General features: G+C 39.5%; 1 protein-coding gene across 10 annotated transcripts; it reads right to left on the bottom strand.

Annotated features, from left to right (window-relative positions):
- Positions 1–1,187: 1,187 nt before the first annotated feature.
- Positions 1,188–55,306, bottom strand: KDM3A (lysine demethylase 3A). 10 transcript variants are annotated; one of them, XM_082743465.1, is made up of 27 exons: positions 54,815–55,047; positions 53,989–54,204; positions 46,725–46,880; positions 45,515–45,625; positions 41,994–42,096; positions 41,134–41,258; positions 40,815–40,887; positions 40,610–40,698; positions 37,906–37,958; positions 34,479–34,642; positions 32,082–32,602; positions 26,288–26,492; positions 22,404–22,618; positions 18,873–19,025; positions 18,645–18,740; positions 17,906–18,033; positions 16,072–16,267; positions 14,128–14,300; positions 13,511–13,747; positions 12,064–12,235; positions 9,634–9,721; positions 8,609–8,739; positions 4,908–5,027; positions 4,687–4,826; positions 3,090–3,266; positions 2,842–2,976; positions 1,188–1,898 (listed from the first exon to the last, which is right to left on the bottom strand). In XM_082743465.1, the coding sequence occupies exons 10-27, from the start codon at positions 34,628–34,630 to the stop codon at positions 1,818–1,820; spliced, it is 3,120 nt and encodes a 1,039-aa protein (XP_082599591.1). In that variant the 5' UTR covers positions 34,631–34,642; positions 37,906–37,958; positions 40,610–40,698; positions 40,815–40,887; positions 41,134–41,258; positions 41,994–42,096; positions 45,515–45,625; positions 46,725–46,880; positions 53,989–54,204; positions 54,815–55,047; the 3' UTR covers positions 1,188–1,817. The 10 variants fall into 10 exon arrangements, with proteins under 10 accessions (XP_082599591.1, XP_082599583.1, XP_082599582.1 ...); XM_082743457.1 differs by lacking the exon at positions 54,815–55,047 and adding an exon at positions 54,479–54,637; XM_082743456.1 differs by lacking the exon at positions 37,906–37,958 and having other exon boundaries at positions 54,815–55,306.
- Positions 55,307–72,089: the final 16,783 nt, after the last annotated feature.

Here is a 72,089-nt window from a genome sequence, read left to right on the forward strand (position 1 = left end):
TGCTGTATTCTGTATTTTTACCAATCTCCCAGTTCATAAAAGAACTTTTTTTTGTTGTTTAAATCAGCTGCTAAGTTTCTTACTTTAACTGTCATGTCTCATTTCTATAAATTCCATTCAGCTTCTTCCCATATCTGGTCATTTCTGGAAATCACATTTTTCCATCATATTCCTCTACTCTCATTTAAGAAGAGCAAACATTTCAGAATATAAAATAACACTGGATCATTTCAGTCTGTAAACCTCTGCAGGTTTAATATGGCAATCTGAAGGCCCTTGCTGACTCGCGCAGGGTAGCTTTCAGTTTTCCTATTTGTTGTTATAATGTATTTGATTGTGAATAACAATCTTAGAACTGTCATTCCCTTGAGGCCTGGCTTAAAGCTGGTTTCCTTTACAAATGACCCAAGTTTTCCTATTCCAGCTGAGGGAAATTTCTAAGTAGCAGTCCCAATTTGAGAGCCAAACCTGCAAAAGAACTTCTGATAAATTCCCAGGGAAGATATTTCCCACTGATATGGGCAGATACGTCTACCTACTTTTTCCAGGAAATTTATGTTTCTCAAAGTTCATCCATTACAGGTTTTAGTTTGAAGACGGGCTGGCATTAGGCAGGGATCTTTGACCTCCTACTCTGAGCACATACGAAAAAAACCCACACTCTAGGCCTTGTCTCTACTACTCGATTTCAATTTCATTCCTTTTCTTTAGTATAACTATAGCTGTCTAAGAATGAGGGAGATACAGAAAGGTGGCTTCTTGATGAATTTCTTCCATCAGAAAGGACTATTTTAGGTACTGCCGTTCTAAAACTTCTAATAGTCTCCTTTTCATTTGTGAACTCTTACTTTATGAAAGGCCAAAAGAAAGACAATGTAATTCAATCGCTTTGAAATCCCTTTTTAGAACCATTTAACCAATCACTGTTATTTTGTTGTTAACTTCCACTACAAATTTAGCTAACTGGTGATGTTTCTTTGCAGAAGGGTTTTGAAAAGGTTTCTATTTCGTTGGGAAGAAACTTATGTCCATGTTAGCATTATTATAATAATCCCAAATCACTATAGCATCTAATTTCGTTGCTTTTAAGATGTGCTCCTGAAGCAACCTCTTAGACTTGTAACATTTGAGAAAAGTGTGTTAAACCTACAACCAGAGGATAATAATGCCAATAAGTAGAGTCAAAATATTATAGGAATACTTTAATGCAAAATGCTTAACACTTAAAATTAGCAAAGCTTCATTTAAATTAAAACTCCATTGAACTAAAGAAAGATGGTTAAACCCAAAATCGTACAGTAGTTGATTTCTGCTATCTAATGCCAGTCCTAATGCAACACAGCAGGGACTGCACCGTGAACTGTCGCTTCCTCCGTTGCTCATCTGAGCCCTACGGGGTGAGGGAGAGGGTACTCAGACACAGAACAAAATACAACCAAATAAACTGCGCAGTGATTCCTAATAGTAATAACCCATTCTGACTAAGCTGTCCACCCAACAGCTGGGGAGTAACTGCAGGTACTGTTCCCGAGCGGATACGAGGTTTTGTTTTTACAGCATGGTAGAAGTTCTGCACTAGGTGGAAAGTCACAGTTTAAGGATGCATGTTCTGTAAATAGTTCCTAAATATACACATTTAGTGTGTGTAAACACTAGAAATATACATTAGACAGAGTACCCTTACCAGTTGGGTACAGTTTAAAAAAGAAGATGAGGTAACATGAATCTCAAAGTCCACAGGAATCCTGCCTGAAGAGTTTGAACAGCTGCCAGTAATTCACTTCCAATGTACAGGGGTTAAGGCGTCTCTGGGACCCCTAGGGTTTGCCAAAACTGGATTCACTGGCTTTCAGCATAGCAACTGCATCTTTCACTGCATGGTAGATCACATTCTTCACCTATAAGAATGGCAGAAATTATGGTAGGTTATCACTAAATCCACAATCTGTCACTAAGACTACATATTTCCTCTGCCAGTTTTACTACCATTCTCTCTAAGTTCAAACTTGGTATTCAAAATGTCAGTACTTAAAAGGGACCTACACTCCTTTAGGCCAGTGTCTCATACACATTTTAAACCCATGCCTCCTTTTCCCCCCTTCCATAGGTTTTGATGTCCCATGACCCTGAGCCTGGTGAGTACAGGGAGAGACAAGCCCCAAGGTACAATTTTTCAAAACTTGTATATTCCCCTAGTTTTCCAAACATAAAACTACATTACATAACTCACTATTAAAATCATCTTTAAACCTACTCTCTGAAATCTTCTTTGGATCCCAGAGATTCTGTTCTGCTCTACTCAAGGATGAGAACACCACAGCACTAAAAGTCTTTGTTCAAGACCAATGTCTGGCAGTTAAGCCAGCATCAGAAGTCAAATATGTATTTTTTTCTTTCTTTAAGATTTGAGAGACAGAAAGAGCATGTGCACTCAAGCACAAGTGGGACAGAGGGAGAGGGAGAGAATCCCAAGCAGACTCTGCCCTCAGTGTAGAGCCCAGACATGGTCCTCAATCTCACGACCCTAAGATCACAACCCAAACTGAAACCTCAGACACTTGACCGACTGTCCCAACCAGGTCCCTCAAAGATCGATTTGTTTTAATTACCCAAGTGTTTCTCTTGGGGCATAGTCCCTTAGAGTATAAACCAATCACAAACCAAGATGAGACTTCCTCTATGTTCATTCCTCCTTGGCCTAAGTAGACAGTGAAACTACACATGAAGCCAATTCAACTCATTATACCCAGTGTGACACAGTCAAGTTCACTGACTCTCTTAGGTCAGTAATGGGCCATGAAGCAAGAGACAGAGAATGCCAAGAATCAGTGATATTGTTACCTGTAATTTATCTTCATGATTGGTGTGAGTCTGTGACAGATAACGGAATTCCTGAGTAAGCCAGAAACAGTGTTTAACATGCTCTGGAGAAACAAAATCTTCAGCCACTTTAATACAGCTATATAAGTTATGAACCTGGAAAACACAAGTTACATGTAACACAAGTAACACACATGCAAAAAAACCCCACAAGTAACACACATGCAAAAGATCTTACAGTGTAAAGAGAATAAAGTAATGTTTCTTGCCTGATGTGGAGCTCCCGCTGGGATAAATACCACATCCCCAAGAAACTGTACAATAGCCCAGCCTTGAACTCCGTACTCTTGATGAAGACGCTTTCTTAGTGATCGGTCTAAATACCAGCTCTGATCATGAATGGGATCATGATCTGCTGGGTTTTCTTGACCTTGCTCCTCTGATACCTAGAATACATTTGAAATATTATGAAACTGAGTAACACATTGAGGCACAATAAGGGCATTCCCCCACTCCCTGCCCCAGGCCCCCAGATAGTGTGGGCAGACAATAGATGTCATCAGGCCTTCCTTAACAGGTACCCCACTGGCAGAAAGAGACAAGTAACACTCAAAGACATTAACTGAAAGAACCAGGAGAAGATTGAAAGAAAATGTGACTTTCCCTTCTGTCATTTCCAACACTCTCTGACTGGCAGTCTACGTTATTTTTCTAAATACTATGTTTGAACAATAGTTTGGTCTAGACTTTTGAACATAAGTAGGCTCGAGTTCCTTAGATATAGACTTCCTGTATAGCAGCTATTAAAAATCTATAATCATTTCACAATCCGAGTCACTGAACAGTCCTAAAGACAGCTACAGATTAAATATGTTTATTCTAGACACAGTATTTGGCAGCAGAGACCCACAAACTCAGGGAGATGCTATCAGAGGAACAATATGGTGACCAGCAGGTTTTGGAAGAGTCAAATTATACTAAATCAGAAACAGCTTAATTCAAACCAATGCTGGTTAAGGACCTACCTGATACCAGGTAACAGGGTAGGGTGTTCAGATCTGATCCTCATGAACAACTAAAGAGTATCAGCCACAGATATCCTGGCTGATAAAAACCGAATGCACCCATCTTTCCAGGCCTTGCTGAACAAACTGACAACTAATAGAAACTTGGAATCTTAAAAGCCCCGGTATTCTTCTTTCCAATGTCCCTTTGCAAGCTAATGGCCACAAGTAATGCCTGAGGCTTTCCTGACCTACTACTAAATGAGGGTGGATAAAACCCACAGGGACTTTAGTAACTCACTCAGAACACAGGCATCAAGGGCCAAGGAATTACACATGAATTTCTGAGGTACTCAGATTTTTAAAGCAGTAAAAATAAATAGTTGCTAAACAATCGGAGGAACAAACTTGGAGAGCACAAAAATCACCAAATGCACTATAATGTAGAACACAGTCATAGGGACACGTGGGTGGCTCAGTGGGTTAAAGGTCATGGTTCCAGGGTCCGGGATCGAGCCCCACATTGGGCTCTCTGCTCAGCAGGGAGCCTGCTTCCCTTCCTCTCTCTCTGTCTGCCTCTCTGCCTACTTGTGATCTCTGTCAAATTAATAAATAAAATCTTTAAAAAAAAAAAAAAGCACAGTCTTAAGACAAGGTCCTCTTCTCAGAGGTGTGCGCTTGATCATTTAGAAATCGTTGTTCCTCAGCAACCAGCTTCAGCCTAGTCAATCTGACACGAAGAGATTAAACTTTTGAGGTTATGGTTATTGCCCGACAGCCAGTCAGTTCTCCACATGGAGTAGTTTCTAAGAGTGCTATTCTCCATGCCTGTCTTCATAAGCCATAGGACAGAAAAGCATACCTTTTTAAGGAATTCTCGTATTTTCTCCGTGTCCTTTGCAGCATATATGTGCCAGAGGGCTCCTGGCTTCTCTTTTCCTTCAATAAATCGCTTTATTGTGAGTTCATCAGAATCTCCATCTTGGATGGTTTTAAGGACTTCTGGAGCAAGGAAAAAAGCAAGTATCAGACCACAGTCTCCAGATTACAGATTAAGTCTCATTTCTCTGCTTAGCACCCTACCTTCTTCTTGGTCACACTGTCCTTTGGGAATTCCCACATACACCATAACATTAGCTGCATCAGATACATCTAAGTGAAGATTTGTTGTTCCGTATTTCCTGTCTTCTGGAGTAATTAATCCTGTCAACAAAAAAACACCTTAAATTTATGAAGGCTGCCACTGTCTCTCCCACTTCCTGGGAGATATCTGGTCACAAAATTTAAAAGCTGTCTCTTATATAAATCATGTAAAAGAGAACAATATTTAAGTTATGTTACCCTTTCAATTTTGCAAGAAAATAATCTCATCAAATAGTTAATTATAAAAATAAAAAGCCAAGTCCTAACACTAGGACTTGTTTCTGATGATAGGCAAAGTAGGTCCTTGATAGACTCTCCTGCGAAGAACAACTAAAAATCCTGGGTGAAATCATTGAAAAAACATTCTTTTAATGAAACAGTGTGCCGGCAAGAAAAGAAGAAATACTCATAAACCAAAAAACTGGAAAGCAGGACTCGGGAATGGTGAAGTGGCTCCTCAAGCTGGAATCTGCCGAAAGGACATGTGCTCAACCAGTTCTCAAACTTTGGGTGTCACAGCCTAGAGTGCTCTGGGGCAAAACATAAGGCCCAGAGCCCACTCCAGATGGGGAGTCTAACAGAAAGCCCCCTCACATACGCATAAATCTGGAACCTCAAATGGCTATACACTCAGAATAAGAGAGAACACTGCCCAATCAGTTCCCTTGGGTTCCCTCAACTGTCCAAAAAAAAAAAAGGTAGGGAGGAGGGTAGTGAGCCAACACATGAAGTCCTGGTTGGTGCTCATAGTCTGAAATTTTCATCTCTTAGCCCAGGAAAAGACTTGCCTTGCTCAGCAGTCACCCTGAGGCTAAGCAACGGCTGTGGTCACCGTGGACAGCCCACCCTGACATGTATGGGCAGCAGAGAGAAGTATGGCTCATAGGGGGCAAGCAGAGGCCATCTGCTAACCCACCAGCCCCTGAAACAGCTATCAGTTATTTGGAGGAGGCCAAGGGACTTCCCTACGGCTTGCCAGAGCCTTGCAGTTTGAGGAGCAGCTTGACACAGGAGAGGGCACCCTGTAACTTCAATCTGGGGCGGCAGCCTTAGGAGCCCTGTACTGTAATGATTTCCTTTCTTTCCATTTAGCCAAACTATCTGTCCTAGGAGAGGGCTGAGCATTAAGTATTTAGGCAAAATCGAAGGATATGCTTTTAAGGGGATTTGTTCTAAAATGATGAAGGAAAAACAGAATGGGAGGGAATAATGAGACAATCATGGCAAAAAAACTGATAGCTGCTATAACTGGAGGTTAAATATATGGGGAGTCACTGTATTAGACTCCAAGTTCTGAGTGCATTTAAGAAGGAAAAGCAATTAACGGCATAGAAGGAAAATTATTGAAATGGACAGTTATAAATGACAGCATGGATGATTACCCAAAAGTCTGATTCTATTTATATAAAGCTCAAACAGGTTAAAACCGAAAAGAATATTCTGCGAGAACACAAGCATACACGGCGGTGTTACAAGCGTACAGGCATGCTGAGCACAAACTGTAGGAGCACAAACCCTGTGCCGGGAAGGGCAGGCATGAGATGGGAGGAATGGGAGGAAGAATGAACAGGTCTCAGAGCTCGGTCAGGCTGCCTGCTCCTTGGCCAGTGCCAAAGGGAGGAAAAGCATTGTGACAAACAAAGATGGAAGCAACACCTACCCAGCTACCAGCCCAACACTCATCCACAGGCAGCTACAGGCGACTGCACGCTGCTAAAACGGTCTGTAAATGGAGAGTCTAAACTCCAACAGAACCGAGATTATAAAAACATAAAGGTCCCAGGGAAAGGATTCCTGAACGTAACACCATGGACAATCATGAAGACCACACGAGCAGACACAACGGGGACTGCTGGGTGACAGCACTGGGATTCAGGGCAGAGAGCAGCAGAACTGGCCTGAAAATCAGGAGACCCAGCGTCCTAGTCCCAGACCTGCTACTGACGGACCTAGGTACGTCCTGAGCAGGTCACTGTCCCTGCCACTGTCCTGAAGTCCCTGCCCCCATGGGTAACACTGGTGGTAGTACTGGGGATGGAGAGATGCTGACTCTCTCTCCAAAGAGCTTTTTCACCCAACTCTGCCTGAGGACTCTCAGCTCAATCATTCAACCTCTGAAAATGAACATATTTCATATTTTCAATCCCTACCTGCTGACTCTGGACAGGAACAAGAGTAACACTGCCATCTATCTGTTCTTTTCTATGCTGCTAAGCTGTTTAAACCAGGCTGACAATTTATTCTGGAAACTTCTCAGGTAACCACTTCTACCCCATAAAGCTTTAAGAGCATACAAAGCATGGATAATCATTATGCAACACTATACCATTTACTTTAGTGGAAAAATACTTTCATTCACATAAGTTTACGTAAATATCTGCTAGAAGCAGAGTACGTCTTGAGACCCCAACCAACTAGCTGCTCTGCAGGGCTTGAGAGAAGGAAACTCAGCCAGTAAACATGGTACAGGCCCAGAGCGTACACAGGGCTCTCCAAACTGAAACCTGACATGTAAAGGGAATACATCAGGGGACTTCACCTGCTATGTCCTCTCTCCCAATAACAATAACAATAAACAATTCCTCTCTCCCACAGACCGTTTTCTCATCCTACCCTCGCAGAATGTTCTCAGACATCTAAGCTGTGGGAGCTCAAACATAAACTCCATTCTTAAAATGTTCCCTGACCCCACCCCAGGTGGATCCCTGGACTAACTCTACCATAACAGAAGAACTGTGGGGCTGAGATCCAAGGCCCTGCTCTTCTCGGCCCCCAACAGTCTCTGGAGAACATGGCAAAGATGCCAAAGGACTCTGTCCTTTTTTTAGGGGGGTTGTCATCCTCAGGACCGAGAGACTGGACTTTAGAGTAATTATGGGAGGACAGAATAAAATTGAAGTAGTAATTTCTAGAAGGACTGGGAAAAATGGGGTCCAAATAGTATAAAAGACTAAAGCAAAGTCAATAAATGATCCAAACAACTGAAACTTCATTCAACAATCCATCAATAAACAATTCCTTCAAAACAGCCAACTATAGTTAAGATCTAAATAAAGACCCAACAGAAAGCTGGTCAAGGTCACAGCAATAAAGATGAAACACAACTCTGGTTACCAAGGAAATCAATCTCTAACCTGTGCAATCCCCCTTGCTGGATAGCTTAGGGAGTCATGCCTACACAACAGAAATCCAATTCAGAGGGTGCTTCTGATACTAACTTAAGTAACAAACTACTACCCCCAACATGAGGGTATTTAAGTGTAGCAGATGTTGAAATAGCTAGAATGCTAGCAGACTGACTTTAAAATGAGTAACAAAGTTACATGAATTTAATGATGTACCATACAACCACCAAAATTAAAAACTATTAAGCAACACAAAGATTTTTCAATAGAACGATGTGTAGAAAAGAGAAAAATAAAAAATCGCACACATCCCTACAACTGCAACTATGAAAAGGAAATACACCTACACGTGGAAAAACAATGAAAGGAAATATGCAAAAATGAAGCCCACTGCTGTGTGAAGTGTTAGGACTATAGAGGTCTTCCATTTCCACCTTCCTCAAGAGCAATTTTCCAAACATTTTGACATGCTCTATTTCCGTTATAATTTTTTCAAGTTAGCCATTTCTTTCTTACCATAAGCATTATACATCTTGGGACCGAGATCTGGCCTCACAAAGTAGTTAGGCAGCCTGGAGGCCAAGTTTAGTTTGCCATCTCTCCTTGTGTACTCAGGCAGTGGAATATTGGCCATCAGATCATCAAACCTGGAACAAGAGAACAAGCATTTGCAAAATAAGCTTGCCTTATCTATGGATAAGGATTAGATAAGGATATAATCCATCACTGTTTGATCTGTTTTGTTCCTTCTTACCAAAAGGAACAAATAAAAATATGTGCAGTTGTAAAGATGGAGAAAGCTTTCCCTGAACAATATTTAAGAGTAGAATTACAGTAGTTATGAACAAAGATATCGTCTTTCTCTCACACATCACCCATCGTTATCAAAATGATCTGGAATATTTCAGACAAAAGATGTGAGCAGTAACTTCCTGATAAGAAGCGACCCTCAGGGATTTATTATTTATTAGTTCTAAGGATCCTTTCCAAGGTTCAAGCTCAAATCAGGAAAATGGATCTACCAATTCAGCTATCTTGTTGTTTAATGCACTATCATTACACTGAACCCTGATAGGTTCAATCCGAATACTGCCTCCAAGTCAGAGGCCGCACACCTCATTTGGCCTCTTCTCTGGCACAGCACTAAAATGGAAATGTGTGAAGCTTTCATTGGCCAAATCTCATAGTAACTTCTTTATCTTATTTAAAACACAGATCTCCAAAGACTATAGTCTAAAAATAAAATATCAGCACCAGTAAAAGCATTCCATATTTCCAACCACCCCCCCCCCACTTTTTTTTCTGAGGGAGAACACAAGAGGGGAGAGGGTCAGAGGGAGAAGCAGACTCCCCACTGAGCAGGGAGCCCAATGTGGGACTCCGGGATCATGACCTGAGCCAAAGGTAGTCACTTCACCAACTGAGCCACCCAGGCGCCTTCATCTTCCCCTTTTGAAAAACTCTTTTCTCACCACCTCAAGAAGAATTTATCCTATCAAGTCAAGGACAGAATCATCCCTCCCCCTGGCCAACAATCATACCTAGAAGGCATCATATCTCTAAAATCCTCTCCTGGTGGCCAGTCCTTAAGTTTCAACACCATTGGTTCTTTTTCATTTTTCAAGCGGTCTGAAAGGTAACCAGAATTACTGATTTGTTACTATTCATAACTCAGAAACAGACCAAAATAAAGGCAAATTAGCATTTTATGCATAACAATGTGAATAAAATGCTTGTCTGCAAAATCTTCATAACCCGATACATTTAGTACACAGTTTTTTAACAATTCCCCGCCTGCCAATTACCAACTATTACATTTCTACACTGCCCAGAAACCCATTCATACCTAGGAGGCAGCACAGAAATAGCAAAATAAAAATTACAATCTAATCTTTTCTAGATGTTTATTAAACTGCTGCTCCTCATTCTTTGAGATTTCAGCCACCCCCTTTTGCCCATTACACACAGTTGGGTGTTTTGACAGTTGTCTCTCAGATCCAGCATTTTCCTAATATACAGCATTCTGGAAGAAGAGAGCAGCTCCCTAACTAATAAACAGCAATGCACTTTAACAATAAGAGGTCACAAATGCTTAGGAGACAAGGTTTTCTAAAGCTACTATGAAATAAAAATGACTGGTCTTGCTCAAAGAGACTGAAACTAGCTGATGTTCTGTCCAGGGACAAGTAGGGCCAATAGCACCACACGATTTAGTCAGAACTATTACCTGCGGCAAATAATGCCAAGGAACCAAGATCCAAGTTCTGATCGAAAAAGACATTGATAATTACAATCAACAGCAATGACAACTACTATTTCATTTCTTACTGTGCTCTAGTGTCTGCCAACTGTCTTAACCATTTAATCCTTACAACTAAACCCGATATCCCAATGAGATTAGGCATCATTTAATATTCCTATTTGGGGACAAGGAAACTGACAGACACACCCAAGGTCATCCAGCTACTAAGTGGCAGAATTGGGATGGAACCCAGGTTTGACTTCAGACCCAGTACTCTTGAGGACTAACATCTGTGTAATGTTTTGTAGTCAACCAAGTACTGTCCCATAACCTAGTTTAAATAAATGCACACTCCAGGAAGAAACAGAAAAATACAGGGTAACAGTGTGTGTTCAGAAGAGCAGCAGTATGTCACTGTGGGTGGGGTGCTGGGGATGTGCGCAACAGAATCTTCAGCGTAGAATGGGCAAGCTATAGTTGACTTGGAGCTGTTTTCACCATCGGCCAGCATGAGGAAGCTTGAGTCCCAAGAAAATTAAGCTACCAAGCTCCTATAAACCACAAGGATGTATCAAGAGATGAGACTTGAATTCAGGCCTCAGTGGAAAGCTTCAAAAGACCTGCTGTCCAGACACAGCATTTAGAGGTTGCCTCAGCTGCATAGCACTGCCGCACTAGGTCAGGTCCTTTTCCTAGGACACCAGTATCTACAGACTGAGGGAGACAGGGGGACAAAGGCCCTGCCATGTCCCACTTCAGCCCAGTCTGAGACAATGAAGGTTAATACTTGTTTCAGAACTCCCTGCAAGACTGGCTGAGGATCTGAGGAGCCTGCACTGCAAATGACTCCTTTCCCTGCTCAGTTCTTCTTCCTCCTCCTTTGTTTCACAGATGCTGATCCCTAAGTAACCATCTTCTGCCTGAACTCCATTTCAGCAGCTACTTGTGGAAAACATCTTTACACTTTATATTAAAAAGTCAGCCATAACTTCGTTATAAAGTTTATTGAAGGTATGAACTATAATCTGTAAATGTGTGTAAAAAGGAGTAAGGAAACAGTAGATTAAAGGTGTAAGTGTGTCTAAAAAAATGAGAGTGATGAATGAGGGAACTTAAATTATTGAGCATCTGAAGAATTAACTGGTCAAACCCTCCAGTGGGGATGGGGGCCTGGTGATGGTGATATGAATCCTGGTAACAGTTTACTGATGGGCCAGTACGCAGAAAGGGCCAAGCCTCAGGACCAGACACACAAGCTCCCAGTGGAGGTGCAGCAGGCAGTGACCAGGATACCCTCCGTGTTAAGTGAATTCACATTCCCTGGCATCTTCAGGTCCACTTAACTTGTTCAACAGGAGTTAAAATTTTTAAAGCATAAAAGGATGCATGCAGGTCAAACACACATAAACCCACCAGCCTTGAGTCACAAGCCCTGGCTTTGTGCTCTGCTCCCCACAGGCACAAGAGAAAGCATAGAACACCTGTCACAGGACAGACGTGGTGCCACCTGTAGAACAGATGCCTGAAACCTCACCTAAGGAACCACAAAGTGAATGCTGCCTTGGTTCTAAAGCATAATAAACTTTAAAAAGGGGTGGGGGTGGAGAAGAGGTAAGACACGAATTTTAAACTCCAACTCATGGAGTCGTCACTGAAGGGCTTCAGAATCCTGCTACTCCTGTGCCCTCCTTTTACATCCTAACTCCCTTCGAAGGTCTTTCATACATACTTGGAACATCTTCAAATCCATCCCAGAAGTCTCCTACTGTGGCTCCAGTGATGATTTCATTGGTCCTACAGTTAACCAGGTCGACTTCCTGATTCCCAAACTCTTCCCTGAAGGATTCAGGTTTCCAAAGCTCAGAGTTCAATTTATGATGCACTCCTGACACCATCACTGGCTAAAAGAAGAGAATGAAGACTTTAGTTTGAACTCCCCCAGCTCTGTCCCCAAACCAAAGGCAGCCCCTTTCCAAACAGCTGCTTGTTCGTTTCTCGGTGACTGGTCCTCAGTGGCAGATCCTGAGGTGATAGCTTAGTGCTCTGAGCTCCCACAGCACCGCTTGTCTTCATGTACTCCTTCCTCCTTGCTCTCAAACTACATTAGTAAGCTTCCAGAAGCAAGGAGCCCATCTTCTGATTCGGAGGCCATCACTCACAGAATACCAACACCAAGGATCAGGACCAGGCAGGGAATGTAAAGGAGGGACAAAGGTGGTAGGGACTGTCCTGTCCACAAGGGGTGCTGCCAACGGTCTCCAGCCTATTCCTATCAGGCAGGAATATGGACCTGCAGTTGCCAAAACAAGCCAAAAATCCCAATCTTAACATGAAATAGCCTAACTAAAATATGGAGAAGTTCAATTTTTTTTTTTTTTAAACATTATGGAATCCAAACAAAACATGGCTGGTAGATTGCATTCAGCCTATTGTCATCATCATGAGCTAATCTTACCTAGTATACAGGGCTGAAAAATTATGTGGGAATTTCTTCTTGGTTAAATACATATATTTCTCTATTTGGCAATTCCCCAAGTCCTGGCCTTGTCTAAGAATACAGTGTTCCTTTAGTGAGGTCTCCATTTGGCCCAGAAGAAAAGCCAAACATCCAGAATACTAAAGCCAAAACAAGAAAGCACAGGAGCAGTTCCACAAAGCTATGCATGTCCCAAACCATCAATCAAAAAACAATGCAGACCCCTGGGAGACCACACACCACTCCAAGAGGTCACCACATGGCTCTGGCCCACCTAAAATCGCCTTCAGCATAAGGGTTTTAATTCAGGACAGAGGGACACATGATTTTGACTGTATTCTGTCTAATGCCCCAAGCCCCAACAGCCTTACTCTTGCTCATTCCTCCCATTGAGGTTCATCACCCAAGAATCACAGAGCCCAAAAAGCATACATCAAATATCCAAAGATGACTGGTTTAGGAATAATCAAAACCTCACTGGAAGAGAACTCAGGAATGTCTGCAGTAAAAAAAATAGGACTCACAGCTACAGTGCCTTAATTACATTCACCCTAAACAATAAAGTACAAAAAGAGCAAATAAAGTATATACACTTACAACTTAAAGGAGGTGGGATGCGGGGACAGGACTGTCAGAAGCCTACTGAAAGAACAGAGGAAGGGGCTCTGAACTGAGTTGGGGGGAAAGAGGCCCCTCTTACCTGTCCTTGTTTCCAGCACTCCCTAAACACATTCCAGTTGCTCTTGTTGTTGGGATCTTGGAGGCATAGCAAGCGATTATCACACAGCCAATAGTGAGGAGTGTCAAAGCCCAGAATACTGGGCTTAATAGTCAGTCCTTGAGGCCTCTTAGAAAAATCAGAAGACGTCTTATTTTGCACCAAAGAGGCAAAGATGTCATCAAGGATTTTTGGTGTATTTTTCAGTCCATTTTCTGTCTGAATTTAAGAAAGAACACAAGTCTTTAAATAGGTCATTCCCTTCCATCAAAAAATCCATTCCTACAATGCTAGCGTTAAGTATCAAATACCCAGAAGAGTCCAAGTCAGGATCCTAAGACAAATAGGTAAGTTCCCTTCCCCCACTTGACATTACAACTCACAGAAATAGGTAAAGAAAAAGTTTAACAGGAAAAAAATGGCCCATCTCGGTACACTAACCCTGCAAAGCCCACCTGCCAATGAAACCTTCTGTACCCATGAAAGAAAGCCTAAGATTCCTATCTTCTTTCTACTGTCTGTTTCAATTTTTTTGGTCTCTTCCTATTCTGACTCTATTCATTTTTACAAGACAAAATATAAATAAAACAAATATATACCTTTCCTGCAGAAGAATTCAAGAGATTTCGGAGGAAACCAGAATTGTTGTTGCTTACAGGTGTTAAAATTGTGCTGTTAAAGGTGTGAAGGACTGTGCTGGATTTGCTCAAAGGAGGAAGGGGTGGAAGGCATTTGATTTCATTCTTCAGAATTGGCATCGTTGGTTGTTTTTCTAGAAACAAAACCAAAACCATCCAGATGGAAAAGCATTCCAAAAGGCAAATCCCTTATTTGTCTTCTATTAATAGAATTACTTTGGGACTCGAATTTCGTTTACTTTAGAACAAAAAAACTTAAGAGGATAAATACCAATAAATCATTAATTGAGACAAGGATTTCCAACTGGTATTAAAACAAGAAGTACACAACATTCATGGTAATATTGTATTAATTGGGTTTTTAAAAATTTCTTCCCCCCAGTGTAGCTGACAATATTCCTTTAGTTTCAGGTGTCCAACATCATGATTCAATTTCTCTGTTATGCTGCGCTCACTGCAAGTATAGCTCCCATCTGTCAGCATACGACATTGTTAAAATACCATGGACTGTAATCCCTATTGTTGTGCCTTTTATTCCCATGTCACCTTCATTCCATAACTGGAAGTCTGTATCTCCCACCCCCCTTCACCCATCCCCACCACCCCACCACCCCATATCCCCCTTTGGTAATCATAGGTCTAACTCTACTTTTTGTTTATTCATTTGTTTTTTTAGATTCCACACACGAGTGAAATCATGGTGCAAATGATGTTTCTTAAACTTCCATTTTCTATCTGCTTGCTCCCAGTACACATAACATCATTTTTATAAATTAACATTGTAACTGGCAACCTTAATAGATATGTATTTATTAGATACACTTTTATTTTTTACATATATAATCAGGTTGTCTAGAATATCAACAGCTTTATCATTTTCTTCCAATCCTAAAATCTTTTCCTGTTTGTCTGCCTTATTGCAATAGCCAGGAATTTCAGTACAATGTTTAATAGTGATGGCAGATATCCTCTTATCCCTGAACAGAGGCACACTGTTTAAAAAACTATTCAAACAATTAAAAAAAAAATCAATCATTATGATATCTGCTGTCAGTTTTATTGTAAAAACTCATTAATGATTAAGGATGTTCCCTTTTGTTCCAAATTTATTTTTTTTAAATCATGAATAGGTATTGAATTTTACTACTTTCTCTGTCTTGTCATGTGACTATTATATTTTCAATGTTAAATGACACCTGCATTTCCGAAGCCCTGGTTGGTCTTACTGTAGACTTCCTTTATTTAGAGTTCTGAAACTTGTTCAGGATCTCTGCATAAAAGAAATTAACCTGCAATTTTTCTTTCTTATAACGTAGCTAAAAAGCAGAATCACCTAAATTCTAATTTAATGGTCTCACTCCAAAGCCTATATTCTTTACACTGTCATCAAGCATCCTAAGACCACAGGACAGAGGAGAAAAATAAAACTGAAGCCACAACGTTCTAATTAGACAAAATAGGAACAAACAGGATAAGGACAGAAAGGTCGAAATCATTTATTAAAGCAAGTCTCAGCCCACTCCTTTCTTGCCAAACACAATCTCAGCCTAGAGTTCAACTGTCAGCAGAAATTCTACCTTTTGGGACTGCCCCCCTGCCCCTTAATGTAGGCTCCACATTCAGCATGGAATCCAACATGGGGCTTGAACTCACAACCCTGATATCAAGAACTGAGCTGAAGAAGAGTTGAACGCTTAATCCAGGTGAGTCACCCAGGTGCCCCTTGGGATTGCATTTTAAATATACTTGCATTTATGACAGGTCTCCCTGGTGAATACAGGGAACCACCCCTTTCCACTTCATACACTTCTAATCACACTGCTCTCACAGCAACTGAGGTTGCCAATCCCCTCCGAGAATGGACTGAAGTTCCCAGGAACCCAGAGGAAAGCAGGAAACCCTCACCCTTGTTTTCCTTGTTGACATTCCCGCTGGTCAGGTCTGCCAGCCAGTTTAAGGGAGAAGTGCTGGCAGGGCAAGCAGGCTTCATGCTGCTGGCTGGCTTGGAAGTGGCTTCCCCAGCCACAGGCACTGGCTCCAACACCAAGGGATTCTGCTGGAACACGGCACCAAGAGTAGGTTTTTCTCCAGCAAAAGAAGTCTGTGTTGAGTTTAAAAAGAGAATTTTCCACAAGCTGAAACATTACATTTCCTTTTCCTTACCTTCTCCCCTAACAGCTCACCAGTGAGAAATATCCCACACAAAACCACCTAACAGCCCTGGACATCATCAAAACTGCAGGACTCTTAAAATAATAGAGCACAATTAGATCAAGTAGAAGAGAATTTTTTTTTTTTTTTTTTAGCTTTTAAGTCTTACTGGTGAAAACAAAAGGCATGTTAAGAATTTAAATACAGCAAGATTTCCCTCCCTAACCCTAATCAACCATTTCCTGCTCATACATATCTCTTATCACTCCACCTATCATGTTGCTTTAAATAATGACCAGTTTGTGCTCAGCTCCCCTGTGAACTCACAGTAGCTGGAATAAGCACTCACAAGATGGTTGCTGAATGAATGAATAAGTGAATGAATGAGTGAGTGAGGCAGAGCAGGAACGGTACAGCTCTGATTTCAGAAGAAAATGAGATGCAGAGGGAAAAAAAATGGTCTTTTGTTTCAGCATAGCATAGCAGGCTTTAAAAATGAGATAAACAGCTCTTAAAAGAACTCAAACATTAAAAAAAAACAACTAGACAGAGCACACCACTTATTTTTCTGTTACTTAGAAACTGTCCTGACTTAGCTGATGAATTTATACAAACAGAAGAAGAAAAACCAGTCAAATTCCTGCTATGGTCCCCGCCTTTTTCTTTTCTTTTTTTTTTTCTTTTCTTTACGTGTGATGGATTTTTGTGATACTCAATGATCAGTATTGTTTGTTATTCCTCTGTTGTTTATTTTTTTAAAAGTAGGCTCCATGCCTAGCGCAGAGTCCGACGTGGGTCTGGAACTCACAACCCTGAGATCAAGAGTTGGACGCTTAACTGACTGAGCCATTCAGGTGCCCCCACTCCTCTGTTGTTGATGAGGAAGCAGAAGCATATTGAAATCAGCTCATGTCATACAACTAGAAAGTGCAGAGTAAGAATTCAAATTCAGTTCTGAATCTAAAGAGCACAGCTCTTCTACCTCTACTGCCTTTGACACCACAGCTTTATAAAAAATGTGGAATTCTGCTTATCAAGTACGATGTGGGTGAAGACACTGGGGAGAAGGGGAGGAACAAAGAGAGAATAGGGTAGATGTGATGGTTGCAGATGAAGGGGAAGCTACCAGGAAGAGGCATGTGAGCACCATAGAAATGCACAGTTTTTATGGTGAGTGATGGGTATTTAAAATTCATTCAGTATTATTTCCTTTAACTTTTCAAATATATATTATATAGATGACATATACTTGGTAATTTTAAACAATTATCTTAACTTTGTAAAACATGAAAAGTTTTTTTACAAACCCACATAAAATTCAAGAGCAACTTATTAATTAAGATAGAAGATTTTTTGCTTTTTCAATGAATAAAAATAAAAACCTACTAAAAGAGGCTACAGAAATGAGGTCCACAGAAATGTGAAAAATGAGAATGGGTCCATGAACTATCACACGAAATGTAGGAGCTGTTTCTTACCACTGAACACTGTCCCCATCCATGTTCCTTTCAAATATACTACAGAAATCCTTCGGTTATTTGGAAAGATAGATATATCAAGAACAGTGAATCTAGCAAAAACAATATACCTGTTTTATGTCTTCCTTGGAGGCTGGCTTTGAGAAGAGTTTGAATTGCCTGTTTGAACAGGGACAATTTGCTTTTATTCCCCATTTTGCTCTCACAGAATGAACAATATCTCCAACATCATAGAGGGCTAAAAAAAGGACAGAGACAAATATCTCAACAAGGGTATTAGGCACATTCAATCTCAATATAACAAAGCAGAAACTGGTATTTCCAACAGTTTCCCTTTTTTTTTTTTTTTTTTAAGCAACATGGTGCTTAGATTCTCTCTCCTTTTCATACTAAGTATGCCTTCCCCTGCAAATGAATCATTTTCCTTCCTTCTACAAAACTGTTCACAAAACCTTAATTAAAAAGCTCTTAAGAAAAAAAAAAAAAAAGAAGGGGCGCTTGGGTGGCTCAGTGGGTTAAGCCGCTGCCTTCGGCTCGGGTCATGATCTCAGGGTCCTGGGATCAAGTCCCGCATCAGGCTCTCTGCTCAGTAGGGAGCCTGCTTCCCTCTCTCTCTCTCTGCCTGCCTCTCCATCTACTTGTGATTTCCCTCTGTCAAATAAATAAATAAAATCTTTAAAAAAAAAAAAAAGCTCTTAAGGCATGATTTAATACATCTTTGGACAATTTACGGCATATACTAAGGTAAGTTATCAAGTAATTATACTACATAAAGTAAAACCAAACCACCAGACCCTATGAGCTAACCAAAACAAGGGGGAAAGAACATCACTGCACCACACGGAGTACCTTTCCCAGGGATGATTTGTGTAGGCATTAGGTTCTCTGGTTCATGTATCTGACTCTTCACACATCTCAGCCAAGAGAAAGTCTTGTAGGCAGCGCCTGCAGAAAATGATTCATAGTAACTGCTCCTGGACTCTGGCTTGCTTCAGAAATCCATCAACCACAAATCAGTAAAAGTCTTCATTTAAGAGTGTAAAGGGGAGCTTGGAGGAGAATCAAGTTATTTCTCACCTTGTTGGCAATTCTTCCTCTTCATCCGGTAGCAATCCACACATACTCCAAACCCACACCTAGGACACACCCAGTGCAGGTTGAAGATAGTGGTGTCACACACATCACACATTTCCCGAACACCTTTGACAGCTCGCTTCCAAGCAACCTGTCCTACAAAAATCAATAAATCACTTAGTCTTGGGAGGAGATGATTTTTGAAATAAAATGTGAAAGGGGAGGATACTGATGTCATTTCTCCCTCTCAGTGGAGTTCCTATCAACTCTGTTCAGCCTTCAAAGACCATCTCAAATGGCCCCCCAACCTCTCCCCACTCGACTATGAAGCTCTCCTGGATTTCTTCAGCACTCTCATCAACCTGGATTTGTACTTTAAACTCAAGCTTCTTCACACTGTATACAGTCAAGTGTGGCTTTACCTCTCCTTAGGAGAGGAAGCTCTGTATAAGCAGAATCCCTGCTTGAAGGGCTGTGCCTTGTCCCCACTGACTCTGCACAGTGCTGGTACATATGAAGTACTGCAGAAGTAATCAATTAAAAAAAAGAAGCAGTGATTACAGAAGCTGCAGTTCAGACACAGGTATTATACAGCAGTGGTTCTTTCACCTTTTGGATCATGGGCCCCTTTCAGAATCTGAAGACAGCATGGACCATGCTTCCTCCAAAGGGAAAAAAAAAAAAAAAAAAAAAAGACTCAGATACACAAAGCCAACACAGATTGTCAGGTTATTCCCACAGGCCCTGAATCCACTCACACAGCCTATGAAAAATCCCAGGGAACAGCACATTAACTTAATAATAGTACAAAGTTGGTTTCTTCAAGGGCCAGAGCCAGAAACCTGACTTTTTTAGTGTTAATAGTGATGCAGGCATCCAGGACTGACTCACACTAACCAAATAACCAACAGGTTGAGGCATAATCCAAGATTCTACAAAGTGGTATCTTCTGTGGCAGTGGCCAAGTCCTGATAACTAGATGGGGGCGCCTTCCAGGACTGGGTAGGACATCATGCCTCTTTCCCCATATGGAGGAATGCCAAATCAGGTATCAGAAAGCTTCAGAGAGTATGTGCAAAGGGAAGACATTTTCCTGTGTCATAAAAGCGCCCAATGTTTGTTAATCAGAAAGCTCTTTTCTGTCTCTCTCTTGAATAAGACTGGATCAATACCATTACATTCTTTTTTTTATGGAAAATATCTTTTTCCACATAATCCAATCTGTGGTTTATTCATGCTTTCTTCTAGGAACTGACCAAAACACAAATGATCAACTTCAGTTTTTACCAAATTAATCCAACTGCTAAACGAACTTCTGCCATTCCATTATAACCTAACAGCTCACCGCAAAGTACAGAGCTTTAGGCATTTTACAAATGAGGTGTTATGAACTTTCCCTTAGTTACTTGGATTAGACTATTAGATATTCTTAGATCTCTTAGCCACCCATTTAACAATTATATGTCATTGGAAAGGCAGGATAAATATATAAAGGTTGACACCTGCTTCCTTATCTCAGGATCAGAGAGTAAGCCCTCTAGGAACATCTTATAGTACATTCGTCAATATCATTCACAGTGAGTTCCTCTCTTCAACTGACCAGTTTGTCACAGAGGAAAGAGAGGAAGTGGATAGGCGAGGAGGAAAGGTTAATCCTATTTAAATCTTTAAGAACAGAGTTTTTTAATTATATTCTTAAAAAACAACTATCTGGGGCACCTGGGTGGCTCAGTGGGTTAAGCCGCTGCCTTCGGCTCAGGTCATGATCTCAGGGTCCTGGGATCGAGTACCGCATCGGGCTCTCTGCTCAGCAGGGAGCCTGCTTCCTCCTCTCTCTCTCTGCCTGCCTCTCTGCCTACTTGTAATCTCTCTCTGTCAAATAAATAAATAAATAAATCTTTAAAAAAAAAAAAAAACAACTATCTGTACCTTTTTCTGTACATTATTCAGAATAAAGGAAAAGCATTAGTTGCTTACAACAAGCCCTGCTAATTCAGGAGTGAAGCTACTAATATATCCCAAGTGTTTCTACACTGCAGCTCACTTATGTAATACCTACCTAAGTAACTTCTAAAATCAATTACTTAAGAATTTCTCTTTAACCTCACTACTCTTACTTAAATGTATATAATTAGGAAACTCTTTATCTCTACTAAAAACAGAAAACAGTGTCACTCATCCAAAATGAAAGATTACAGAGAAAAAACTTCAGTAAGATCCTTGATTTGTCAGTCTCTTCTCCTCCAACAGAACAGAGTGATTCTATAGCTACTCTTTACTCTGGCCAAGTACTTTGGCTCATGACTTTGGCTGTCCCCCAGAGTTGACGATCCCATTCTCCTTCTAGCTCTGAATTCCTGCTCTTCAGAATGCCTGTGTTCCCATTCTGCAGACTTGGAAATTCAACAATATCCATACCTATCTAGTGAATTATTTTTGTGAAACTAGTTTCAATTAGTTTCTGGTACCTACAACCAAAATTCTCAAGATGGTATGTATAGAAGCTTGCACTGAAACATATTTGGTTATGCAAAGTCTGAAAAGATACCTAGGAGAAATGAAAGGCTTCACTTTTAAGTTTCAATCATTTGGGAAAGATAAAATGTGGAAGGACGCCTAAGACTTCAAAAATAACTGCTTCTGGGTACTTCAGGCTAGATACCTTACATTTTACAGAGGCATAAAAAAGAGACGTGTTCTCCCAGACATACCTTGAGATGTCACAAGGGAGGTCTGGTTCTCGTATGTCACCCACACTGATCCCTGTGGTTTACTGGGCTGCCAGATCAGTGTGAGAGTGCTCTTAGAGAGGAGAAGACATTGACATTCACCGAGGTGGAACCTCCACGTATCCTGTTAAAACCCTGACTCTAAAGGGAATCCTTTTCACCTGAGCTTGTTCTCATTCTCATGCCTGTGAACCAGCTCCCCAGATTCTGATTCAGTAGGTCTAGAGCCTGTGTCTTCTATTTTCTCTGAAATGCATTCCTGATTATGAACCTTTGTCTTAAAAATAATCCGACCTGGGGGTGCCTGGGTGGATCAGTGGGTTAAAGTCTCTGCCTTCAGCTCAGGTCATGATCTCAGGGTCCTGGGATCGAGCCCCGAGTTGGGCTCTCTGCTCAGTGGGAAGCCTGCTTCTCCCTCTCTCTCTGCCTGTCTCTCTGCCTACTTGTGATCTCTGTCAAATGAGTAAATCTTGAAAAATTAAAAAAAATATATATACCCAACCTAAGGCCTCTTCCCCTTTTGATGAGCCCACACTGAGAAAGGCTGTGCAAATTCTACCACTACCTTACCTTCACCTTTCTTAACAAAGGAGTTTCACTCCTGTAGTAACTACCCCAAAATAAACCCCAGAGAGTGACTGATGAAACCAAAAGGCAGTTATAAAAGGGAAAATGCAACCTCATTATACCAAAATCATCCAAACTTCTGGATACAAATGAAACCCATGCAGTTAGAACTTGGGTGTCATTCAGAAACAAAATCAAGTTGGACTCAAAAATCCTACCCCCTAAGAGATGCTCTTACTGTGTGGCTCAATAGTTGACATAGCTTCCTTTTCAGAAATCACCATTTGACAGAAGTGGTCTCCAATGTTGGCCAGGATATACTTTGCAGTGTCCAAATCAGTCCCCACAACATTTTTGGTTAAAGGCAACCACAAGCCAATTGCTTCACTGTCGTACTTGTTTGGTGTTAAAAAGCCTTCTACCCGCAACACACCATGTTTGTTGAACTGTAACCTAGAGGAAGTGGAGGGAAAAAAAAGTGTGTTACATACACACAAAGTTGATTTACATCTTGTAGTTACAATTTAAACCAACAAGTTCCTTCCCAGTTTTCTATCATCTCACAGTCAATTGTTACTACTTGGCAATCTCAGTGGAAAGATTTAAAAAAATCTAAAAATTTCCAAGTTTTTCCTCAGAGGACATGGGGAGGGAAGCAGGGGAGAGATGTTTTGCACTTCAACCAAGATCAAATCATACTGCCTCCAGGGGCAGCTATCAAACCTTCCAAACTTGGGATGCAATAGCAAGCACAATCACAAGTCACCACAGAAGAAAACGGAAAATGTACAGAAGGTAATAATAATCTGATTTTAATTTTAATAATCTGATTTTAATACAACCACTCCTTCAAGAGTAACACTCAGCAAAAGAAGGCTAACCCTAGACAGTCACTGAAGCCATGACCATGTAGATCCATGAGGAATTCAACACCCGTATGAATCCTAGCTGCAAATTATTGTGTAAGCTTCTGGAATGAGAGGCCGTGATAAGACAGACCTAAGTACCTCAAGTGGAGCAAAAAGGCAGAATACTTTCTCAAGATTCTCTTTCAACACCTCTGACACCTGTTTTTCCTAAGTATTGGTTTTGAATTTTTCCAAAATTCATTCATATTGACATGTCAATCTAGTTGGAGACACAGAAGTAGACATAAAATACACGTGAAGTAGGTAGGATATGACAGATATTATAATGATCATTAAATCTTATAGGAGCCAGAGAATTACTGACTGTGAGTTTTGTGAAACTAATACTAAGACTTCATGGTAGTGATAATGATTAAGAGTGGCATTACTAGAAAAGGAAGACATTAGCTAAAAAAGGCAAGTCAAGGAAACTGTATTTCATACAAAAGAAAGAAAAATGCAGGGATCTTGATTTCTCCATTGGTCCCTGGCCAGCTGCCAAGTCTTTCAGCCTGCAAGACATACCTAACGGTGTACTTTAGAAAAATCATTTGTCCAGAAGAGTGTAGAATGAACTGGAAGGACACTGGGAGTTGCTTAACAGATGCAAATTAATTTCAATCAGTCCAAAGGAGAGATGCAAATTTTTAATTGACAGCCCAAATTAAGACAGTTTTAATACTAAAAAATGAATTTGAAAGCTATTTCAAAGGGGGAGATGGCAAATAGGATTTGGCAATTGGGCTTCAGTAGAAGACCCTAACCGTTTTATTTTATCTGCAGGAGAATTTAATAAGAAACAAACTTGAGGAGGAGGCTAATGACAGCTGGTATCTACTCTCTAAAAATCAGGGAGGAAAAAAGAAGCTCTATTCTTTAAATTATGACATTCTTTTTACCAAAGTGGTGAATTCATTCTGGTTTCCACTAGACTGGCTTCTCCTATGCAACATTAAGCAAAGACAGTTTCCTCTTTGAAGAGGTCAAAAATGGTAAAACAGCTAAGTCATAAAATCAGTGATTTCTAGATGGATACAAAATAGTGGTTAAAAAAAAAAAGTTCTAGTAATATCTGAAAGAAAAAACTAATTGTTTCCTCCTTAAAAGGCCTCTGCCACTTAAAACCAAAATCAAACAATCTCTCCCCTCCAGTCCGCTTATACCTTTCAGAGCAAGGAACCATAAGGAAACCAAATGTGTAATAGGAATAGACAGACCAGATTTCTACAAAGCATAACATTTTGTGCTCTCTACAAAATATACGTCAGAGGGACGCTTGGGTGGCTCAGTGGGTTGAGCCTCTGCCTTTGGCTCAGGTCATGATCTCAGGGTCCTAGGATCAAGCCCCGCACATCAGGCTCTCTGCCCAGCGGGGAGCCTGCTTCCCCCTCTCCCGCCTCCACCTGCCTCTCTGCCTACTTGTGATCTCTGTCAAATAAATGAATAAAATCTTTAAAAAATATATACATATATATGTCAGAACCCACTTAACACTTAACACACTTACCTGTGTAAAAAAATTCTCCAGAGAGAAAGTAGAACTAACCTTTATTAGAACTTATTCTAGACAACATGTTATTCAAAATATGTTAATATAATGGTATGCTAACATGCTAGCTGTTATTACAGTTCTAAATACTAGACATTTCATCATGGTGCTTCTGCAATTTACTCAGGAACGAATGGGGCAAACTATCATCTAAAAACCTCTACAGTTCATTAAAATGAGCCTAAATCTGAAAGCTACCAGAACAGATATAATCAATGGCCTAAAATACCTGTGCATTCAACTCAGTTCTTCAGCACTCCTTAATCTTGATAAAACCAAAGGGTGAGGAGGTGAACAGAAATAAATTCAAGTCAACACTTCTGTTTATCATTAGGACTACTCAAGTCTGAAAGTATCTACATTTCTGAGAAAGTAAATCATACTTAAAGTTAACCTATATGCAGGGCGCCTGGGTGGCTCAGTGGGTTAAGCCGCTGCCTTCGGCTCAGGTCATGATCTCAGGGTCCTGGGATCGAGTCCCGCATCGGGCTCTCTGCTCAGCAGGGAGCCTGCTTCCTTCTCTCTCTCTCTCTGCCTGCCTCTCAGTGTACTTGTGATTTCTCTCTGTCAAATAAATAAATAAAATCTTTAAAAAAAAAAAAAAAAGTTAACCTATATGCAGAACAACACTGATTATTTATCAAAAAATAAGTGACAACCAAAAAGAAAAAAACAGCCTCTTTCTTCAGTAATGATAGAAGAATTTAGGGAAAATTTGACTTAACAAAACATAAAAATGAAAGGTTTTGCCTATAAAATTGAGGAAGATTTTTTAAAAAAAGATATGCCTCTTCCTGCTGGCAAAGTACAGAGACAGGAATGTTTAAATGCTGCCAGAGGTCCTGGCCACAGGTGCAACCTTCTTGTAGGGCAATTTGGCAGAACATATGTATGAAAGCCTTAAAACACATGGCTTCTGACCCAGTAATGCCACTTCCAGTAATCCTTCCAAAGTAAACAATGAGAGATGGGAACAAGGAGATGATTGTTTGTGAATTATTTTTAGTGACAAAAACAACAAAATAATCTTAACCCCAATAAGAAAATTGGTTAAGTGAACTTGTTTCAAATACTGTTATGGGTTCCTACCTAATCATTCTAAGTTTTAGCAGAAAAAAGCTAACATATCCAAGGGGTTCCTACTAAGTAATGAAGAAAGTTAATATTCAACACAATATATACTATATACCCAAGTTAAGTATGCCTGAAAATAATTTTATAACCATAGAAACACTAAAACGCACTGAAAAGTTAAGTGTTCATTTGTAGTGAGTTTTAAAGAAATTTCAGCATTTTTCTATAATGTTTGTTAGTTTCAGGAAAAGAATGTTGTGTATTTAGGCTTTTCTATTTTAAAAACAAATTGAAAGGGAGACTGAGAAGGAAATAACATGGGATAAGATCTAGACGCTCAAAACCAGAGAGTAAACATGCAATCTTCACCCTCTGTAGTTCTAGATTTACTGCTGATAGAAAAGGAAGGAAAAAAAAATGCTATTAAGATCCAGATTATCGTATGTGCTTTGGTGAGTGCTGTGAAGTGTGTAAACCTGGCGATTCACAGACCTGTACCCCTGGGGATAAAAATACATGTTTATTAAAAATAAATAAATAAATAAATAAATAAAGATCCAGATTATCTGAGCTTTTCCCCAAATGCCTCACCTCCTGAAGTGAAAGAAGCGACAAAACACTGGTGAGTCTTTCTGCTGCTCCTTATCCTTGCGGAGGCTGTCCAAGCGACACTCTCGGCACTTGGGCAGCTGTGCGATGATGTTCACACAGGAGTCATCCTGTACAAAGGCCTCGCCACTCTGCTGCAGCTTCTTGAGTTTGGCAGGGTCTGTCAAAACTGACTTCCGGGAGGGGGCTAGAAAAAAAGAAGATTAAAGAAATGGGAACTCAAATTCTTAAGCCACCCCAACATTTGACTGAATTCTTTTCCAAAGGCCAGCTTTCCCAAAGGGAGAACTCCTTAAATACTGATTCAACTGTAATTTCTAAAGCTGGCTTAACATAAAACAACCATCAGAATAATTGGAAAGCTTTACTCGCTTTATAAAATAATTCTCATCTGGTAAATCCATTTAGCAAGGCAACTTAAAACCCCAAATTCACCAACTAGTCTCATAATTCCAAGGCAATTTACACTTCTATTCACAATCCTCGATCAGAAAAATATTTTAGGAAGACTCTTTTCAAATCAGATATTTAGACTCACTGCAACAATAACAATGCACAGAGATAGATTCACCTCAACAGACATCTGTGTGCAAGTCAATTCTGTCACTTTTCAAAGACTGTGTTTCAGAACACACAAAGTGTATTTTCTTTTCTTTTCTTTTTTTTTTTTTCACAAAGTGTATTTTCTAGAGCATTGTGCAAAAGCTAACCATTCTAAACATAGTAACACCAAACAGCTTTCCCACACAGGCCCCTGGGTCTATAAAATGAGAGCTATCTTCTAAATGCTTCCAAGAGGTGTCACTTGACCCTTGATATTTCTTCAATTTCCTTCACACATATGTTCCATTCAGGATGAAGGGCAGTGACTAAAGACAGGATTATGATTTTAAGTAAAGGCATGTTTCAAGTTTTAACTTGTAATGGGTAGGAGAATTTGAAACATTAACACAGTTTCTAAATAAAAATTGGAGAAAAAGTAGAAATTTAACAGGAAAGACTGATCTTTGTGTCAGCCGCCACAACCCAAACAACACAGAAATGAATCTAGTTATAAACCAAGTGCCTTGAGGAGTATTTCATATGAAACCGACAGAAAAGACCTTCCCTCCAAGGGAACAGGTATGTGGATTCTTTGGCAAACAAACAAAAAACAAAAACAAAACCCAAGAAACAAATTCTGGGGAACCAGCCGAGAGAGAGCTGTTAGAGAGGTCAGTAGTTGTGGAGAAAGATCTCAAAGCAAAGGCTTTAAATAAAATAAGTATCTTTAAAAATGACCTTAGCAGTATTCTAATCTTACCTTTTATTGTTTTAAAAGATTTTATTTGTCAGAGAGTACGTGCACACGCACAAGCAGGGGGAACAGCAGGCAAAGTGAGAAACAGGCTCCCTGCTGAACAAGGAGCCCAGTGCAATGCAGGAATCAATCCCCAGACCCTGGGATCATGACCTGAGCCTAAAGCAGACACTTAACTGTTGACTGAGCCACCCAGGCGTCCCATTTTACCTCTCTTTAAAGTAGAGCCCGAGCACACTGTAAAATGCTAAATGGATGCTATCTTGCCATGACCCCTTAAGCATTCTTAGTCAGTTATAGTGGGGAAAAAAAGGTAGAGCAAAAAAGAACAGAAAATAAAGAGACCAGCAGTTCAAGGATGGCATTTTAATCACTCAGATGCTAAAAAAACATCACCCTCTAGGTTGGAACAGGTTTCACAAACCATCAGCAAAGAGTCCAAAAGGTTACGGGTCTGCCCTCACTTACAAGAGGAAATATCTTTAAGTAAGCAAGTTGTACTATGTAAATCTAGCTCTTCAGTGAGAACAGCAATAGTTAACCCAGTCAATGATTCTCACAAACTGGAAGCAGACCAAGGGAAAAAAGACATGTCAACTTCTGAGGAGTCACACATCTACCGAACAAAAGACAGCTGTTTTTCAACTCAGACTGCTTTTGTTTTCTAGCCCCAAACTGGAGAAGGGCACAGGGGACAAAATAGCTTCCAGTCAAGTCTTTCCAAACCCATAAACAGTACCAGTGGACACAGTGTAGAGATCCTGACCACACTCCCTCTTCAACCAGACATCCCAGTAGATAGCATGCACCAGTACATTTAATTAGGTTTTTAATTTCTCTAAAAATAACTTCACCTGGTATACAGTTATACAACATATAAAAAGCAAGACTCTGTAACTCATTTACATACCTATAATGTGCTTATCAATATAGAATTTTTACTGTTTCTTTTTTTTTTTTTTTTAAGATTTTATTTATTTATTTGACAGACAGAGATCACAAGTAGGCAGAGAGGCAGGCAGAGAGAAGGAGGAAGCAGGCTCCCCGCTGAGCAGAGAGCCCGATGCGGGACTCGATCCCAGGGCCCTGAGATCATGACCTGAGCCGAAGGCAGCGGCTTAACCCACTGAGCCACCCAGGCGCCCCTAGAATTTTTACTGTTTCTTTACATAATATTAATTTGCCTCAAAAACTATCTGAATGTAAGGCCTGATGACTCAAAAAGAGTAATAAAACAGAGCAAAAATATGCTTATGAATATTCACTTTCTTTGGAGAGTTACGTAATTCAAGAGGAAAAGTATAATCTTACGCAATTAATTCTATGCAAATTAACAACCCTATCAACTCAAGCCCAAGAATGTAGAAGCTGGGCTATAAGTATTACTAGGCCAAGACAGGTTTTCCTACTCTTCCAATTCTGCATCCAAAGCCCAAGAGTCAAATCTATCCATTTTCTCTCTAGCTTCAGAGGCCCCAAGTAAAAGCTAAATTGTGGATACGTTTGTTTCCTACTTATCCAAGTGCATAGTGTTTTTCATTAAGTTTCCTAAAAGCTATCAAAATCCATGCTAATTTTCCCACACAGCTGACAATTATCAAAGGTATTTTTAAACTTTTGACATGCCAAATTCTAATTCACTAATTCTAATAGGTGAACTCGTATTAACTACCATCAGTGGAATGCATCCTCAAACTTAACAGAAATAGTACAAAATACAGTGTAGCATTTCCTCTGAAGAGTACAGGCGTATCTTGGAGACACAGCAGATGTGGTTCTAGACCATCTCAATAAAACGAGTACCACAGTAAAGCAAATCAAATGAATTTTTTGGTTTCCCAGTGCATATGAAAGTTATATTTACACTGTACTTCAGTCTAGTAAGTGTACAATTGCCTGGATCCATCAAAAAATAAATATTATCTATGGTAGCTATAGTCTTACAAAATGTACTTCTTAAATAAGATTTGTAATACAAAATTATTCTTTCATCCATGGGTTGCAGAACGGCTGTGTCAGCCGGCATGGAAACACGAATCTTGTGTATCTCTGTTAGAGCTCTTGGGGTAAAGAGGGACATTGCCAGCGAGCAGCAGTATTTTAAAAGGTATTTTCTTTTTCTGAGCAGTAGGCCTCAACAGTGGGCTTAAAATATTCAGCAAACCATGTTGTTGTAAACAAGCATGCTGTCATCCAGGCTTTGCTGTTCCACTTATGGAGCACAGGCAGAGTGGATGTGGCATGAGCTAAAGGCCATAAGGTTTTCAGAACGGTAAATGGACGCTGCTTCACCTTAAAGCCACCAGCCTATTCTCGGAAGCTTTGAAGCCAGGTGCTGACTTCTCCTCCCTAGCTATGGAAGTCCAAGCTGGCATCTTCTTCCAATCTGTCGTGTAGTGTAGCCACCTTTGTGAATGACCTGAACTAGATCTTGGGCTGACTTGCCGCAGCTTCCCCATCAGCACTTGCTGCTTCACTTCGCACTTTTATGTTATGGAGACACTTCTTTCCTTAAGCCTCATGAACCGACCACTGGTAACTTCAAACTTTTCTGCAGCTTCCTCACACCTCTCAACCTTCAGAGAACTGAAGAAAGTAACAGCCTTGCTCTGGACTAAGCTCTGGCTTAAGGGAACGTTGGAGATGGTTTGCTCTTACATCCAGACTGCTAAAACTTCTCTGTATCAGCAGTAAGACTGTTCTACTTTCCTATCATTCGTGTGTTCACTGGACTAGTACCCTTAATTTCCTTCCAAAATTTTTATTTTGGATTCACAGCTTGGCCAGCTGTCTGGCATGACAGGCCTCGCTTTACCCTGGCTTTTGACATGCCTTCCTCCCTAAGCCTAATTATTGCTAGCTTTTGGTTTAAAGTGAGAGATGTGCAACTCTTCCTTTCACTTGAACCCTTAAAAGCCACTGTGGGATTATTACTTGGCTTAATTTCAGTATTTTTGTATCTCAGGGAATAGCCAGGCCAGAGGAGAGGGAGAGAGATGAGGAAATAGTTGGTTGGTGGAGCAGTCAAAACAAATGTACATTTATCAACTAAGCTGGTCTTCCTATATGGGTGTAGTATGTGGTGATCCAATATAATTACAACAGTGACATAAAACATCACTGATCACAAATCACAATATATAATGATAATGAAAGGGTTTGAAATAGTACAAGAATTACCAAAATGTGACAAAAGGATTACAAGTGAGCAAATATTGTTGGGAAAATGGTGCTGAGAGACTAGGTTAACACAGGGTTTCCAGAAACCTTCAATCTGTAACAAAACAAAACAAGGAAGCAGTACCTTCAAAGTGCAATAAAACAAAATACAAAACACAATAAAATGAAGTAGCTTGTACACAGTTCTTAAATTGTGAGTGCAGTAGGGCATCCCCTTAAGCGAAGAAACTCTGCCCAGTGTTTGAGTCTGTCCTTAAAATCTTTAACCAAAAGCCATTTTTCTAGAGATGGTGGTATAAGTCTTAAAAAAAAAAAAATTGCAGATCTGAACTACTTGCATGAGCATTAAGTATCAATTATCTCCTCCATCTCTCTCTCTCTCTCTCTTTTCTTTTAAGAGGTAGGGAGGGAGTAGAGAAGGGCAGAGGGAGAGGGAGAATCCAAGGCAGGCTCCATGCCCAGTGCAGAGCCAAAATGTCGCTTGATCTCACAACCTTGAGATCACGATCTGAGCCGAAATCAAGAGTTGGATGTTTAACCAATGAGCAACCCAGGCGCCCCTCCATCTCTTCTATCACACAAAAATCAGTGAGAAACTGAAAATAAAAATAATCACCAGATTACTTTAGATTTTGTTTCAAAATTATTTTTTTACAACCAGAAACTGGGAACCACCTCTTTACCACTCTCACAGGAACCAATTAAGTCATCTGATAAATGCATACATAATGGAATCCTTGCAGCCTTTAAAATGTTCATAGACACCTATAATAATTCACAAGGTAAAACTGTTGGCATTAAACGTATTTGTGTTAATAGCCTGTCTGTACTTCTAATATACGTGGAACCAGGTACACCAAGATATTAACAGTAATCATTTCTGAGGAGATTTTGGGAGGTTACTTTCTCCTTTGAATTGTATGAACTTTCTTTTCCTTTTCTTTCCTAAAGATTTATTTAGTTATGACAGTGCGCACAAGCATGTGTATGCATGCAAGTGTGCACAAGCCAGGGGAGGGGCAGAGAAGAGGAGAGGGAGAAAGAGAGAAAATCCTCAAGCAAACTCCCCAGTGAGCAAGGAGCCCAAAACGGGACTCAATCCCAGGACCCCAAGATCATGACCAGTGCCGAAATCAAGAGCTGGCTGCTTAACGATCTGAGCCACCCACGTGCCCATGTCTGAACTTTTTCTATAGTCATTTTCACATTATTTTCTCATAAGGTAAGAAAATATATTATGTACCCACTACCATCTCTTCTTACCTTCTACTAATAAAGACAAGTGGAAACACTCACCATTCTGGATTTTATTGTTGCTTCTTGTACAACAGCTTTCATTATCTATTTTTACTGAGGATTCCTTCAAATTCTGTGACAGACATCCTAAAGCTGAAGGTTCTATCAACTTCTTTTCCACACAACTACTAGGGCTATTACTACTGACACCTGCTTTCTCTTCTGGCTTATGTGAAAGGCCATCAGATGTGGAAGGTGCATATTCTAGGTGCTTCTGCAGTTCAGGAGTACTGGAAGTTTCCAGCTCTGCTGTAGATGGCTTTGTAGATAAGCACTCCACAGGAAGGCCAGTTGATGACTGAGAAACAGATTCCAATTTGTTTTCCTTATCAGTGTTGGTCTTCAGTTGGGTACAGCTACCTTTTGGTTCACTAAGGGGTTTTAAGTCTTCTGTTCCAATCTGAGAGAACTTTGAAGACAGTAATCCTACTTTGCAGACCATGTCCGGTTTTGTTCTCAGTATTTCAGGCTTTGTATTGAGAGAGGAAGAAAGTTCTTCTGGTAAAATCTGTTTATGACATCTGAAACAAAGAATATGAAAAACTAGCATCTAGGTCTCTTTTACCTTTCCTCTACCTTTCCAAAAAATTGTTTGGTACCCTAAGGCAATCAATATGAAAGAGGAAAAAAATGCTTATGTTATGAGAGAACATAGGATAGGTTTCTGTGAGCTGGAGTTAAAAATAATCAATGGCTCTGCAAAAACATCTTAAAACACTTAGGAAAATACAACCCTAAATCCTACATGTATGTGCTCATAAACCCTTCACTATTTCAAGTTAGTTTTATATATCACAGTGTAACGAACCTTAGTTCAAACAAAACCAAACAAACTGAGCATCAAATGGAACAAAACTACCAGTAGCACAAAACCCAGCCTGTGAACAACATGTAACCGGCCCTGACACTGACACTGTGTAATTCCATTCTTATTTGGTCAGTGATCAGGACTCAAAGCAACTGAAGAGCCAGTTGATTACTTGCTTGTTCACAGATGATCTGGTATTCCTCCTATCACCTACCCTAACAGAGGATATATCCTTGAAGAACTTTCGTTTCCCTGAAATTCATCCTCAAGTTGTTTCCCCAGCAAAACACAAAATCCTTTTTCCCTAATAACTTTTTTTTCCATGCCTCTAACAAAAGATTTCATCCTTGAGAAGAAAAAACAATTTTTTTGAGATCTATGCCCAACTGGGGCTTGAACTGAGATCAAGAGTCACATGCCCCACCAACTGATCCAGTCTCGGTACCCCAAGAATTTCTTTACGTACTCACTTTAGACTTGAGTATACAGCATTACTGTTCTTACTATTCCCTCTTTCTACTCTGAAAACAGCTCCTCCTTCCATCTAACAGCTCTGTGGCTACCATCCAAGCTCACCCCCGATAGCCTACTTTCCTCCCAGTTAACCAATGTGCTCAGCCACTTGGCCCCCTTACAGCAGTGCTCTTCCAAATCCACTTTTTTTTTTTTTTTAAGATTTTGTTTATTTATTTGAGAGAGAGAGGGAGAGGGGGCATGAGCAGGGGAAGGGCAGAGGGAGCAGCAGACTCCCCACTGAGCAGGGAGCCTGATGTGGGGCTCTATCCTGAGATTCTGGGATCATGATCTGAGCCAAAGGCAGATGCTTAACCGACTGAGCCACCCAGGTGCCCCAAACCCACCTTCCCATACCACTGTCTTTCTGACCTATATCCTAAGCTTTTTATCAATTACCTACACAGGCCACCACCTCCTCCAAGAGAGTGTATTCCCTTAAAACTCTTGTCTGTGTAATCTTGTAGCCACTTTAAATCCCTGGTTACACTTTACATTTCTCTCTCCTTTTCTTCACCTATAAAATTAGCAACCTATTCCTTCTATGGCTACTGCCTCATTTCCATGACTTCTTTTCTCTGCAGCCACGTCTTTTCACCTGTATTTGAGGTCTGAGCTGATAAGAACACTATCACTATGTCTTCCTGTTCTCCACACTCCACTGACCACAGTCTTCCACATACATGCAACCTGCTCCCTTTCCCTTAAAGCAGACATTTATTCTTCAGCTGTCTACAGCATTCCAATGGACTCTTCTCACTTTATCAAATCAAGAAGTTGCTCTTTCCTCACAAAGTCCTTCATTTTTTAAAAACATTTTCCACATTGTTCTGTATGCCTATCACCCTTTTTACCTCTGAAGGCACATGACCAATTCTAAAACGCTAATGAAAAACCTCCCTGGACAACCTGAGATGTGATGAAGGGCCAGTCATTCCACCAAGAGTAGTACACTACCATCTCTCTCTGAAACACCAGCTCCTGGGCAGAGGTAAGCTCACACATGATGAACCACAGCTAAAATCATTTTTTCCTCTTATTATGATTGAGCACCTTTAACAAACAACTCTACTTACCCTTGAGGAATTTTTGCTCCAAGGTTAGGTGGCGAGTTGGCAGCCTGGGGAGTGCTCTGCTGCCTTGGGTCCTTACTGGGTGGAGTTGCTGCAGTGCAGCCGAGCAGTATCTCCTTAAAGACTGTTGGGGGAACGGACTGCACAGGACACATACTGGGAGAGGCCTAGAAGATACCAAACCAACAGACAGTAAAAGGAAAATTCCTGGTTATGAAGTCCTAGCAAGATTCAAATTTATTTGCTTGGTTTAGTATTAAATAAGCACAAATATCATTTGCAAATAAAAAGAACAGGACAGTAGAACAAGTGATAAATCTCAAAATTAAGAACTTCTATCTAAAGGCTGTTCCATAAATCATGCCAGCTTTTCACAAAACTTGAGTCTTCCTTCAAAAGATCACCAGCTGATCTTTTACAGACCTCTGACTCATTATGTCAGGAAAATGCAGTCGTATGGCAACTCTTTTAACAATGCAATGCAGAAAAGGGAGTTTTAACTGACAGTCTTCAGATGGTAGCCGCTTCATACGTATTCAGTTCAGCATTACTTGTGTGCCTACCATGCACTTACTGCACAGGCTGGCAGGAGACAATACCAGCTAGGACTCCTGCAGGCAGTGGTGCCTACTGGGTACCAAGAGAAGCCTTTACAATGCAATAAAGGTTGAGAACCATAGTTCTTGCTCTTAAATGGCTCTTCAAGTCACAAAGGCCACTCCAAGCTGCAAAAAATACCAAGTCATGACAACCCTATGGGACAGAGCTGGGACATCTTCTCTTTTCACGCAGTTGTATCTTCACAAAAATATAACAAATGGACCCCACATCTTCCCAATTTACACTTTCCCACCAGGGAAAAAGCAGGAAGAGATTAAACTCAACTCCACATAGGCAGCCTCAAGCTAAACGAGGAGAAATCATTCCCTCTCTTCACCCCCTTCTTTGTACGCACTTCTTGAAGTCCTGTCCCCTTCCCAGCTGCAACCCTTTCATTCCACAATGACCTTTACATTTACCTTAGTACCAAACTCAACCTGAAGAATCTTCAAAATTTCTTCATCTTCTAAGAATTTGTCTCTAAAATTTGAGGTAGAACCTGACCTTAAAACTTGGTAAGTTTTTAAAACTTCACAATTCTGAGTATAGTTACATGTAGTCACTCATGAATCTTTCTCGGACATTTAACTCTGGCAGCCTTGAAAAGAGTGCCTAATGTGTGTTAAATAGAAACATTTGAAAAATAAGAATTTACTTAATCACTATCGAAGTTTTGTCATGTTTCAAATTACTTTAAAATACAAAACTATCAGTTCACATATTATTTGTCAACTCAATTATGGTTACATATTAACCTACTGTTCCCCCCCAAAAATTTTTTTCAGGGGGAGACTTTGGCCATCTTAAGAATGTCCTTGGGACGGTCAACTTTAGCTTTCTGGCACTCAGTTTCTTAATCCTTAAACTGAGGAAATTAGAGAAATTTAGTCCTAATCAAGTCCTTTTTTGACTCTGTTTTAGAATTCTGATATCACCTATAAAACAATTACCCTCCCAAAGCTGAACTGCCAAATCATTTCAAAATGCTCACTCCAGGCTCACTTCCACCAAGCATCAGCCTTTGTATCCTCTTCCTTGTTCTGAATTATGTTTAGAATTGATGCAGTAACACATACCTTTTCTTAAATTACTTTCCTGAGGGTAGTCTCCTTAAGAAATTTTGATTGTAAACCTATAGTAACATACTGAAGAAATTTAGATCACACAAATTTTTACTCTGCATGACAGCCACTGTGCTGCTGTAGTCAAAAACCCCTTCTTCTCATTTTCTGTATGCAATGAACCAGTAAGTTCTGCCTCTATTTCTAAAATATTCATGGAATCTAGCCAGTTTCTTTCCACGCCACCACTACCACCAATTTCCCCCTAGACTACCATGTGTCTCCTAACTGGCCTGACTTCCATTTCTGCCTAAGTGTTCAGCCTCCTACTCAATTTTATTCTAACACAGAGCAATCTTTATAAAATTTAAATCAATCAGGACGCCTGACTAGCTCTGTTGGTTAAGTGTCTGCTTTCAGCTCAGATCATCATCAGGTCCTGGGATCAAATTCCACTCCAGGCTCCCTGCTCAGCGGGGAGCCTGCCTCTCCCTCTCCCTCTGCCTGCTGCTCCCCCTGCTTATGCTCTGTCAAATAAATAAAATCTTTAAAACATATGTGGTGTGTAGGTGTGTATTGTGTATGTGTGTTTGTGTTCCCTGCACACACACATATATAAATCAGATCACAGCTCCTCTGCCTATAAGAATTCTATGTGGTCTGGTCTCTGCCAACCCTCTCCACTCATCTCAGTCTACTTGTTCACAGTGCTTCAACTACAGTGGCTTCCTTTCTGGTCTTCAGATGGTCTAAACTCTTTCTTGCCTGCATGCACGTTTGTACTTGGTATTCCCTCTGTAGATAGTTTTCATGTGGCTTTTTCTATCCCTTCACTCTCAAATCTGCTCTACTGTCACCTCCTCAGAATCTGATTACTCTTTCCATACCAGTGCCCCACAGGACATCCCTTTTCTCTTAATCACGTTACTGTGTTTATAACTGTCATTGCACAGTGATACTGTACTTATGCTTTATTTAAATTACTTTTTTATTGTCAGTTGCCTCACAATGAATCGCACACTCCTATAGGCAGAACCCGCTTCTACATCCACTGTTAAACCTTGTAAAGCAAGAATACAGCAGATGCTCAAATAAGACTGGTGGAATACATGAATGAATGAATGAATGATGAATCATGAATGAATGCTGTTAAGCACTTAGTTATTTTAAAACAGCTACGTCAGTCCCGTAAGTCACCCTCAAGAGCCAGGCAGTAATGCTCACCAATATGTCTAACATATATTTCATATTCAATAAATACTTACTGCAAAGATGGATGGAAAAATAGAGGGAAGGAAGTAGGAATCTACTGTTTTTACAATGGTGACTCACCATACCAAGGAAAAGATTTGGAGAGGAGTGGTAACACCAGCACAGTGGTTAAGAGCACTGGGCTTTGGTGGCAGACCTTGGTTGGAATCTGGTCTCTGACACTTCCTAGCACATTATTTAAGCTCTCTGAGTTCAGTTTCCTCAACTGTAAAATGAGAATAATGAAGCATACTTTATAGGGCTGCACTTTACCACAGTGCCTGGCACATACATTAGCTCACTCAAAGCAGAAAAATACAAAAATTTTCTCAGTATAGTCACAATGTGCTCCAAACAGCGTAACTTAGGATGCTTTTCCTTTTAGAAACAAAACATATCACTCTAGAAATTTCTAAGGGTTAGCTCAACAGGGACAGGGCTCCAATTATAAAACCCATCTCCATGTGCACACCACTGCACTGGCCTCTGACTTGACAAGGGTCAAGGTTTCTTCTTACCTGAAGAGTTTTCCCTGAAGGTCTTCTATACCAGTCATGGCAATAGTTCCTCCCTGCCAGCAGACGGAGATAATATAATTGAGTGTATGATGGTATTCTAAAAAGGACACTGCTGGCTCACTCTACTCAGCAGACTCTCTCAAGTAACCAAGCAATGTCCTAACTCTGAGAAATAGTCTGCTAGGCAGAGAAGACCTTCAAGGAACCAGACGTTACTGGCAAATAGGTTTATTCTATGCAAAAGTATTCACCAAGGCAATCAAGAGACTTGTCTACCTAATTCCAAACACCTGTCTTCCAAAGACAACCCTAAAAGTAGACTCCGTGCCAGTCCAACACATCTGGGGTTGCAAAGAGTGAGATGTGTGCCAAGTATGTCACTGTACTCACCTTTCACTCCCATATTTAAACGACCTCTCTTTCCCCACCTCTTCCTTTACCAGTCTAGGTCTTTTGAATCTAGCCCCAGCCAGTGTTTCCAAAATTTGCCTGATAACAAGAAACACCCAGGATAAAAAAAGGGAGGTAGGTATTTTTTCATATGGAAAAATATATACAACATACTAGAAAGGAATCAAAGAGGCTATAAAAGTTGGTTTTTTAGTTTGTTTTTTAAAGGCCTCCATGATTACACAGGAGAAAACAATTTTTAAAAAAGACAGGACAGGTATTCTAAAATGTGAACAGTGAGAGTTGAAAAGAATAAGTGACATTTCTTTCCTGTTTTTCTGGATTAACTAAAAATTTTAAAGAGTAACTTTTTTTTAATGTGAGAATCTTTATTTGACAAATAAGTGCAATATAAAGGAGAATACCTTTACAGTAACAATAATAAAAACAATTTCTAAAAATGCCAGTATGTATCTCCAGCCAAATCTACCATCCCAATTTCCTTTAGAATCAGAATCTTAGTACAGAGTTTAAGAGCTCAAACAGGCATTTTTAAAACATCAAATTTAGTTTCTCATTTTAGGTGCAGAAATTAAGCTCAAACAGGTTATGGGAACTTATCTTCTAGCCGAAGTTTTAGCTTTTTTCAAAATAACATGTACTTTACTCAACAATCAGTTCAGCAGCACACAAAGCTACTGAGCTGGACAAAATGCTGACAGAGTTCCGAAAGACATGCTCCCTGCCCTTGAAGAGTAGGAGTCAGGCAGAGAGGATCACTTATGTATGTATATATTACCACATTTTACACATGCCTCCTTGAAGGCTATATATTTACTTGCAATTCAATTATCTGTTCCATCACTGATAAACCTGTCACTGTGAAGATCTGGCACCTTTTCCATTGGAGTTTCCCTGACCCCAGTCCTGCCTGTACCCCAGGATGACTCTTCAAAGATCCATCAGGATGCCACTTCCTATTCTCTAGCCCCTTCCTAAACACAGCATGTGGTTCTCCTTTTCATCTCACCAACTATTTACACTGATGCATTCTCCATGATAGACTACTGCTAACAATTTATCTAACGTCAAAACCTAACAAGTTATTACTGTACTCTGTTTCTCTCTCGGCTTCTGAAACTGTGGACTACTTGAAAATATCCTCTGTGAGCTTAACTCTAACACAAGAATCACTTGCTTGACCTCCTCATTTCACAGTCCCTTTCACATTACTTCTCTCTTGTAAACTTTAAGAGAAAATGAAAGCTGTAATATTAATTTCCAATAATAACCTCTTCATTCTTTCCTGAAAACCTGAGGTGAGACCTACACACTTGGAAGGAAGAGAGAGATATTAGGTATCTTGGTTTACAAAGTTGGTCAAATGTTGAAGTTCCTGCTGCCTAGAGGCTTAAGACTCAGGAAAGCCAATCATCTTGGCCAGTCAGATTCTTATATATTTGTGTAGCACAGTGCTTACGTTGGTTCTAGTTGATGTAGTCCTGACCCAGAGCCCTACATGCCTTAATTCTGGCCCACTCCCTATCACTTCTCCCTGGCTTCCTCCCACAAACCCTGGAGTTCCCTCTCAGGTGCTCCTAACAATGTGAACACCAGCCTGGTAAAATTTTAAAATTCTCAACTCCACATAACACAAGTGCATCTGGATACCTAAGTTGTAAAAAGTTACTTATATTGTAACAGGTTCTAAGGATTCAACTCACCTAAAAAGAGAACAGTCCTAAGTTTCTTGATCTAAATCCTAACCAACTGAGAACAGAATTAAATCCAGTACTTGAACACACAGTGGCATTCATACCAACATATACTCTTCTGGGCAGAAATTAGTAACAGCAAACCAACCACTTCCTTTAAGAAACTAATGTCTGTTTAACCAATCTTAACTATCAACCAAACCTATTACTGGGGGAAGGGGAGCGTCCCATTTCAGTATGTACTCAATTTCTAAGATTCTTTCCCTCCTCTCATGCCAGGCTTTCTTCTAGTTTGATATACACAACTCAGTTTACCCTCAAAAACATTCCTTATGGGTGAAACTGTCAAATCTATTGAAATTTTTCACCAAATATTAAAAAAAAAAGTTTTACACAAAAGAAAAAGTTAACCAGAAACTTATATTATCTCCATCTGCTTGAGTGTAGAAATTATGGCCAAGATCTGGAACCAGCAAAGAAGAACAGACAACACAGAACAGAATAGCACAGAAGAGAGCTTTATAACCACTAACAAGCTGGCCACGCACAGTAAGAGTTAAGAAAACCTTTACATAAGTGACAAACTTAAGTCAGGTTACCTCAGAGCAAGATTTTGCTTGTTTGGAAACTAGGCTTCCATTATTCTCAGAAGACTTGCGTTTTACAGTGCCAATTCTTGCAGAATTACCTAAAATATTTTAAAAAAGATAAGTTCACTTCCCTGTTTCTCTTAACATGGAAAAAAGAAAGGAGAAAGAAGAAAGGAAGGAGAACTAAAGGGTTTAATCAAATAATGTATCTTACCACATGTCACAAAGTTATCATGTACAACTTCAACATGAATCAGTGATGGATCGACAATTTTCAGAGCTGGAATCTTAAAAATAAATAAAACAAAGATACTAGAAAACTTAAAAATGCTCGGGCACATATATTAACTGTTAACAAGCAAAAGAAGCTTCTTACAAATAATTTCTTTTAAAAAAATATCATTCTCTTTTTCTACTCTAATATTTTAATATAAAGTAATAAGCTGTCTAGCTCCTATAAGATATTATAATTCCTTTTTAGAATTATATTCCTCTGTCAAGTTATGTTACATGCAATTAGCATCATCTTTTACCTCCTCACAGTTGACTTGAAGAGTTTTTGATGCTGGGTTTCCATTTACAATGGTTGCAGAAAACCACTGAGTAGATGGGTCCAAGCTATAAATTTTAACTTCTGAACCAACTAAGTTTTTGTCACCTGAGGGGAGGGGAAAAAAAAATCCTTAGAGCAATCTGCATTATTTCCCAACATACCATCATCCAGAATAGTAACTTCTCAAGTCTTTAAAAAAGCAGTAGATAAAAATAAACATTACAAGATACTACTATAAACACAAGAAGACAGCATTTCAAAAAAGCTAGTAGAAAATTTAAACTTTTTATTTTAAACTTTGAGGTAAATTGATAGGAAAATGGAAAAAAAAATAACAATATATGTCAACATTTATATAAGACCAAGTAGTACCAGACAACTCACTGAGCCCTAATTCACTGTCCTGTGCAGAGTTTTAGTGGATCCAAACTCAGGAACCCCAGCAGAACTGTCAAGTCTTACAAAATAATTATGACTGTGAAACTGACCAGAAACTCAGTAATATATGGGAGGATCAGGATTACTACATTCATGTTTCACTCATTTTTTAACACTGAAATTTCAAACATACCAAATTCTTTGTCAAAATACAGCTGAGCTTTTTTTTACCTTACTAGTTTTAGTATTTACCTTACTAGTTTTCACATAAGCCCTGAGCTTTCCAAAGGGGGCTTTAGAATATATAAAGTCCTTCACTCATCTACTTCTATGAGGAAACCAAAAGCAATCTCTGAAAAATCAGAAATCTCATTAAAAGAAAAAGTGAGGACTAAAACGTACCTTTTTACAAGCTAATCATTAGTCAACTCATAAACTGTCACCAACAGATAAACTATATACCTTGTAAAAGATGGCTTTCATCCAAATGCTTCACAATCAAAGCCTGAAATTCTTTACTGACATTCTGATTATCCATAAGGGAAAGTCGAAGATTGTTTACATCCTGAAGAAAAGAAGAGCATTACATTTTAAGGTAACAAGTAGTAAGAGCTGTTTAAATTCCAGTGGACATTTCAATCAACCTAATGTCAAAGTACTGTCATTAGCCATTTGATGACACCAAACCACTCAAACTCCAATGAACTTAACAGGTCAAACAGTAGGAACACATTAGAAACCACAGATACAAGGGAGACTAAAGTGAAGTCACCCCAAGCTAAGAGCGTGACAAATACTAGGAGTGGCTCAAAGCACAATTTTAAATAGGACACAACTTTGACTACGGGAAATATAATAAGGAAACAAATTGCTCAACCCATAGGAATTCCCAGGGGCAAAACACACAAACACAGAACCACACAGATATGTAACATCAATTCACTGAAACTGTTCTTAACAAATCACTTCAAACAGATTGATTTAACCTAATTAGGATTCCAAATGCACTCTTGTTTATAAATGGTTAAGGGGGGGGGGGGAAGATGAGGAGGGACAAAATCTGAAAAAACAGCCTAAGTTTTTATCAAGTCAGTTTTGAAACACTCAGTTCTTGGCAGCAGCTCCATTTTGGGCACTATTCCATAGTCTTTTGGCTTTGTGTGTACACTAAGTTATGATAAATGTATACAAAAACTGTCAATAGGAATAACCTGCCAAACACAAAACTATGAAGCACAGAAGCCCTTCTAGTATCAGGCCTGCACACTTTCTTGATACTGAAATGGATACATAGTGGCCAAAAATAGTTCATCCATTTCTCCCACTAGGAAGACTAACTAGTTTTTCAGAGAGGCCATGCTGGAAAAATGCAGTTCTTAAGCCAAATTACATTAGACTTAACACAGGGTCTTCAGAAGTGTTCAACATTAATTACCAGAATGGGCCATGTGTGGGTTTCTTTTTTCCCTCATGCTGCAATTTCAAAAAATGTAAATGTGTGCTCTAATTCCTACTAAAAGATAAATAGCACATTAATGGAAGAGCTCTTAAACAAGGTAGAATGATTTTACTCTGCCTAGGAGAGTTTAAATGACAGACAGTTGACCTGAGTATTTTTTTTTTTTAAGATTTTATTTATTTTATTTTTTTTTTAAGATTTTATTTATTTATTTGACAGAGAGAAATCACAAATAGATGGAGAGACAGGCAGAGAGAGAGAGAGAGAGGGAAGCAGGCTCCCTGCCGAGCAGAGCCCGATGCGGGACTCGATCCCAGGATCCTGAGATCATGACCTGAGCCGAAGGCAGCGGCTTAACCCACTGAGCCACCCAGGCGCCCTGACCTGAGTATTTTGTCTTTCTTCTTACCCACAGATAAGTAAGTCAAATTCAATAAAAAAAAAAGACCTTAAGCTTCAAATCCAACTTCTACATATGCCAAATGATTTTCAGGTTCTCTGTGCATTATTTATTGACAAGCACTCTATACTGCAATAGTCACATCTCCCAACATAGTTTCCTACAGAAACCTACTATAATCATCCACATCTACAAAGAATGCCCCAGAGCACTGAACTTTGACCACTATTACCAGTAAAAGTCAAGACCACACATCATAATCTCCCTCAATTAATATTAATAGTAGTATTCATCTGACAACCACAGTGCATCACCCTGAGAATAAATAAAAACCAACTGATCCAGCTTTTGCTTTTCCAATGTCAAGAAACAAGTTTCTACTTTGTTTCTACAAGTTCTACTTTGACTGAAAGGCTTGGACACACAAAACATGTAAAGCAGAACTCTCCAGAAAACAATGCTGAGAAGAAAGAACTACTCTATCACTAAGTAAAGCAAGGTATCCAAAGCCCCTCCTGTATATTCCCTGGTCCTTAAGAGCAGGTCATTCTTCCTTTTAAGGCAGGAAAACTATCAACATGCCTACATGACATGACAAAAGTAACTTGCATCTGAAATTAACTAAAGCAATAGCACCTTCCTTGTTCTATTTATTTAAACATTAAAATAAGGTTCAGAATGTGGACTTTGTTTTCACTTATTTTCACAATAAGAAAATGAGATTTAAGAGGGAAAGCCAGTGCTTTGGGTTTTGAATACAGGCACATCAATGGCAATGACCACAGGCCCCACAGCTTGTTAAATATGGCATGACTTGTTAAAACTACCTTTTAACAAGTAAGTGACTTTAATTTTTGTACAGTCCACAGAAACATGTCAGATCACCAAACGCAAGTGGGTAAAGAGGATTAATTTTCAAAAATGACATCTAAAAGATGAATGCCATTATATGACCAACATTATTCCCAAGGAGTAATCTAGAGATAATCTGTGTGTTCCTTCCTCTCTCCCAACATTTTTGTAAAGAAAGTAATCACTTATATAAGTAAGACTCAAGAGCCTAAATGTTACAAAGAAAAGGGTGGGAGTTTTCCAAACTAAGTGGAAAGAACACGTATGTGCTCTCAATTCTCATTATTCATGATAGTTACATTTCACTAAGTCACCACAAACACTGACTTAATGAACAGTGAACCACTACTTCTAGTGGAAAGAGAGGGTTAGGCTCCTTTGAGCCTCTTGGTTAAGTTTCATCAACCAACCTATCTACAACCATGTTTTAAGTGTATGTCTGTGGAAAACACATTATTTAACATACACTGGTACATTATTAACCTGGAAATCACAGTGATTAATAATGATTAATAATAACTCACAACTGAATGAAATCTATCTAACATATGTATTTCCCAAGACACATCATGGCCTTCTTGCACTTAGGAACACTAGACAGCACTTCAGCACTACATTTGGTATAGTGAAACCACCAATTAAGAAAAAAAAAAAAAAAAGGCACAAAAATTCAGCACTAAATAGACCTCAAAAAGCACATCTCTTTACAATATGAGATGAAACAAGAAGGCAGAATGAGTCACCTTATCTGACTTTAGTTGGGAACACTTGTCAGGTAACTCAAATTTTTCACCACTCTGCCAGTGTCTGTGAATGACCATGAAAAGTGCCCAAGTACTGATTTGGGGGTTATAAATATATTCTAGCAAGTAGTCAAAGTCTCATACAGAATACATAATGATGGCCATATATGGATATATGTGGCCATATGATATCTAATCTTATAAATTAAATATAGTTAAATATTATAAAAATATCTTATAAAAGATTATAAATAATCTTTTTAAAATTATTTTCGTATCATCTAGGTGTCTCCATACATAAACACAAACCATCAACTGTACTACCTCTGTCCTTCCAACCCCTAATGGACAGCACCAACCCAATGGCTAAATCTAAAGGATGATGTCTAACAACTAACTGCTGATGAGATGGGTCCTTTTCTCTGTCAGGTTCTATTAGAATTAAAGCAATCAATAGCAGTATTTTAGCTCTCATATTGAAAAATTTGTATTTCTATCCTTAGAGATTAATATAATTTTTATCTTTTACCTGTATAGGCTTCAGAAGGTCTTTAGAAAGAAATACTCTTTGTTGATCTCCCAGAAAGCGAATAGAGGTTATGGATCCCAAACCAGCTTTGTCCAATAGAGACTTATATACCTAGAACAAAACAAAACATTCTGGCATCACAACTGCCATCAGCATAATTCTGAAAATGGAAACTAGCAATTTTCCACACATGCAGAGAGACAAATCCATTAGATTTTTTATTTACTGTTGGTATCTCAATAACAATGATTCATGCAACAACGAGATCGCACAATTTTCATCCAGAATCAATCATTTAAACCAGACACACATTTGGGAGTCATTAACATACAGGTCTGGGTTCAGAGATAAAGGGCTTCTCTAAAATTTATATGAAAAATTGTGTGTATACATTTTTCTGGGGAGATAGGGCCAAGTTTTCAGCAAACTCTTAATAGCTGGGGGTGGTGGGGAAGATACAAAGAGCAAAATACAACTTTAACCAAAACCCTATACCACTCAAAAAACCTCCAGCAGCTCTTCTTACCCACAGGCAAAATCTTTACTTTGCTAGCACAGCATGCTAGGCCCTCACAACCTGGTCAGCCTTTCAGCCACCTTTCCAGCTGTCTAAACCTGGCCCTTCTACAGTAGTTAAAACTTGTGTCTCACAAAACCTGAATTGTCCTCTCCAAACACTGTGATCATTCTCATCATCTAACTACACCAGATTTATGATGTGGAAATGGCATAATCATGTACAGAATGCCAGCACTTTCAGAGCCAAAGAATACTATGAGTCAGAGAGAACCACAGAGATCATGGGGCTGAGACTTGGCAACCCCTGAGAGAGCCAGGCAACAGCCAGACTTTAAGGTATACTCTCCATGTTTTAAAAGCAAAAAACTAATTCAAATTTTCTTAAAACTCTATGAAGGTCAAGCCAAACATACATATATATGTATGCCTATATGCATATGCTGGTTTCTGACTCTGACCTAGACAGTCCCCCACATTACCTCCATCCCTATTTTTCAAGTGAAGAAAATGAGGCAGGAGAAAGTCAGGGGCCCAGAGTAACAGGCTGCCTAGCAGGACTGACTCCTCTACCTTGTCACATGTCTGTACTATTATTAACTAGAAGCCAAATATAGACATTACATATACATCTTCCTTGTTTCACTCATAATGCATTAAATACCCTGTTCTCATAACCCCAAGAGGTACTCACTATTGCAGGCCACTGAACAACTCGTTCAGAAATTTCAGGAGACTTTCGTTCAGCCAAAACCAAGTTATGCTCTACTAAAAATGCTCTCCTTAGAAGGTTGTAGACTTCTATCCATCTTCTCTTCCTCCAAGATTCCCCATCAAACTCCACACACACCTAAACAGAAGTTAAAAAAAAAAAAAAAAAAAAAAAGGCAGATTCAATTAACGAAAATAAACACTAAAAATGCCAAAGCTGAATTATGCCCTGATTTTCTACTTGAATCTTTATCTAAAATATGCTGTCGCTCTTTCCCACTCTTACTTCCCTTCACCGTCCACAATAAACCAACCAAACAGGTTAATCAAACCATCAAGCTTTGGCTCCCAAATAATTTTGGGAAGCAGTAGTCAAGGGTTTTGGAGGCCAGTCTCTGCCCCAAAAGTAAAAGCAAAGAACCCCCAAGTAGAAGGTTTTTACATATGTCAGACATCAGAGCTTTGAGAATCAAAAGAAAGAAATTTGAAACCCTAAAAAAAATACTTATTGGGCATCATTATAATTCTAAAATGACACTGTGAGCTTAAGACAACCTCCCCCCCCCATCAGCATAATCCACCACTTGTTCTGAATCCCTTTGGTATGCTTAGGATTTAACTTCACAAGGCCTAGTAGACAGCACATCCTCAACATCTCTTTCAGTTGAATAAACTGGGAGTTTGGAGTCAATGACTACTTTGCTAACTAAATACAGAAACAAACAGCTGATAAACTGACCCTAGAGTTAAACTACTTCAATTTTTTATGTAAAAATCACTATTTTTATTTGACTTAAAATCCCTTTTCTTACTAAAGAGGCCTCTCAGTTTTAGCTTCAAAGAATTAGTTAATGAACACATCAACCCTGTTCATAATTTCACAATCACATCTCCCTTTCCAACCTTTAACTTAAAAAAAGCTTTAAATTCCATTCATCTGTCAGGATTCAATTTAAAAAATCCTTTCCTTTAAAAAAAAATAAATCATCCTTTCCTCAAAGAAGCCCTCCCTTACCAAAGAGCAAACTCCCCCACCCCCCAAGAGAGTTCCCCTGGTTAACTGTACTCAAATCCCTATACTTTTCCTTCCTAGCACTTACCCACACTTTGACTTATTAATTTGTGGCTAACTGATTCTAATAGATTCTAACAGATTCTAACAGAAATTTTAATAGGTCAAAATCTAATCTGTTTTTACCTACCATTGTACTTCACTGATATCCAGTCCCTAGTCAGTACTCAAAACACTTGTTGAATGAATAAATTACTCTCTGAAGCGGCCTCTTACTTTCTATTACTCTCCACCATTCAGCAGGTAGGACATTCCCAACTGGTATACCACTAGTCCCAATCCCGAACCTTTTCCAGTTTTATGGCTTTATAATATCAATCTTTAAAAATCAGCGAAAATTTAAAACCCATCCTACCCTTCTCCCCCAACAGTAAAATCTGCATCCCTAACTTTTAGGCAACTTCCCCAGAGAAGTTGTGTTATCTTCTTGGTATGGCATGCTTTTAATCTTGCAGTTATCCCAGAATCCATACAGATGGTGAGCACCTTACTATGTGACAAGGCCCTGTTCCACTCTCCTTGGTTCTATGCATTCCATCCATCACTATACCCAATCAAATGGTCCTTCACAGAATTGGCTAGAGACTGCTCATCTTCTTGCATCCCCAGCCACAGAATACAGGTCCTATGATAGCTCCCCTAAACTGGATAGTCCTTCTGCCCCACATCACATCAACCTCAAACCCACACTAGATTTAGATGAGTTTTCCCATCTACAAGATGTAAGAGGAATGAGCATATACAAACTACAGCACCAGAGAAATCTGGATTTGAATCCCAGTTATGCTGTAGCTTTTTCAGAATGATTTTACCTGCATAAAATAATATACACAGCATTACAAAGAAAACCAATTAGTCTGTATGCCAGGTTAAGAACCCTTGCTTAAATCTAAAATGAAAATATTAATACCTACCCCTCACTGAATTGTTCGGTAAAATTTTACAACAAGGTAAGTAAATTATCTGGCAAGGAGATTAGGTAGCTTTAAGACTTCCATGTAATTCAAATCTTAATTTATCAGGGTATCAATTCGGTTAGGAATGGGGGGGAAGAAGATCCTGAACATGACTGTCCAAGATCTATTCAGAAAGAAAGAATGAATGAATGAATTAAGATCTTTAGGGATGCCTGGGTGGCTCAGTCAGTTAAGCCGCTGCCTTTGGCTCAGGTCATGATCCCAGGGTCCTGGGATGGAGTCCCACATCAGGCTCCTTGCTCGGCAGCAAGCCTGCTTCTCTCTCCACCTCTGCCTGCCACTCTGCCTGCTTGTGTGTTCTCAGTCTTTCTCTCTGACAAATAAATAAATAAACTCTTTAAAAAAAAAAAAATTAAGATCTTTAGCAGCTTTCCAAAACTTAAGCAACATCACAACTCTTATCACATCAGTAATCTAGAAAGCTGACGATCAACCCCAAACCAAAATTTAGACAGGGCCCCTTCTTTATATCCCAAAAATTAAGTTAAACTCCTTAAAAAAATTTAGTTTATAACTTCACAGTATTAGGTTGCATTGGTCAAATACTCACATTAACTTCACTTTGAAAAAAGGTGAACTTTTAAAAAAATATAATGAAACCAACGAATTGTAAGCCCTCTTCATACTTTCAAAAGTTTCCTATCATAACCACAAATGTCTCTCATTTGTGCCTTGAAACCTAAGGCATATGTATAAGGGATCCCCCCCAAGCCTCCTATGCAAAAATTTCTATAAAAAGACACACCAAGGCCGTCTTGGTGGCTCAGTGGGTTAAGCATCTGACTCTTGCTTGCTTTTGACTCAGGTCACGATCTCTGGGTTGTGAAACAGAGCACCGCACTGGGCTCCTGCATTAGGCATGGAGCCTGCTTGTGATTCTCTCTCTGCGCCCCCGCCCCAAAAGGACACCAATAAAAAGTCAAATACAGAAGAACTAAAGCGACCTGACCAAGCTTCTGCAAGCTTATTGATGTAACTAGTTCTCATTTAAATTGTGTTATTCCCCTCATGGTCCTTTGGTGCACAAAACAGATGTTATTTATGCTGTCTGATTCCAAAGGCCAAAAAGAGGCCAATTAATTATGATTTGCTCCCTACAATTTCCAAACTTACTTTTTTTTTAATAGGATAGTTTATAAATGTGTACCTTATTAGCCTATTAAGTATCTGGACCAGATGAATATTTCAAATTATTTCAAGTTAATTTTTCCCCAACAGAAAATCTTTTTAATACATGAGTATAATATATCTAATCAAGCTAACCTCAAAACCTCCCACTCTTAATCTACATTAATCTCACCTAAGTATGATTAAGAAAACCATCAGAAAGGCCAAGTAAGATATTTCCAAGTTTAAAAGTAGGCACTTACAGAATGGCATGAGTTTCAGTCAAGTTTTTAATTATATACCTATTTCATTCCCAGCACTATAATGCAGAATTCCACTCATTCCATGCTACACAAATTAGGAAATTATTCCTTTATTCTTCTGTTTATGTATTCTTACACCTAAATAAAATAGTCACCTAAAATCCCACAGTCTCACCTTCAATTATGGGGGTAAATGGATTTTATTACACAGGTAGGAATTTCTCATTTTACATGGTTTGACTAGCAGCAGGCTGAAAAGTCTAGGCACTGGTCAAGGCACCCAACTGCAAAGGGAATTTTAACAGCAAGAAATAATACACAAGAGGTGGCAAGTACTACTTATCTGCTACAAAGGGATATCCCTAAGAACTAAGAAGCAGCAGAACATTCAAGTATAAGTTACATTCAAAGAAAGGAAACTGGAAAAGACCCAGATAAGTAGAGAAAGAAAGACATTCCCAACATGCACAATGAATGAAGCCACTTGTCTCACACTCAAATAGAAAGAGTAGGATAAAAAGACATTCTTATAACCATACTAATAAAGATTTGTTGTTATTCTAGAGCAAGAGGATGCCACTGCTCCATTAGTAGATTTCTAAAACTGCTTTTCAATGTAGAATAACTGTGGTTTCTTCCATTTATTCATTCCAATATTTCAGCAAATACTTCATGCCAAGTAGTGTTCTAATTGCTAAACATTTAAAGGCCCACAAAACACAGTACTTTAATCTCACTCTACCTGAGTATTAAAGCCCAGTGTTTAAGATCCAGAGACGAACTTAGGCAAGTTATTTAATTTCTTCAAGCCTCAATTTCTAACACTAAAAAATGTGGTTCACCATCTAGAATATTTGTGAGAATTTAAGCATTTAATCATTATTATGTCTTCACCCTGTCTTTTTGTAATCAACAACTAGACACATTATATCTGAGTGAGTGACTTTGTTATAAAGTCTCTCTTGAGGTGAAACAAAGTTAACAAGCCTTGGCCTTGTTAACATCATCCTTAACTAACAGCAAATCAGTCTAGACAAACTTGTACTTCTAATACCAAACCAGCTGCATACACTTGAATTTTATTCATTTATATTCGTCTTAGACCTCAGTCCCACTCCACCCCCCAAAACTTAATACATTAAGCCCTACTGTAAGCATGGTCTTCGTTACTTACTAGCTGCCGCCTGCATTTCCCCAAGCATAATTTGGTTCCAGTTTTTTTAAATTCTATGTTTTTGCTAATACAATATGCCCTTAAAATTTAAACCATCTGGTACTCAATGAAGGAACATAATGACAGGGCACCTGGGTGGCTCAGTTAGTTAAGTGCCTGCCTTCAGCTCAAGTCATGATCCAAGGGTCCTGGTAGCGAGTCCCGTACTGGGCTCCCTGCCCTGCAGGGAGTCTGCTTCTCCCTCAACCCCTACTCCCACTCATTTTCTCAATTTCTCTCCTCTCTCAAATAAATTAAATCTTTAAAAAAAAGGAAATAATGACAAGTCATGGTTAGATAAAAGAAATCAAGTAATTTGTACCTTACATGAAGACTGAATTACAAAGTCTGCAAATAAGCCAAAAATAAAATATAGTTAAAATTGTTCTTTAAATGAAAATCCCTTGAGGCATCAGGTGGCTCAGTGGGTTAAGCCTCTGCCTTCGGCTCAGGTCATGATCTCAGGGTCCTGGGATCAAGCCCACATGGGCTCTCTGCTTGGCGGGGAGCCTGCTTCCCCCCCTCTCTCTGCCTGCCTCTCTGCCTACTTGTGATCTCTGTCAAATAAATAAATAAAATAGTTTAAAAAAAAGAAAAGAAAGAAAAAGAAAATCCCTGTTTATCTTCAGGTGAGGCACCTTAGTGCAAAGGAGAAGATAGAGCCAAACCTGGATTCAAATCCTCCCTCCATCACTGAGTAGCTAATTACACAAATCTGAACAAGACCCCTTTCCCAAACCTATCTTCTCATTCTAAAAACAAAGATACACCACCACCTCAAAGACTGGGGGTGGCAAAAAAGTGGAGATTAAAAAGAATACCTGAAAAGGACCTCCTGGACTGCCTTCCTAATCCAACGGGTCTATAATTAGGTCCTGCTAGGGAAGAAAACACTTCTACTCTGTCATCATCTGCCAAAGAACTAAAGACTTAAATCTCGTTTCCATTCATATCAGATAAAAACAAACACACGAGAAACTTTTACTTGGCAGGTGAAATAAACCACAATAACTACAACTGAAATCTGGTACACAAAGCCCACTTTATGGAAAAAGATTATTAGCCTGAAACAAATAGGTTGGCCATCTTTTTACTATACCACTTTCCTTATATAACAGCAAAACCCGGTTTGCTGGTCCCCAAAAGCCAGTGTATGACAGGAGTCCTTTTGTGGCACAGGGAGCATAAAGGTAAAGACGGTGGGCTCAAGTATCAAAACTTCTCAGTTAGAACATGGGCTATGCCAATTTCTAGGTATATGACTTTGGTAAAATACTTAATCTCCCCCAATCCCAATAGTTCTGTCTGTAAAATGCAGCAGTATTAGGACCTACTCCCGAAGACATGAAGTAAGGACTGATATGATCATGGCTATGAAGTGTTCAGCAGGATGCCTGGCATGTGGCTAAGTGCTCAACAGTCACTCCTCCTTTGCAACATGAACACAAGGCACACTACAAGCTTTAAAAACATATGACCAGATATCCTCTTTCAACAACCCTTTGCAGACTAAACTGGTTTGGGCATATACTCTCACCTTAAAGTGTCTAAATGAACAGTGTGTCAGAAATCAACATGTATGCAACTGCCAATGCTAATTGTCCCAATTGGAACACCGTTTTCAAGAAAAAGCAGTAACAATCCAGAGAAGATGACAAAACATATCCACTATCCAGGGTGGAAATCTCTTCTAACAAGCTTCCTTCAAGTTATTACCACTTTGGAGTCTTTGTTAGGGACCTTTCTCCAGTTATTTTTTTGCACAAAGGAGTCTCTGTTGGTAGAACAGCTCCTTTACTGGTTGTTCCCAAACAATCCTTTGCCACCAATACTTCTATTAGGAAGTACAATTAGAATTCATCTCTCTTTGAAAAGATCTAACTGAAAAACGTCCTCATTGTCATTCTGATTAAAAATCACTGTCCACACTTGTTCCCGTTTCTCCCCATCCACCCCCCCCCAGGTGGAATATTTCAAAGCCATTCCTCTAACACACCATATAAGGGGTTGGCCCCACCCCTACCCTCCATATATGGTCAAAGCCCACACCTACCTACAGACTCATCACAGGCAACCAGGAACCCATTTCCACACTGACCCACCATATACGGACAAGTATCCACCCTAATATGCCACACAGAACTAAGCTCCTCCCTCTTCACTCACTTCATTTCCATCAAGTCTGAAAGTTTAACAAGTTGGGTGAAGAAATTAGGAGGAGCAAACAAACAAACAAAAAACCACCTGAAAGCGCTAGCCCTCAATTCTTAATGATTCCTAACATCACCTACTTGACCAATAATATTAACAATACTCCCCCTTTGCAGAAATAATCATACAGTCCTTGTAGGGCACAGCGCGGGCAGTAACGAAGCGTGTCTGAGCAACCCCAAGGCCGTCATTAAACACAGGCAATTGTAGGCCAAACACAAACACACCTCGGTTCTACACAACCGTTTCAAAGACTTCCAAGGTCTAGTTTTCTGCACCTTCAGATCAGATGCCAACTTTCTGGTGGCCCTTTTCAGAAGAGGGGAGGAGGCCCCCCACTGACTGTCTCGTTACCAAGGTAACTACAAAACGTCCGACAGCTGAAGCCCGGGAGCGGATTTTACCTTCAGGTCCTTCTTGGTAACGTCGGTGTGAGAGACGGCTCGAATGGTCCCCGAAAGCCAGGGCCACTCGGCGACGCGCTCCACGTCCCAGCTGTCGTGGCTGCCGTCGCTGCCGTCGGCTGCGGACAGACTGAGGAATCGCTTCCCCACCAATACTGGCCAACTTTCTCCGAGCGTGAGCACCATGGTTTCCACGCCTGCAGGAAGGGCTCCTCCCTGCAAAAATACAAATACAAAATGCAACGGGGGCTGTCGGTGGGAGGGGGTCGGGAAGAGAGGACGCGGGGGAAGCGGGGGCGGAGGGATGGGTCCCAACCCAGCTCCGAGCACCAGATCCCAGGCGGCCGCGACGGCGGCCGGTGCGAGGGAAGACCCAACACCCGATCTCTGCACCGGCGCCCTCCCCCGCCCCCCGGATCCCTCCCCCACAGCAAACACGGGCCCAAACGCCGCGTGACCCCCGTTCTCCCAAGTTTCGCTTTTTCAAAACCTTAAAACCTGAACGCAGAAGGAGTGAGGGGAGAATTATTCTACAGCTTAAGTGGATTTTAAAGTGCTCGCCCCCCACCCAGGGAAAGAAAAGGCCAGAAGCAAGGGCCCGTCCGGGGCGGCCGCGTCCCCGCCCCGGGCGGCCCCGCGGGAGGGGCGAGCCCGCGGTTCCGCACTTGCCCCGCCGCCCCGCCCCGACACAGCGCTTTCCCGGCGGCCGACCCCCGGGCGTCCCTCGCCCCGGCCTGCGCCACGGTGCGGGGGCGACACGGCCGCGGGCTCGGCGCCTTCATCTTTCTTCCTCCTCTCCCCTCAGCCGAGGCCGCGGCGCTCTTACCCCGCCTCCTGCCTCCCTGAGTCACCGGCGGCGGCCGCCGTTTCCAGCCGCCCAGCTCTAGCTCTGACTTGGTTCAAGAGCTCTCACAAGACACGCACAGCCTCCCGGGTCCGCCCCCTCGGAGCCGCTTCCGCCCCTCATTGGCCTAGTCCAAGAAGCTGGGCGAGGCTCGTGGGTAAATAGCCTATCGCCATTGGCCGGCCTGGCGCAGGCGGGGCGAGAGAAAAAAACAATTCCTTGGCTGCCTCCTCCCTCTCCCCTCCCCCTTCCGACTCCCGGACGACCCCCATTAGGTTAAAGTACACATAGCGTAAGCGAGAGATCCCTCCGCCACAGCCATTCTTTCCATTTGTTGCCTACGGTATGCAAAAAAGTCCCGCGAAATCGCTTATCAACTTTATCGCCCAGAAAAAAATTGCAGGGGTGCAAAGATAAGACTGAGTGACAAGCCCCAGGACTGTATGTGCCTATTGGATTGCTCTTCAATTGCGTAGGCTGTCGACGGAAGATGGGCTTTCCACTTGGCGGAAGAATCTCACAGGAAAGGGGTGAGGGCGGCGCAGAGTCAGCGGGGGAGGGAAGGGAAGGGAACGTGCGGTTTCAAGCGTACTCAGCTAGAGGGAGGAGCCACTGGGCTCTGGAGGCTCTTGCGCAGGCGCTTCGCAGAGCAGAGGCTGGAGTTTGGGCTGCTGGGCGAAATGGCCGCGGGAGGCGCAGGCGCACGTGGTGTTATTCGTGGAACCTCTAAAGTCCGCCATTTTGAAGGAAAAATGAAGAAAGGCATGGAGTCATTGGGAAATGACGTTCTTTGAATCTAGAGCAAAAGAGAACGTTCAGTACAATGCTGAATGGGATTTTTTTTATGTAAAGGGAAGTTCAGAAGATGTTCTGAGTCTTCTATAGAAATTGAAAAACTAGATGAAGGCCATAATGATGCAAGAAATAGGAAGAGGTGACTTTGAAGGACAAAGGAGATGAAAGATGATTGTGTCTTTTGGACCTTAAGTTTTTTGGTTGAATAAAGAAGAAATGGAATGAAGGAATTGAGGACCTCTTTCTTAAAGGCTAGAGCTTGACATGGCATCACATTTAATCCTCAAGATTAAATAAAAATTAAGTGAAGAATGCAAAGTCCCAACTTTACAAGTGTGAAAACTGAGAATCAAAAAAATTTCAGAAAGGGATTATAGATGACGGTGTTGAGTTTTAACATATATATTCTGAATGTGTGACACTAAGTAAATTTTAAAATCTAAATATAAACATTAAAAAATTAAATTGTATTTAAAATTTATAATTTGCATGCCATTTTAAAGGGGAGTGGGGAATGGAGCAAAGAAAACCTATCCAGTTCAACAAAAGTCGGGAATAAAAACAAAAAAAGAAAAAGAAACTTGATGGAAGTATAATAAATAGAAAAAAATAAGACAAGAAAAATAAGTCCAAACATCAGTATTTACAATAAATATAAATGGGTTAATTTTACTCATAAATTAAGAAGACACACTTAATTTTTTAAAAATCCGGGTATAACTTGACCAAAGGGAAACTCCAACAATGACACAGAAAGCTTGAAAATATTAGGTTAAAAGATTTACTAATTAAATGGTGATAGAAGGAAAGCAATAAAGCAATGTTAATATAATTTAAAAGAAAAGCATCAAAAGAGAAAAGGGACTTTATATTAATAAAGGATAAAGTCCACAAAGTTAATATACACTCTTAAACTATTGTCACTCTGAGAACACAGCTAAGACTAAATATTAGGATTATGGGAAATTTTTGACAATTTGTAATAGAAGCAGAAGATACAAATATATCTACCCCATAAATGGGCATCTCCAATTTTAAAAATAAGTGGGGGTATGGAGGACTTTGATTACATAATTGTTAATTTGAAAATCAAGGGGATAAGTTCTGCCAAGGTTCAAAGAACATGTAATTCCTATGTTGTATTTGTGGTTCCAGAACATAGGAAAGATGAAAAAATATCTGAAGCACTTTTTATTCAAGATTTTATTTCTTTATTTGACAGAGTGAGAGCACAAGCAGGAGAGCAGCAGGCAGAGCAAAAAGGAGAAGTAAGCTCCCTGCTGAGGAGGGCACTCATTGCAGGGCCAGATCCCAAGACCCTGGGATCATGACCTGTGCCAAAAGCAATCAGCTGAGCCACCCAGGGCGTCCCTGAAGCATTTTTTAAAACTTGCAAAACCCTATTATCAAATCTGACTCAGAAGAATACAAAATAGGAAAAGTTTATGCCAATGAGGGTCATGAATATAAATGGATATTTATAAATAAAATATCAGCAAATTGGGGTGCTTGAGTGGCTCAGTCAGTTAAGCAGCTGCCTTCAGCTTGAGTCATGATCTCAGGGTCCTGGGATTGAACCCAGAGTTAGGATCCCCACTCAGGGGGGAGTCTTCTCCCTCTCCTTCCACCTCTTCTCCAGTTTGTGTGTGCACTTGCTCTCTCAAATAAATAAATAAAATATTTTTTTTAAAAGCACATCAAACTAAAGTCAGTATTAAAAAAAAATAATCACGATGGTTATTTAGGATTATATGAATACACAAGGATATTTCAAGATTAGAAAATTACTGCAATTCACCAAAACAGGTTAAAAGAGAAAAATCATATGTTCATTTTAGTGGAAGCTAAAGAGACCATACATTCATATTGAACACTGAACTGCCTAGAATGTTAAGAATGTTAAGAGACACACATATTTAATACTAATTATTTTTTAAAATAATGTTAAATTTCCCAGAAACCTATGAATATAAGATAGCTACCCTTGAAAAACATCCAGGTATGTGAACTAGGAGACATCAATAAGCTTGTTCATTTCAACATTGTTTCTGGTTGTGAAAGTTCAAAATAATCTAAATGTACTTCATTTGGGAAATGAATTAGTAAAATGAATAAATGGAATATGACACATCTAATAGAAAGCTGTAGAGCATTTGGAAATAAGTGAAATATATTTCTATTTTTTTAATGAAATATATTTCGATGTACCAAGAAGGATAGATTAGCAAAACACATTTTGGATGAAAAAGAAAGTTGCACTTGGTAATATTTGAAAATGTACACAACACTATATATGTTCTATGAAACATACTTAAACTCATGATAATAGTTACTGGTATTGGTCAAAAGTGATTTAGCATTATTTGTAATTCTTGCGTTTTTATAAAGCAAATGTACTCAAATGTTACTTTCAAAACTTAATTTTTTTTTAAGTTTTATTTATTTGTCTTAGAGAGAGAGAACGATCAGGAGGAGAGGCAGAGGATGAGAGAGAATCCACAAGCAGACTCCCCTGCAATTGTAGAGCCCAACATGGGGCCGGATCCCAGGACTCTGAGATCATGACCTAAGCCAAAACCAAGAGTTGGCCACCCAAATGACTGAGCCTGCCAGGTGTCCTTGAAAGATAATTTCCAAATCCTCTGAACAGTATCTACTACATTAACACCGAGAGTATTTGTGCCAAATTGTTTGGGCTAAGAGTCCAAGAGGTGGTGCAATAAAAGATCAAACAAATATCAAAGAATTCCTATTTCTTAAGCATCAATTAGAACATACAGTAGAAGAAAAAAAAAAAAAGAAACCATCTATGACCCTGAAAACTGAAACTACCTAAGAAAAAAAACACGAGATGAAATCAATAAAATGTATATGAAGAAAACTGTAAGACTTTCCTGACAGGCATAAAAGAAGATTTGAAAAGTTTTGTCTCCTTATATGACTCTGTAAAAATATCATTTCTTCTTACAGTTAACTACAATATCGATGAATGAAAGATTCAAAACAGAAATATAAAACTGTTGAGAACACAGAAAGAGATCCATGTATATATAAAAATTATTTTATGATCAACAGATATTTCAAATGAGTGTAAATAAACTATTCAATATATGCTTCAGTGTCTATTGGTTATATGGATCAAAGAGCTAAATAAAAATAATTAAAATTTATTTCCCTTTCCTTCCCCCTCCTCTTTCCCTTCCTTTTCCTGAACATCTCAGTCCTAAAGGCAGTAAGAATGCAGACCAAAGCACATTTTCATAAGAACAGGCTGCCTGGCATGGAATGATTAAACTAGAAAGATTAAGGGCATGAGCTCAAGTGAGGTGAGAAGGGTAGACACACAGAAGATGACAGAAGATGACCAACAGGGGTGCCTGGGAGGCTCAGTGGGTTAAAGCAACTGTCACTAACCAGTTGAGTTGACTTTTACCCCAAAGGACGTCAGAAGTTTCTTTAAGAAAGTTAGCAACTAATAATTGGGAATTTGTTAGGACCTTAATTCCTCAATTGCAAAACAATTAAAATACAGTATTTTCTGTCTAAATCTCCTTTCCCAGTACACCTGGATGGTGCAGTCAGTCAAGCATTAGATTCTAGGAGCACCTGGGAGGCCAAGTCTGCTAAGCAACTGACTCTTGATTTCAGCTCAGGTCATGAACTCAGGGTCATGAGATTGAACCCCCCTGCTCAGCATGCTCAGCTTGGATTCTGCTTGGTATTCTCTGTACCTCTCCCTCTGAACCTTCCCCTGCTCATATGCTCTCTCTCTTTCTAAAATAAATAAATAAAGCTTTTTTAAAAATCAGACTCTGAATTTCAGCTCAGGTCATGATTTCAAGGCCATGAGATCAAGCCCTGCATCAGCTTTTCCTTGGTATGGAGCCTATTAAGATCTCTCTCCCTCTCTCTCTGCCCCACCACCACACTGTTCATGGGTGTGCACACATTCTCTCTAAAAAAAGAAATAAAAATAAAAAAATAATAAAATAAAAATAATTTAAAAAAATAAAAAACTTCTTCCCTTTCCATAAATAACACAAGAATGGTGTATTTGTGTGAAAATGTAAATATCTTATGCTACTTGTTAATTCAATGCACCTGTGACAATTAATGAAGCAAGCAGAGCATCAGTATTAAGCTCCTTGCTTCTTTTTTATAAGGACTTTTTCTGTTCACTTACATTTAGAGAAATGCACAGGTCATAAGTGAATAGTTTCATTAGTTCTACCAAGACCAACATCCATATAACCCACACCCAAATAAAATTAGAACACAGCCATACCCGTTCGTTTATGTTTTATCTATGAACAATTTCATGCTACAATGGTAAAGTTGCGCTAGATACAATATGATCCTAAAAGTCTAAAATATCTACTCTCCATCTCCTTACAGAAAAGGTTTGCCAAACACTGATAAAAGCATTCCATCACAGGGCACCTGGGTGGCTCAGTAGGTTAAAGCCTCTGCCTTCAGCTCAAGTTATGATCCCAGGGTCCTGGAATCGAGCCCACATCAGGCTCTCTGCTCGCGGGGAGCCTGCGTCCCCTGCCCCCGCCTGCCTCTCGGCCTACTTGTCATCTCCATTCTGTCAAATAAATAAATAAATTCTCTTTTAAAACAACAACAACAACAACATTCCATCACCCCTGAATATTCTAAGTGTTCTTCTCAAGTCAATACTCCTGCCCAGAGTAATCTTTTTTCCAACTTCTATCCCTATAAATTGGCTTTGCCTGTTCTTGAATTTTATTTAAATGACATAATAGAGTATGTACTCTTGTGCCTAGTTTCCTTTATTCAGGATGTTTCTGAGCTCCATCCACGTGACTACATCTATAAGATGTTGATTCCCTTTCCTTGCTAGTTAGTATTCCATTGTCTGAATATGCCATAGTTTCTATATCCATGGTCTATTGATCAATACCCAAAGTTTTCAGTTCTTGCTTATTATGAGCAATATAATTATGAATATGTTTGACTTTAAGTCCACTAAATTTTATTTTTGTCTCCTTTACCTCTTCGGCCTTTATATTTTCTAATATTTTAACTCTGCTATTCCAGATTCCTTCCTTCAAAGCCAGCTTCCTAATATAATTTACCTTCAGCCTAATGAAGTTTTAAAATAGATTAACAATTTTTTTAGTGATTTAGGTAGCCCAAGGACCAAAGGAATAATGTAATGATGTTCACTGTGCAATTCTGCTCCTTATAATACTAAGCCAAGATTGATATATACTCCACTTAGTTTCATTACATGTTTCCATGAGTGTGATTTGATCAACAAGAAGAAAATATGTACACAATGTTAAACTGTTTTTCTGTTTTGTTTTTAAAAGCAGCTCAATGATCCGTGGAGTATGTACACTATAGAGAACATAAGGGGAAAAATACAAAATGGTACTTAACACTGATGTCAGGATTCACCTCATGGTTACAACTAATAATATTAATTTTTGCATTGTTCATTTTGCTTTAGAGCATATATCAAAGCCATCAATTTAACTAGAGGCATAGAAGCAATACAAACACAATTTTATGAGGAATACTTTTCATAAATAACAATGCATTAAAAAATATTGGAAACTGAGTAACAGTGCTGCTTTATTTTTTGACTTAATGGAATGAGAGAAGAACAACATTCAACCAGGAATGATTATACTGATAGTAAAGCTCTTAAATATGTCTTCCTTTCCCTTTGCGCTTACTACAAGCTAAGGAATGTTCTGTGAGGATTCATTACGAGAAAAAATGTCAGTCACAGCTTTAAGACCTTATTTTGGAAGGAGCTAATAAAAAGCAAATTGGAAGGTGAGGCTTCATTTTTGTTTTCAAATAAGTGATCTTAATTTTTCTTCTAATAGAAAAAGTTTAGTTTATTATAAATATACCCAAACCATTAATTTCTGCAGCATTCAGATAGAACCCAGCACTTCTTTATACTAATGAACTTCTTTTAGATATTGCAGTACAGATCTGTAGATGTTATTTCAGCTTTTGTCTGTTTAAAAACTCTTAATTTCACCCTCATTTTTGAAGGATATTTTTGCTAGCTACAGAATTCAGGATTGACAGGTTTTTTTTTTTCACTTAAAATTCATTTAAAGATGCCAATATATTATCTCTTGGTCTCTTTGAATTATTTAAGAGAAGGTCAAGACCAGGACTGAGGTAAGAGATGTGAGGCATTTGCTGAGGTACACGATGGGACAGGATCTATGAGTGCAGTGCTGAGCTATTTTGGAACCTGAGGCAGAAGGACAAATCGGTAATACCATCTCTGTCATTATTTAAAAATTTTAGATTTTGTTTATTATGGATTTTTTCACATAACTTTGAGTTTCGTAAATACTGCACTAAAATGTTATTTATTAAATTGCTGAGTTTTTTGGGCACCCCTTTTTTGTGCCAAGGATAAGTTCCTCATTTGCCTCATTTGTCTCACCTTAGTTCTGAACCTCTGGTATGAAAACGTTTAACAGGACTTACATTCTGAGTGTCTGGAAGTTTTGTCTTCCTTTTCTTATCTCCCCACATGTGTCAGCAGATCCCAAATGACTGTATTTCAGGGGTCCTGTTGAAAGTTTTTCTAACTCCTTCAAGCAGCAGATACTGCCTGATAATCAGTGTAAGGCTGGGAATGCTTGTGAGGTTTCTTCAGGGTGGATCTCTCAGCTTCTCTCTCCCCAGTGGGCAAATTCTAGACTGCATACTCAATTTAAGGCCCAGAGTGATTCTCCATTCTCTTACTTCACCTTCAGACATCAACATGCCTAACACATCTGGGCCTCAGAGAGTGTCTCTCTAGTGACCTGTCTTAACCTTTCTTCTGAAGAGTCAGCAAAAAAGTCTATGGAGAAGAGTTGGCAGTTTAGTTCAGACTCCCCTGTGTGTTCACATTCCAGGAATTCTAAACTGCCACTGTCATTCTAGACCACATCCTGTCCTTAAAATTCATTTAAAATTCAGCTTTGTTGTTCTTGCCTACATCCACAGATGCTCCCTTCTGTTGATTCTTCTATTCTACCATGAGTGAAATCAGCTATGGGTGCCTTTCTCCTAAGAAGGCTTGCCACTTCATAGATTTTCACATACAAGTTTTCTTTGAGAGCTTCTAATGGACTTAACCATGATTCTGTGGATTACGCAGCTAACTCTCATCATTACAGTGGGAAAAACATTCTCTTGAAGATTTCTACATCTAAAGTAGAAAGCAAAAGGCAACTTTGTTTGCTTTTATTACTCTTTCAATAACAACTGTACTGACTCTGATCCACTGTTTGAATCTTTTAGCCCTTGGATAACCATGATATCTGATACACCTGCCTTTGACTTAGTCTTGACCCCAATCTTTATGCATTCACGGCATTTAAATTAGGCATGCCTACCTTCTCGTGCCTGGGATTTTTCTATCCATTCTTATTTTTCTTTGAATCTATACATAGTAGTACTAATTAATAGCAGTTGCTTAATAAATATTGATCTGACCCTTGACAGTTTGAATCTGTCGCTCCCAAATTCCTTGCTCATTCCTCTTCCATGTATATTCTGAACCAACATCCTTCTTTACACAGCTCTCTCCAGATTTTCTGAATCCTTCCCTTTTTCTCTGTCATGCTCAGGATCCATTTACAGCTTAGTGGACATGACCAGGCATGGCTGAGAGGAAACAGAGATACCAGGCAGATCCATGATGTCAGCAGATATGCCAGGCAGATTTCTTAGGTGAACACAGCATAACCACAGAAAAGTCTGCACACATACACACAAGAGGAAAAGTCAGAGAGGCTTGGCATTCAAAGACAGGGCATAAAGACCTGAAAAGAAAAAAGGGAGAAGTCTGGACTATATGTCTAAATAAACTGTGTAGAATTCACCAGTGAAGTCAGCTAGTCTTTGGGTTTTCTTTGCTGGTTTTTGATTACTGATTCAATTGATCTCTTTACTTATTATAGGTCTGTTCAGGTTTTATACTTCTTCAGTCAATTTTAGTGGCTTGTATGTTTCCAGGAACTTGTCCATTTCATGTAGGTTATCTAATTTGTTGGTGTATGATTGTTCATAGTATTTTCTTATAAATCTTTCTATTCCTTTTTTTAAGATTTTATTTATTTATTTGATGGAGAGAGAGAGATCACAAGTAGGCAGAGAGGCAGGCAGAGGAGGCAGCATCCCTGCTGAGCAGAGAGCCCAATGTTGGGCTTGATCCCAGGACTCTGAGATCATGACCTGAGCTGAAGGCAGAGGCTTAACCCACTGAGCCACCCAGGCACCCCATCTCTTATTTCTGAATTATTTCTTAAGGTTGGTACTAATATCTCCACTTTCACTTCTAGTTTTATTAATTGTGTCTTTTCTCCCCATTTGCTAGTGTAGCTAAAGGTTTGTCAAATTTGTTGCTATTTTTCAAAGAACCAACTTTTGGGGTCATTAACTCTTCCTATTATTTTTCTAACATCTATTTTAATAATCTCAAATCTTTATTATTTTCTTCCTTCTGCTAGCTTTGGTCTAGTTTGTACTCTTTTTCCTAATTTCTTAAGGTGTACAATTATTGAGATCTTTTAGGGCCCTCATGCAGTTTTTGCTGCATGTCATAAGTTTCGGTATGTTGTGTTTTGTTTTCATTTGTCTCAAAACATTTCCTGATTTCCTTTGTGATTTCTTCTTTGACCCAGTGATTATTTAAGAGTATTACTAATTCATACTTCATGAATTATTTTGTTTTTCTTTTGTTAATGATCTATAATTTTTTTCAGTTGTGGTCAAAGAACATGCTTTGTATGGTTTCAATGCTTTTAAATTTATTGAGACATTTTGTGACTGCTACTGATCTGGGAAGTGGGGGATGGTAGGTAGGTAAGTAAAAGTGCCAAACAATGCTATATTACAAAAATCTAGTGGCTTACTTCTGCATTTAGCATTCCTCTGTTTGTTATCTGGTTTTTAACATGTTCTAGAGTTCTGTAAAGTTCATTCACACAATTTTTACAAACATAATCATTGTTTTATTTATTTTTTTAAGATTGTATTTATTTATTTGACAGTGTGTTTGAGAGAGAGATTGCAAGTAGGCAGAGAGGCAGAGAGGGTGGGAATGGGGGAAGCAGGCTCCCTGCTGAGCAGAGAGCCCAATGCAGGGCTTGATCCCAGGACCCTGGGATCATGACCCAAGCTGAAGGCAGAGGCTTAACCCACTGAGCCACCCACCACCCCCATAATCATTGTTTTAAAAGAGAAACAGAGTTTTAAACCTCCTTACTTTGCTATTGTCAGTCCTTTATGATATTCTGATTTTCATGCATCTTACTTTTACACATGTCATAAGCCCCAAAATACATTTTTATTATTTTGTTTAAAGTCAATTATCTATTAAAGAAATTAAGATAATAATAAAAATCCTTAATGTTTACCCACATAGTTACCATTTCTGGGGCTTTTAATTCCTTTATGTCTATTCAGGTTTCCATTTGGCATATATCTTTTTTTCCTGCCTGTAGAACTTCCTTTAACATTTCTTGTAGTGTGGCTATTCTGGTGAGTTTAAGTAGTTTGATTATCATGTGCCTTGAGATAGTCTTCTTCATGTTCTTATGCTTGGAGTTGTTGAGTTTCTTGGAGCTGTAGATTTACAATTTTCAAATAATTTGAAAAAACTAGTCATTACTTCAAATTCTTGTTTGTTTGTTTTCTTCTCTATCTTCTTTCTCTTACTCCAATTGAACGTATATTGGTCCACCTGAAGTTGTCCCACGCTATCTGATGCCCTATTAACTAGTTTTTTCAGTATTTTCACTCTGTTTTATTTCAGGTCATTTTTATTGCTATGTCTTCCAGCTTACTAATTTTTCTTCTGAAGGGTCTAGTCTGCTGCTAATCTCTTCCATGGTATTTTTTTGTTTGTTTGTTTCAGACATTGGTTTTTATTATCTCTAGAAGTTTAATTTGGGTCTTTTGCATATTTTCCATGTCTCTCCCTCACATGTTTCTGCTTTCCTCTACCTTCTCTATCATATGGATATACTGGTAATAACTATTTTAATGTCCTTGTCTACTGATTCTATCATCCATGATATTTATGGGTCTGTTTCAGTTGGTTGATTTTTCTTCTCATTGTAAATAGTATGTCTGGTGGTTTTTGATGTTGTGAATTTTGCTTTGCTGGGTCCTAGATATTTTTTGTATTCCTAAAATAGTACCTAGCTTTGTTATAGTGTTTCATCACACTATTGAGGCGATTAGTTTAAGGCTTATATTGTTCTTCTGCTATCTTTACCTAATACCCCATGAATGGTTCTATATTCTACTCTACCCTGTACAATCATTGGCTATTCCTGGCTCTCTGGAAGCTCTGGTGATAGTGTTCCTTTCAGACAGTTATTTTCCTAGTTTGGGGTAGATTATTTACCCATATGCCCTGAGTATTTAGAGCATTTAGCTAACCACTTTGAAGTGAACCTTTTACATTTATCTGGAACTTTTTCTTTGTGCAGCTCTTTCCCTTCTGGTACACAGCTCAATGAATTCTAGCTGCCTTGGCCTCCCCAATCTCCCAAGACTATCTGTTCAGCTCAAGCAAACCCAGGGTTTTGCCTGGGTTCCCACTCCCTGAACTGTGGCCTAAAATCTCTCAAAAATGTAACCTTGGGCAATTTCAGGGCTCATCTAATTTGTTTCCCCTCTTTCAGAGGAATCCCCTCTTTCAGCAATTCCCTCAATTGTGGGCTTGCACTACATAATGTTATGTTTGAAACCCATTATTCCATATATATTGTCTGTTTCTTTTATTTGTTTCAGGCAGGGAATACATCTGGTCCCTGATATTTTATTTTTTCAAAAGCAGAATTTCACCAAACATGTAATTCAGGTTAATGGAGAAAAAGATAAATTATTCAATAAATATTGTCAACACATCTTTTATTTATTTATTTATTTATTTATTTGACAGAGAGAGATCACAAGCAGGCAGAGTGTCAGGCAGAGGGAGAGGAGGAAGCAGGCTCCCTGCTGAGCAGAGAGCCCGATGTGGGACTCGATCCCAGGACTCTGAGATCATGACCTGAGCCGAAGGCAGTGGCCTAACCCACTGAGCCACCCAGGTGCCCTGTCAACACATCTTAATCAGGGTTCTAATTTGCAATCATAGAAACCAACTGAGACAGTTTTAACAAAAATGTATTAAGCAATATTAAGTAGATTAAAATTTTTTCTATAAGGGTCATTGAGTTGAGCATTGAGGTGAAGCATTTAAAAACTAAGTAAGCCTGTTAAGCTGCCCACAGAATGGTCACACCATTTCTTGCACTGGTATCACACTTTACAACATAGATGTGCTGCTGCTGCTGCTGACTTCTTATCTTTCTGCTGTGCTTTATCATCCTCCTCAGGAACTACATTGGGTAGTAGTACCTGCTTCCCCGTGATGCTCTCTAAATCTCTAAATTTCCAAATCAAGACCTCACTTGTACATGCCTAGTTGATGAAGTCTAGGTCATGTGTCTTTCTCTTACCCACAATAGAAGTTGGGGAATTGAATGTTGCCTCATACTTTGAGGAGGCAGGGCACCTAACATAAGAACATTCCCAAATATAGAAATGAGATTGAAATGACACTGGGTGGCCACAAATATGACATATGATCCCGCAGTAGAAACTGGATAGTTTTTACAAAAAGATAAAGTTGAATCCCTATCTCATCTTTTACACCAGAAGTTGAAAGATTTAAGCCGGGAAAAATAAAACTGTAACAGTACTAAAAGAAAATGACGGATTTAAAGTTTTAAAAGTAACTATTTTTTTGCATCTCTATCTTTTCATCAAATAATTGGGCTTAAAGATTTTTTTTTAAGATTTTATTTATTTGTCAGAGAGAGGGAGAGCGAGCACAGGCAGACAGAATGGCAGGCAGAGGCAGAGGGAGAAGCAGGCTCCCTGCCAAGCAAGGAGCCCGATGTGGGACTCGACCCCAGGACGCTGGGATCATGACCTGAGCCGAAGGCAGCTGCTTAACCAACTGAGCCACCCAGGCGTCCCTGGGCTTAAAGATTTTAAATAAACATTATATTAGACCAATGAAATGTTGATGACCTATGAAATGAACATAAATCCAACTCAATGACTGTACTTTAGGAGTAAGCTATATTAATAGCATCTGGGAGGTGTTCCAAAGACTCTACAAAGCTTCTCATCTGTTTGACAAAGTATCTACAAACAATTTACTGTGTTTCTGGGTCCTACCCCCTCAGGTCTCTATTTTTGTCATCACATACATTTCCCATGGAGCCTTTTTAGCCTCTAAGAGCTTGCTGGGGGTGAAAGGATCTTAATTGTGGTGTTACTAACTGCTGCTGAAAGTTCTTAATTACTTTGGTCAAACAGCAGACGCAAGGAGAGACACAGGTACGGTGAAAATAAACAGGGCTTTAACTCATGTGTGAACCCTGGGTTTTGCCCTGGCTCCATCATTTATTGGATGATTGAGCACATTATCTAATCTCTGCGAGTCTCCTTTCCTCACAGATAAGATTGCTGCAGTAATACCTACCACGCACAGTTATGTGTGTGTGTATCTGTATAAAATAAATTAATTCATAACATATGTATTTATATATGTTATTTTCATTAATTGATGAAAATTAATTATTATCCATCATTTGTTATTATTTGTTATTAGCAAAATTAACATTATAAATACATATTACTTTCACAAAATGAGATATGTTCAATTATGTATATTTTAATGCGTACATATGCTCAACAGTATTTATAAAATTAATTTTAAAATAGCAAAGTATTATAAAACTTTGGAAAATTACCCTTCTGATAGGTCAAGGAAGACAGGGTTTGCACTGTAGAATAGTAAACATGATTACATAAGGCAGAGAGTCATACATTTTAAACTAACAAGGACTCAGAGTTGAATTGTTGAGATCAAGAGGTTTAGAAAATTATGTTAGTAAAAAGTTTTCATTCTCAGTGATTTTTAACAGTGATAACCTTTCAGAACTCTATCTCATTTGCCTAAAGTGAGAGAGTCATTCCCCTCATTTCTTATCATAAAGTTCTGGAAAGTAAAACAGGTTTTATTCATTCCATATTTAGGGGAAACACAAGTTTTGTTCTTGCAGTTCCTGGTTCAACAAGAGCTATAGGGAAGTAATATCTAACCTTGGAAAGTTGAGGAAATGTTTATGAAAAAGACAAATTATTGAACAAACTGCCCTAAATATCTTTCTTGTTTAAACATCTTCTTATTTCCCCCCAAAATCATATTTTGGCTTATTTGACTTAGCTGAACTTGACTGTTAGAACCAACGATAAGGTAAATTTGAAGACATAGTTGCCATGATGTGAGGCTCTAGAAAAGTGAAATAAATCCTCTTATTGGTCCACTTATCTGCTATATGGCATTTTCAAAACCATCTTTTATACCATTACACACCATTTAGAATAGCCAAAATCCAAAACACTGACAATACCAGATGCTTGTGAGGATGTGGAACAACAGGAACTCTCTCATTCATTGCTGGTAGGAAGGAAAAATGATATGGCCACTTTGGGATACACTTTGGCAGTTTCTTAAAAAACTAAGCATACTGTTACCATGGGATGAGCAATTTGCTCCTTGGTATTTTCCAAAGGAGTTGAAAACTTATGTCCACATGAAAACCTGCTCACAAATGTTTGTATCAGTTTTAATCATAACTGCCCAAACTTAAAAGCCACCAAAATGTCCTTCAGCAGAAAAATGGATAAATTAACTGTGGTATATCTAAACAATCAGCACTTCAAAAGGAATGAGCTATCCAACCATGAAAAGACGTGGAAGATTCTTAAATGCATTTTACTAAGTAAAAAGAAGCTAATCTGAAAAAGTTACATTCTGTATGATTCCATCTGTGTGGTGTTCTGGAAAAGGCAAAACTATGGAGACAGTAAAAAGATCAGTGGTTGCTGGGAATGGGGGAGGGGAGGAAGAGGGATGAATGGGTAGAGCATATAGTATTTTTAAGGCAGTGAAAATACTCTGTATGATACCATAATGATGGATGCATGACATTCTACAAAGTCATATACATTGTACATAAAATGTACAACACCAAGAGTGAACATAATGCAAACTATGGCTGATTATGATGTGTCAGTGTAGGTTCCTCAGTTGTAACAAATGTACCATGGTTGTGGGGAATGTTAGTAAGGTGGAATAATAACTCCTTTTTACCTTTGAATCACTCCAGTGCCACATCTCTGACCTTCCCAAAGTAGCCCTTCATTCTCCTGACCTCAGGGCTCAGAGATTAGGGTGGGTATGTGGGGTGAGGGAATAGTCAACAGAGGGGGTGATGAATGCTAGGATGGCCAAGTACAGGCTTCAGTCCAAGCCCCAGTTTTGTGGAAGAAGTGACACTGCAACTGTTTGCCAGGCAAAGACAGGATGGAGAGACAATTTTATGCCAAGGGAAGAGCACGTACAAAGGCCCAGAGAAAGGAAGCTAAAGAGTTTTACTGGCCCAGATAGAAAGGGGATTTGAGCCATGTCAGGGAGTTTGGACTTTATGCTGAGAGCAAACAGCATCCATTGAATGGTTTCAGCAAACTTAAGCAGATCGTGAGTTATAAAATGAAAGATATGAGAACAGCAGCAAAGATAAGTCAGGAGATTGTTCTCTTAAATGAGAGAGGAGATGATGGTGGCTTGATCTAGGTTAGTGACAGAAGAGGTGGAGAGTAATGGAAGAGCTTGGAAAACAATAAGGAATGATCAGTAGAACTTGGTGATGCATAAAGAGGGGCTAAAAGTTTAAGAGGAATGCAGGATGATTCCAGGTTTTCTGGCTTGAGCCATGGGGTAGATGGTGACCCGATCCCATGAGATGGGAGACAGGTAAAAAAGCTGTATATATGAGTTGATCTAAAGACACTTACAGCTTATTTTTTTATTTCTCAGCTACAGCAGAGTCATTTAATGTTTAACAAAGATTAGCTGAACCTCTACTATGTGCCAAGCCCTGTTCCAGGCACTAGGGTATGGTAAGAAATAAGGCAGAAAAAAATTCTTGTCCCCCTGGTGCTTGCATGTCATTGGGGAGATAGGGAAAAACAAATTTCTATATTATACAAAATCAGAAGATGGTAAGTGCTATGAATAGGAAAAGGGGGCTAGAATGGGGTTCTAAGTGAGAAGGTGACATCTGGACAAAGACCTGAGGATGTGTGGGAACATGCATGTGAGTACCTGAGGAAAGAATGTTCCCAGGAGAGGGACCAGCAAGTGCCATCAGGCAGAGGTGTCCCTGGAATGTCCCACGGAGGCCAAGGTTGCTGCAGCAGAGTGAGTAAAGAGGGCTAAGGCTAACAGGTAACAGAAGGCCAGTGTTGGTCCTCATGGGCACTGTAAGAATTTGGATTTTAGTCTGAGTGAAATGGGAAGGCACTGGAAGGTTTTCAGACTAAGAGAGAGATGACCTGACATATGTTTGGTCAGGATGCTCCTTGGGGCAAGAGCAGAAGTTTGGAGTCCAGTGAGGAGGTTACTGCTGTGGTCCAGGTGGGAGATGAAGGTAGAAGTGGAGGTGGTGGGAGGCAGTCAGATGATAGATGTATTTTGAAATCTTTGTGATGGATTGCATGTGAGGTGTAAGAGAAAGAAAAGAGTCACAGGCACAACCCACACTGACATACTGCCCCATCTTTACATAGTGGCCTTACTTGCAGATGCTCTTCATGAATGGCATTCCCTTGGTGCCTGTGCTCACTTCTGTGGTTCACCACAAAGTCTATTTCCATGAGAATTTGAGCTTGATAGTGCCAATTATGGTATCTTTAACATCACCACAAAATAACTGATGCATGTTCTGTATCCTCTTAACATGACCCTCATGAAGCAGGTGCTTTTATTCTTAGATGTTACATAATATTTTGAAACATTTAACTCTTTTATTCTCCCTGAATTTTCCCCTTTTTCTTTCTTCTGTGGAAGTCCCCGACCCCATACCATTAAACTGAGGAGTAATATAATCTGTTGGCAAAAGTAAAGTGGATTGGTTTGAAGTAGAAGCTTTTTTTTTTTTTAAAGATTTTATTTATTTATTTGACAGAGAGAGAGATCACAAGTCGGCGGAGAGTCAGGCAGAGAGAGAGAGAGAGAGAGAGAAGCAGGCTCCCGCTGAGCAAAGAGCCCGATGCGGGGCTCGATCCCAGGACACTGAGATCATGACCTGAGCTGAAGGCAGCAGCTTAATCCACTGAGCCACCCAGGCGCCCCTGAAGTAGAAGCTTTAAGAACTAGCCCAAGGTTCTCCACATCTCCTTTCTCTCTGCCACAGTGACCTACAATATTCCATATAGAGGCTGCTCCACCAGCATGGATCCTGAGTTGAAAAGAACATGCAATATAGTCTCATCCTCAAAAAACATGTAGCATGAGGGAGAAATAACCTTTGCTCCTTTAAGCCATTGAGAT

This window comes from Mustela nivalis, assembly GCF_964662115.1.
Source record: "Mustela nivalis genome assembly, chromosome: 8".
NCBI lineage: Eukaryota > Metazoa > Chordata > Mammalia > Carnivora > Mustelidae > Mustela > Mustela nivalis.

Excerpts from the sequence above, each read along its gene's own strand:
- KDM3A (XM_082743456.1), bottom strand. The coding sequence starts at position 54,174 with ATGGTGCTCACGCTCGGAGAAAGTTGGCCAGTATTGGTGGGGAAGCGA. Across the intron at positions 32,603-34,478 it reads GGAGCAAAAATTCCTCAAGG|ATGTCATAAACAGATTTTAC; the intron begins GTAAGTAGAGTT and ends TCTTTGTTTCAG. Across the intron at positions 4,827-4,907 it reads ACAGTGTGACCAAGAAGAAG|AAGTCCTTAAAACCATCCAA; the intron begins GTAGGGTGCTAA and ends TCCTTGCTCCAG.